This window comes from Erythrolamprus reginae, unplaced genomic scaffold (genome assembly GCF_031021105.1).
Source record: "Erythrolamprus reginae isolate rEryReg1 unplaced genomic scaffold, rEryReg1.hap1 H_28, whole genome shotgun sequence".
Lineage (NCBI taxonomy): Eukaryota > Metazoa > Chordata > Lepidosauria > Squamata > Dipsadidae > Erythrolamprus > Erythrolamprus reginae.
In genome coordinates, this window is record NW_027248482.1 from 407,660 (window position 1) to 479,748 (window position 72,089).

The 72,089-nt window shown below is 40.4% G+C and overlaps 1 long non-coding RNA gene across 1 annotated transcript; it reads right to left on the bottom strand.

Annotated features, from left to right (window-relative positions):
- Positions 1-12,667: 12,667 nt before the first annotated feature.
- On the bottom strand, positions 12,668-40,684 carry LOC139155537 (uncharacterized). The gene is made up of 3 exons (XR_011557083.1): positions 40,641-40,684; positions 13,286-13,386; positions 12,668-12,753 (listed from the first exon to the last, which is right to left on the bottom strand). It is a non-coding gene; the product is annotated as an uncharacterized lncRNA (long non-coding RNA).
- Between the last annotated feature and the right edge of the window lie 31,405 nt (positions 40,685-72,089).

Below are 72,089 nucleotides of genomic sequence, written 5' to 3' on the forward strand. Positions count from 1 at the left end.
CTCTTGCGGCTGCATTCTGCATGATCTGGAGTTTCTGAACACTCTTCAAAGGTAGCCCCATGTAGAGAGCATTGCAGTAGTTGAACCTTAAGGTGATGAGGGCATGAGCGACTGTGAGTAATGACTCCTTGTCCAAATTTTTGTGACATCCTCATGAGCAAAGTCATGGTGTAGGCCGTTCATAGGAAGGAGGGACAGCTTCTTGAAAGCAGTCCCTTGTTCTGGCCCCATGAACTCAGCCTGAATAACTGGTGACGAGCATACAACATTAAATATTACAATTAGTGTTGGGCGAACCCAACGAAGTTCGGGTTCAGGTTTGGCACCTGAATTTTTAAAAAAGTTTGGGTTCGGCACTTGAACCCGAACCTGACCTTTTGCCGAACTTTTGAGTTCGGCACTCGGGAAAGTGCCAGGAAGCACCGCCGCCCAGCTGTCACCTTCCAGAACAGTCAGGGCGCTTCCCGGTGCTCCCCCGGACCTGAACTTTTGCCGAATTTCCAGGTTCGGCATTCAGGAGACTGCTGAGAAGTGCCCTGGCTGTTTCTGAAGGTGACAGCTGGGCGGTGGCGCTTCCCAGAACAGCCAGGGTGCTGTCGGCCAGTCAGGAGGCACAAAAGAAGGTGGGTAATCCCACGAGGGGATTCCAGGGGCGGAGCTTTGATGTCACTGAGACGTCCTTCCTGGGGTCCCCGTTTCAGTCGTCCAGGAAGGACATTTCAGTGACGTCAAAGCTCCGCCCCTGGAATCTCCTTGTGGGGTTCCCCACCTCCTTTTTTGCATCCCGACTGGCCGACAGCTCCCCGGCTGTTTCGGAAGGTGACAGCTGGGCGGCGGCGCTTCCTGGCGCTCTCCCGAACCCGAACCTGAACTTTTGCCAAACTTTTGCAAAAATTTGGGTTCGGGTTCGGTATACTGAACCGCGCAAAGTTCAGTATGAACCCGAACTTTGCAGGTTCGATTCGCCCAACACTAATTGCAATGTTTACGAAATTGAATAACTATAAAATATGAAAATTTACTAAAACATCTTAAAAGATCCCATGTACAATCACACACATTCTTCCAATCCAATCATATCTCATATTGGCCAGAGATAGTCTCATCACTCATGGCCACCATGCCCGCCATCAAAGGTAGGCTTTTAAAGCTTTATGAAAGACCAAGAGGGAGGGGCCAGTACGTATGTGTGGAGGGAGTTTGTTCCAGAGGTCCGGGGCTGCTGCAGAGAAGGCTCTTCCCCTAGGCCCTGCCAGTCGACATTGTCTATTCGATAGGACCTTGAGCAGGCTGACTCTGTGGGACCTAACTGGCCACTGGGATACATGATGCAGAAGATGGTGCCGAAGATAATCTAGTCCTAAACTGTTCTGCCGGGCTCTCTGATATGAGTCTCCCAAAAATTCAAGGGTACAAATTTCAGACGCACACACGTTTGAAAATTCAAAACAATGTTCTTTATCACAAAATTCAAAATAAACTAAGCACTCTTTTTGTATTGCAAAGAGCACTCATCCCAAAACAACCGGGTAGTCTGTACAATTTCCCTTAAGCAGTCATTAAGTACTTAGCTAGCAGCTGTGAAGAAACCCCTTCTTCTTCCAATGAAGTGAGACACACACACACGTTGCTCTGCTTTGGTTTCAAAGGCGTGAAAAATCAACAAACGAAGTCCAGAAAACAGCAACACACGATTCCTGAAGAACTGCAATCAGATACTCTTCCACAACGGCCAAACCCACACGCTGGTATTTATAGCAGCAGCCCTAATTACTGGAGCCCCACCCAAACAAAGGTGGCCTCTCTTATCTCCTGTAATATGTCCTTACTTGGTCTTTTCTACGCATAATTCTGCACTTGCGTGGGTCCAAGATGTCTTCATCCGAATCAATGGAAGATAATGGAGATTGAATGCCTGGGCTGTGTGCCAAGCCCTACTCTGCCGAGTCACTCCCACCTTCTTCTTCATCCGAGGAAACTAAACTCTGAACTGACTCTGTCGGCAATAACACAGGCCTATGACATGTTGAAGTTTCCCCTGCATCCACCTCTACATTCCCTGGGGCAGGAGCAAACCATGTAGCATCATAAGTTGAGGACTACCTGTATATCTACTTCTTTATTTTCGTTTTTGACACTTGATTCCCAATCCCTGTCTATCAAAACCACTGTTAAAATACTTATCTCTGCTTCTTGTAATGATGGGAGACAAGAAGAATCTCATAACTAAATAAATACAACACAAAGTAATGAACTTTACTACTTTTGATAGATTAGATCTAAAAATAAACATTGACTTCCTTTTCTTCCGTGACCTGCTATCACTGTAACAGTTCAGCTAATGCAGTCATATTCCATGCTGTGAACAGCTGGTCACTAGCAAGTAGCATAATACTTCAACTTCATTCCTTTACCAAGATCCTCTGAGACAGAAAAGGGGAAGAAAAATCAATAAATGAAGACCAATTACAATCTTTAAAGTAACTTTAGATTGAAATTTCAACCAGCTTCCCAGAACAATATAGGAGAGAAAAGATTGGTTCATTCTTTAGGCCCTGAGCAATAGAAAATCATGTACTCTGGATCTTGAACAGGGGAAAAAAATACAATTACATTAGTATTGTAGTGGAATGTACTAACGAGAGGCCATAGTGAAAAGATAAAATACGTGCAGGAGGTATATAGCACAGTTGAGCATGCTTGCAATGCATTAAACTAGATTTCTTGAAATTGATATTTTGGCATTATTTATTGATTATATTTATATAGCTCAGAATCAAATTTAAAGCCGTTTACAAGCAGATAAAACCAAAATATAATAAAAAGCTAACCAATAAAATAACATGTTACACCAACACTCCGCAGTCTGCATTGGTTGCCGATCAGTTTCCGGTCACAATTCAAAGTGTTGGTTATGATCTATAAAGCCTTTCATGGCACCGGACCAGATTATCTCCGGGACCGCCTTCTGCTGCACGAATCCCAGCGACCAGTTAGGTCCCACAGAGTGGGCCTTCTCCAGGTCCCGTCAACTAAACAATGTCATTTGGCGGGACCCAGGAGAAGAGCCTTCTCTGTGATGTCCCCGGCCTTCTGGAACCAACTCCACCCAAAGATTAGAATTGCCCCCACCCTCCTCGTCTTTCGTAAGCTCCTTAAAATCCACCTCTGTCATCAGGCATGGGGGAACTGAGATACTTTTCCCTCCTAGGCCTTTAAAATTTATGCATGGTATGTTTGTATGTATGTTTGGTTTTATAATAAGGGTTTTTTTTTAGTTGTTATAATATTTGATTGTTACATGCTGGTTTTTATCACTGTTGTTAGCTGCCCCAAGTCTACGGAGAGGGGCGGCATACAAATCAATCAATCAATCAATCAAATGAACGAACGGACGGACGAACGGACGAACGGACGAATGGACGAACAAAGAAACAAACAAACTAACTAACTAATTAACTAACTAACTAACTAACTAACAAACAAACAAATAATAACACAATAGTCATAAGGGGGGGTCACTTATTACACTTTGAAAATTCCACTCTGATGGCCTTCTGTTCTGAATGGTGAGCCAACGTGTCAGGGATTTGTCCTAGTGGCAGACAGAATTTCAGTTTCAGTTATTTCTTCAAAGTTTAGGCTACTTTTTAGATACTTCGATATTTCCAGCTGTGATTGGCCCCATTCATTTTTTGCTTGTCTTCAGTTCTTTCCCAAGATTAGATTTCCAGAAAAATTTCCAACTTTGGGCCATTATGAATGTTAGGTTTAGGTTTATTGGATTTATATGCCGCCCCTCTCCGCAAACTCGGGGTGGCTCACAACAATAATAAAAAACAGTACAGTACATAATACCAAATCCAATGCTCACCCATCTAGTTACAATTTAAAATTAATAATCTCATAAAAACAGTATATATAAAAAACAGGCACACAGTCAATCAATCAACAAAACAACATGGGCAAGGAGGAGGTGTTTTAGTTCCCCCATGCCTGACGGCAAAGGTGGGTCTTAAGGAGTTTACGAAAGGCAGGGAGGGTGGGGGCAATCCTAATCTCAGGGGGGAGCTGGTTCCAGAGGGTCGGGGCCCCCACAGAGAAGGCTCTGCCCCTGGGTCCCGCCAGACGACATTGTTTAGTCGACGGGACCCGGAGAAGGCCAACTCTGTGGGACCTAACCGGTCGCTGGGATTCGTGCAGCAGGAGGCGGTCGCAAATATATTCTGGTCCGGTGCCATGAAGGGCTTTATAGGTCATAACCAACACTTTGAATTGTGACCGGAAACTGATCGGCAGCCAATGCAGACTGCGGAGTGTTGGAGTGATATGGGCATACTTGGAGAAGCCCATAATTGCTCTCGCAGCTGCATTCTGCACGATCTGAAGTTTCCGAACACTTTTCAAAGGTAGCCCCATGTAGAGAGCGTTACAGTAGTCGAGCCTCGAGGTGATGAGGGCATGAGTGACTGTGAGCAATGACTGTGAGCAATGACTCCCGGTCCAAATAGGGCCGCAACTGGCGCACCAGGCGAACCTGGGCAAACGCCCCCCTCGCCACAGCTGAAAGGTGTTTTTCTAATGTGAGCTGTGGATCTAGGAGGATGCCCAAGTTGTGGACCCTCTCTGAGGGGGTCAATAATTTTCCCCCCCAGGGTAATGGACGGACAGATAGAATTGTCCTTGGGAGGCAAAACCCACAGCCACTCCATCTTGTCTGGGTTGAGTTTGAGTTTGTTGACACCCATCCAGGCCCCAACAGCCTCCAGGCACCGGCACATCACTTCCACTGCTTCGTTGACTGGACATGGGGTGGAGATGTACAACTGGGTATCATCGGCATATTGATGATACCTCACCCCATGCCCTTGGATGATCTCACCCAGCGGTTTCATGTAGATATTAAATAGCAGGGGGGAGAGGACCGACCCCTGAGGCACCCCACAAGGGAGAAACCTCGGGGTCGACCTCTGACCCCCCTCTAACACCGACTGCGACCGACCGGAGAGGTAGGAGGAGAACCACTGAAGAACAGTGCCTCCCACTCCCAACCCCTCCAGCCGGCGCAGAAGGATACCATGGTCGATGGTATCGAAAGCCGCTGAGAGGTCAAGGAGCACCAGGACAAAGGACAAGCCCCTGTCCCGGGCCCGCCAGAGATCATCCATCAACGCGACCAAAGCAGTTTCCGTGCTGTAGCCGGGCCTGAATCCAGACTGCTGAGGACCTAGATAATCGACTTCATCCAAGGACCGCTGGAGTTGAAGTGCCACCACCTTCTCAACAACCTTCCCCATGACGGGAAGGTTGGAGACTGGACGGTAGTTATTAAGCATGGCTGGGCCCAGGGAAGGCTTCTTGAGGAGGGGGCGCACAACCGCCTCCTTATAAAGGGGCGGAAAGGACCCCCTCCCCAAGAAGGCATTGACAATCTCCTGGACCCAGCTCCGTGTCACCCCTCGACTGGCCGAAACCAGCTAAGAGGGACACGGATCCAGTAAACAGGTGGCGGAACTCACAGCTCCAATGGCCTTGTCCACTTCATCAGGTGTCACCAAGTCAAACTCCTCCCAGACAGATGGACAAAGACATTTAGCCCCAGTCACCTCAACTGACTCATTGTCAGTCGACTCTGTTTCACAATTGGAGTCGAGGTCCGCTCGGATCCGGGTGATTTTATCAGCGAAAAACGTGTTAAAATCCTCGGCACTACTCTGCAAGGGCTCCCCAACTCCCTTCTGATTAAGAAGGGAGCGGGTTACCCTAAACAGAGCGGCCGGGCGGGATTCCGCTGATGCAATCAAGGCAGCATGATACGCGCATCTTGCCGCCTTGAGCGCCACTTTGTAAGTCTTAATATGAGCTCTTACAAGTGTTCAATCGGATTCGGACTTACTCTTCCTCCATTGCTTCTCCAGATGTCTCTTCTGGTGCTTCAACACCTGGAGCTCCTCGTTGAACCATGGAGCTCTACGGGGTCTAGTGCTGCGGAGAGGTCGCAACGGCGTAATCCGGTCAAGAGCCTCCCCTGCAGCCTTGTTCCAGGCCTCAGCAAGAGACTCTGCTGAACTGTGGACAAGTGTATCTGGAATAACCCCAAGCGCCATCTGGAAGCCTTCTGGATCCATTAGGCATCTGGGGCGGAACCTCCTAATTGGTTCCGCCTCCCTGCGGGGAAGGATTGGAGCCAGGAAGTTAAGCCGCAGTAGGAAATGATCTGACCACGACAAAGGCAACACTTCTAAGCCCCTTAATCTCAGATCATTACTCAGTTGCTCAGAGAGGAATATCATATCGGGTGCGTGCCCACCCTCGTGAGTCGGACCCTGAACTACTTGAGTCAGGTCCATGGCTGTCATGGTGGCCATGAACTCCTGTGCCAGTCCAGAGGAACCGCCGAGCGACGGCAGATTGAAGTTCCCCAGGACGATAAGTCCGGGGAACTCCACCGCCAGCCCGGCCACCTCCTCGAGTAGCACAGGCAGGGCTGTTGACACGCAGCTGGGAGGCAGGTACGTGAGTAACAAGCCCACCTGAACCCCTAAGTCCAACTTCACCAGGAGGGACTCGCAACCCGCAACCTCTGGAGCAATGAACCTACGCAGGCCAAGACTCTCCCTGGCTATAATAGCCACTCCTCCCCCCCTTCCCTGGGGTCGAGGTTGGTGCCATACCCGAAACCCAGCTGGGCAAATTTCAGAGAGAGGAACTCCTCCCTCCGGGCCCAGCCAGGTTTCGGTCACACAAGCCAGGTCGGCCTCCTCATCCAGGATCAGATCCTGGATGAGGAGAGCTTTATTTACCACCGACCTGGCATTGAGTAGCAACAACTTGAGCCCAGGGCCAGAATTACACTCATCACCAGTGCCTTGAGTTAAGCTCATGGAGCCTGAAGAAGGGATCGCTACTAAGCAGCAATCCCTCCTTCCCCTGGAACGGCTAGCTCCATGGCTTCCGCCATACCTGCTTCTCCCCAGCAAGACCGGGATATTTTGACCCTCTGCCACCCCAGAGATAAGTGTCCCCTCCCCTCCTGCCCTTCCAGCGTCAGGTGTGCCAAAAATTCCATTCATGTCATATTCATTCATTCCATACATATTATAATCCCCCCGCCCACTCCATTCCATCTATCACCCCCTCCCATTCATTTTCATTCACAGTATTCCATTCATTCCAATAATTACTAAAATAGTCCCATTCATTCATGTATATATTCAGAGGAGCTGCTTATGAAATACATTGATGGATGCCACATTAACAAGCCCTGAACTATGCATGCTGATATTTAGCTTTGCTTACTTGTTTCTCAGCCTTATTTATTATTTTATTCAAGTTAGATACTGCTTATGTTCAAACAACTCTCCTTCCATTCGATAATCAAATTTCTCAAGTTTTGAGAAAAGGCAGTAAAAGTTCGAAAACAAAGAACACACACAACCTTTGACTCTCCCAGCAAATATAACCTTATAATTTTTACAAAGGTTTGAGTACAAAGCACAAGGTCAGGACTGGAAAGTTTCTGGCTTATGTTCATGTCATTGCTATTAATGCTACAAATAAAGATACTTCTAAAGCTTCCAAGCTATAGATTTCCAAGCTACCTTCAGACAGGATGAATGGCACCTGCACAGAGTTATAACTGCAGCAGTTATAGAGCCAGATGGACAAAGGGCAACATTATCTTGGTTGGATCCAATTTCAGCTCATTTCATCCCATTCAGGCCCCTACAGCTTGCTGACACCCGATTAATATTTCATGTCTGGGCTGCACAGTTCAGAGTGGATGGATGCATTATCAATTTATGAATTCACTTTAATCTATTTGGTAATAATAGTGCTAATTCTTAGAATTTGATGCCTCTATAATCTAGCTCAGAAGCAGAGCAAAACTAGACTTACTCCATCCTAGCTATTGGTAGGAAGAGCTCTGTGGATTTAGGTTTGTCATGCTCTCAGTTATAGTGGGATTTAAAAGCCATTATGTGCTAGACACCGACCCATGTGATTTAAACAATTGTGTGAAAGTTGAATAAATGTTCATATTTATTCAACCCGACAGCTAAAGCTTATCTGGCACATTACCTTTTTAATCTCTGTTTCATTAAAGAATCTTCATTGAAAGGTTACTATAGTAATTTTCTCATTTTTCATAGGATTTCAAAAATTAAAAAGCATATTAGAAATTTGATGAAATATGCTTCGTCCTAATATTATAGCCCAGCTAACTGACTCTTTAATTTGTTTGGAATAGAATATATAATTTGAAGTAGTGAATCATCAGGTCAGTGCAGGATTCATAATTGTTAATCATTATTATTAACATATATAAACAACTCACATTTCAGCTCTTTCTCTGTCCTCAAAATACACACATATTCCACCTCTTTCACATATGCATCTTAAAAATAATTAAAATATAATGAAAGACCTAGTCAAATAAGAAAAATATTTATGTATGAAAAACTCATCTTGTCATTGCTAAAATGATCCAAGTGCCATCTGGTATGCATACAAATCCAGAAATCTACCTATTTTGTAACATGGTTCTAAGACCATGTTTCCATATATTCCATTTCTAATTCATATTAAAAATTATATTGTCTAATAGACAGGAAACATATATTTCATACCACTTACCTAGTCAAACTATAACTTTGAAAAACAGGATATTTAAGATTGGAGTACAAATTATATTACTCAATATACTCTTCCCCTTATAAAAATAGATACATGAGGTGCAGGCCAAGGAAACAATTTATTCCGAAGTGAGTTCAGCAATATTCATTAGGGCTTATTTCCAGAGATAAGTATGCATATGATTGCAGGAACTGTTCAAAATTTCCCGACTGGCGTATTATTAGATTGTGCTATGCATGTTCAGTAAGCATGTTAGAAAGGCACTGTCCTTGATATAAAGGATGCTTCATGTCCTTTTTATTACACTATAAAAATTCAATATTGGGCAATATAAAAATTATCGTACTAAATAATACATATATTAGTATATTTTATCTTTACAGCATCAGCTTGAAATATCCTTCTCTTTGGTTTTTTCACATGTCCCTTTTCCATTTCTTACAGTCATTCCCCCATAACCTTTGGAAGCATTTGAACTTTCAGTTAACATGTTTGGATGTTTTAATAAAATGGCTGCCATGATGGACGCAGCCAGAAGGCAGTTGCTGATATGATCTCTGCAAAATATATTTATTTAAAACATTTGAATAGCCTTTCAATTTACAACAAACTCGGTGTGGCCCCTAAACAACAATTAAAACAACATTTAAAATCCATATAACGTTTATTAAAACCAAACATCTAAAAACAAAACCTGCACCAAGTCAGGCTTCTGATGTGCAATCACCTTATCTTATCCCAATGCTTAGAGAAATGGGGGAAGCCATTCAGTCAATGAGACAGGTGACATATTAATCAATCAATCAATTAATTAATTAATGCCAGGTCTTCAGTATTCCTGGAAAAGTAGGGGAGTGCAGAACTTCAACAGGATGAGTATTTGACAGGGCAGGGACTGCCATAAAAAGACACATTTCCTGGCTTCCTCTAGCTTCTTTGTCTCTGTCTTTCTCCCTCTCCTTGTCTCTTTCAGGTGACCACTTGTATTTTTCTAATTATGCTTGAGAATCTAATCCAACCTCATAGGCATTCTAGTAAATAAAAGCCAGTGCTTTGGTTTAGGTTTGTGGGTCCCAGTTTTCATAAACATTAAAAAAAAAACTCTAAAAACAAAATGAGCTGAAAGCAAGGCAAGTACTAAGGGAAGTAACCTATCGTGTTCTGTTTGAGCAAGTGTCCATAAGGACTATGATTATACTGAGCTAATGTAATGGTAGCCCATTTAGATGCTATATTAATGCCCTTGCATTAATCCTGTTTCCATGTGAGATGAGGTTTTCCTCGGTTAGGAATGAGCCTGTCTCAGACCTGTCCTTCCACTTGCATCTTTCAGATCATCTTCTCTAAGTTCCTTTCTGGCCCTGTATTAGTACACTCATAAAAGTCCAAGTGGTTTTTTTTTTTAATAACAATGCCTTCATATACAAATGCATGACCCAGGGGGGCAATGCGTTAGAAACATAATCATTAAAGTTTTATTTAAGCTCAACAATTTAGGGTCAGAATAGTGTTGGGCGAACCCAACAAAGTTCGGGTTCGGCGAACTCACCCGAACTTTGCCATGAAGTTCGGTGAGTTCGCCGAACCCGAACCCAAACAGCAGCAAGCCGTTGTGGCGTCCTTTTCTGTAAAAATAAACAAGGAGATGGGGAATTCCCCCACCTGTAAAAATAAAAGGAAGCAAAAGGAGGTGGGGAATCCCACGAAGGGATTCCGGGGGCGTGGCTTTGATGTCACAGAGACTCCTAACTCCCTGTTTCGGCTGGCCAGGAAGTAGTCTCCATGGCGACAAAGCCCCACCCCCGGAATCCCATCGTGGGATTTCCCACCTCCTTTTGCTTACGGCGCCACGATGGGATTCCCCAGTTTCCTCTCGGTCGGCGGCGTTTCGCGGTGTTCGCCGAACCCGAACTTTACCCAAACTTTTAAAACAGTTCGGGTTCGGGTTCGGCATGCCGAACACTGCAAAGTTCGGCACGAGCCCGAACTTTGCAAGTTCGGTTCGCCCAACACTAGTTAAGAAGACAGTAATTCTGGAAGTGGAGAAGTGCAGGGAATAACTTCCCAAGGGACTTTATGACTTTGAATGCCTTATTTTATGAACAATCAAGTAAAACGTTTGTGCTTCATCTAAGCACATAATCTAAAAGAATATGTAAATTGTTATTAACAAAGTTATCAGTGTGTGCAAATGGGCATGGAAGAGTGAAGATACTGATGGCTACGCCCTTTAAAGATTTTCATCTTCCAAACTCATTTACATTTCAAAATATAGGTTTTTTTATTGATGCTGCAATTTTTAAAAATAATCTTAAAATGTCAGTTAGAATAATTTTAATGTATTTCTTACTTAAACACCAAATTATCTTGTCAAATAAATCTGCAATAGGAGTTCAATCTTCAACTAACTAGATAACAGCAATCCTTAAAGTATACTAGCAAGTCAGCATCATAGAGGTGGAAACTGAGTCATTATTGTCAAAATTCTGTCTTTATTTATTAAGGATACGTAATTCTTCTAAAGCCACACCAAGCCAAGCTGCTGTAGAAAGTAGACTGGTTAGACTCTCCCTGTGCTCTTTAGGAGGGATAACTATAAAATTATGCTGAGAATTAGGAAGATTTTATATCCTCCATTCAAAATATTTTTCTATTTAAAATACCTAAGAAACTGTATTTATGATTATTTGAATCTTGCGTCTCTTTTCATCATTTTAGGCAAGTGGCATAATGGCTACCAATCTTTAATGTTGCTTCATCGTGTTTTCATTTTTTTTCTCTCATTGGGAATCTGAAGGACCTATATCAATCCTCACAGAAAAACATCTTTGGCAATTCCAAATTTTTTCTAGTAGGGAAAGTCACAAGCAGAGGTGGGCAGCAGGCAGGACGGGGTGGAACACAGTTCCACCGGTGAAAATGAAGCTGTGTGCCCAGCTCCAGCTGACTATCCCCCACTCCCATCCTCTTCCTCCTTCTCAGAAAGTGGCAGGGAGACCAGCATTGGCAGGAGTTGCAGGGGGCCCATTTCCTCCCCCCTCTTTTTTCAACAGTTGATCGGCACCTGTTCGCCTAGCTACCCAGCAGGGGGAGACCCAGGAAGGATAGCGCAGGAAATGCGAAGCAAATTGTCACCCCAGAGAGCAACCCTGCTCAGTTTGTAAGTCGAGGACTTAACAGTTCAGTTAAACCATTCCCACCTGGTCACATGGCCAGCAAGCCACTCCTATCCAGTCACATGACCATCAAGCCACACCCACAAAATAAGCCACACCCACAGTGTGGCAGTAAAAATTTTGGCTGCCCATTACTGGTCACAAGGCACTCCAAACAGAAATGCTTTTCTTAGAAATTCCAGCATGCAGTTGCTTCATCTCTTCCAAGCCTTTTGCTATCAAGAAAAGATAGAAGAAAGATAAAAGTGCTTTCTGTACATAGATTGGTTTTGCCCACGCAAAAGGAACTCGGCCTTTTAATTCTGTTTACTATTTAATGAAATCACAACTCCAATTATATTGCATCTGTTGCAATACAGGGAATGGCCAATAATTCCTTGCATATGTAAATCTCATGAACTGTTTGATTTAGCCCTGGAGAAATGTAGACTTGGAGAGAAAGTAGTTGCCATATTTCTGTTGTGGTGCTGATTATTGGATACATAATAGTGATGGACTTCTACCATTTTGAATAAATTATACTTGAGGTAATGGATATGCATGGCTGAATAATATAAATTACAACTGTGTTTTTATTATTATTATTCAAGCTGCAAATTATAGACTAGCTAAATGCTGCCATTTTAAGGATCTGAACCTTAAAGGAAAACCAATGTAGCAAGTCATATTATCCATTCTTTGAAACAAAGAATCTTCAAAAAGAAAGAACTAAAATAAAAAGAAGATTTATCAGAAGAGACTAAGTGGGTTGGACATATTTTTATTTCAACAATGTGGTTAGAACAGGACAATGTTCTTCACAACATTCTTCAATGGATATACTTCCCCACTGCTTTCTGTATGACAATACCAGTTGCATGTTCCTGATCGTATTCCAATTGAAAATTCTCTGCCCATGGGTATCTTGGCTATAGGTTTTCAGTTCATCACAACTTCATCTCTAAAAAATATAATTTTAGAATGTTCGTTTCAACATTTCAGAACAGCATTAAAAGCATATTGGCATCAGCTATGATAAGTGATTGCATAGAACCAATAGATTGTAGATCAGATGACATGAATACAACATAAGATTCTGTTCCCTTCACTCTCACCTCTTAAGCTGAGATAGTTTAAACCAATAAATTGTGCGGTTTGATATAACAGGATATAACAGTAGAATTTTCTCCATAATTTTGATTATGTTATCTTAACATCTTACCTCACACCATATTAATCATACTGGCTATAAAATGGCCTTAATTACTTGGATTTTTCAACATGATATATTTCCTCAAAATTTCTTTAAGCAATGTGTGTTGAGTCTTTGACTCTTCAGATGAATGTGGGAAACTAACTGCATATGCTAATCTACACACAGTTGGAATACAACTGTGATTTCCATACAGTTATAGAATAGTAGTCTTTCAAAGTTGTATTTCCCAATATACTAATGATAATGCATATCTAAGCTTGCTTTCTCCACATCTTACCTTTTTTTCATCCAAAAATACATAGTCCTTCATTCTAAAATGTGTTTATAGGCCTCATATGGGGTCGGTTTGGTTTGTTGCAAGAAGATCGCACAAAATGACTACAAACAACAGCATGACAAAGCAACAATGGTATATTAGGATATTAGCAAGAAAAACCAATTCCCTGCAAAAATTGATGAGACTACAAAAAGACGAAAGTAATAGAAAATGAAGCAAAGTGCTCTTCAGAATTCAAACAGACAAAAGCCTGGTGCATAACACTGCATACTTAATTGTCACTAAGAAAGGCAAAAAAGTCTTGACAATGGGCATGACAATAGTGGAGATAGCAGAATAGAGAAAAATCACTAAATATAAAGAACTGCAAATAGATAACTGTAGTTTTTTAAAAAGCAAAGCTAATACCTATAATAATAGGTGTCTTGTGTATAATGAAAAAATATCTGAAACACCACTTGAACATTATCCCAGCGGCCGATAAGGTCCCACACAGTTGGCCTTCTCTGGGTCCCGTCGACTAAGCAATGTCGTCTGGTGGCCCCAGGGGAAGAGCCTTCTCTGTGGCGGCCCCAGCCCTCTGTAATCAACTCCCCCCGGAGATTAGAACTGCTCCCACCCTCCTTGTCTTCCGTAAACTACTTAAGACCCACCTATACCGCCAGGCATGGGGGATTTGAGACATCTTTCCCCCAAGCTTATTATAATTTATGTTTGGTATGTATGCGCTGTTTGGTTTTTAATTATGATAGGGTTTTTAGTTTTTTAATATTAGATTTGTGCCATTATAATATTGTTTTTTAGCGTTGTTGTGAGCCGCCCTGAGTCTTCGGAGAGGGGCGGCATACAAATCTAATAAATTAATTATTATTATTATTGCCATTGACAGATTTACCACCAGTCGATTGCAAAAGGTAGCTTATTTGCAACAGCTTACAACCATCAAAAACATCTCCCTATTTCAGGTCTCTGAGAAAAACTGATGCCAAAGTGCCAAATCCAGTCTAAACATCTAGCTAACTATATGATATACATAATGACAACACACCTATTACAGATAGTCCTTGACTTATAACAATAATTGATCCCAGAATTGGTGTTGTTAAGTGAAACATTGTTAAATTTTGCCTCATTTTATGTGGTCTTTCATGCCATAGTTGTTAAGTGAATGGCTGCAGTTAATAAGTGAGGCGGAACCAATGAAGATGTTCCGCCCCAGACGCCTGATGGATCCAGAGGGTTTTCAGACGGCGCTTGGGGTTATTCCAGAGGCACTCATCCACAGTTCGGCGGAGTCTCTTGCGGAGGCCTGGAATACGGCTGCTGCGGAGGCTCTCGACCGGATTGCGCCATTGCGACCTCTCCGTGGCGCTAGACCCCGTAGAGCCCCATGGTTCAACGAGGAGCTCCGGGAGTTGAAACGCCAAAAGAGACGTCTAGAGAAGCGATGGAGGAAGAGTAAGTCTGAATCTGATCGAACACTTGTAAGAGCTTTTATTAAGACTTACAAAGTGGCGCTCAAGGCGGCAAGATGCGCGTACCATGCCGCCTTGATTGCATCAGCGGAATCCCGCCCGGCCGCTCTGTTTAGGGTGACCCGCTCCCTTCTTAACCAGGGGGGAGTTGGGGAGCCCTTGCAGAGTAGTGCCGAGGAGTTTAACACGTTTTTCGCTGATAAAGTCGCTCAGATCCGGGCCGACCTCGACTCCAATTGTAAAACAGAGTTGACTGACAACGAGTCAGTCGAGGTGACTGGGGCACGTACTTGTCCACCTGTCTGGGAAGAGTTTGATCTGGTGACACCTGATGAAGTGGACAAGGCCATTGGAGCTGTGAGTTCCGCCACCTGTTTACTGGATCCGTGTCCCTCCTGGTTGGTCTCGGCTGGCAGGGAGGTGACACGGAGCTGGGCCCAGGAGATTACCAACGCTTCCTTGGGGAGGGGAGTTTTTCCATCACTCTATAAAGAAGCGCTTGTGCGCCCCCTCCTCAAGAAGCCTTCCCTGGACCCAGCCGTACTTAACAACTATCGTCCAGTCTCCAACCTTCCCTTTATGGGGAAGGTTGTCGAGAAGGTGGTGGCACTCCAGCTCCAGCGGTCATTGGAAGAAGCCGATTATCTAGGTCCCCAGCAGTCGGGCTTCAGGCCCGGTTACAGCACGGAAACCGCTTTGGTCGCGTTGATGGATGATCTCTGGCGGGCCCGGGACAGGGGTTTATCCTCTGTCCTGGTGCTCCTTGACCTCTCAGCGGCTTTCGATACCATCGACCATGGTATCCTTCTGCACCGGTTGGAGGGGTTGGGGGTGGGAGGCACTGTGCTTCAGTGGTTCTCCTCCTACCTCTCTGGCCGGTCGCAGTCGGTGTTAGTGGGGGGTCAGAGGTCGACTCTGAGGTCTCTCCCTTGTGGAGTACCTCAGGGGTCGGTCCTCTCCCCCTTGCTATTTAACATCTACATGAAACCGCTGGGTGAGATCATCCAAGGACATGGGGTGAGGTATCATCAATATGCCGATGATACCCAGCTTTACATCTCCACCCCATGCCCAGTCAACGAAGCGGTAGAAGTGATGTGCCGGTGCCTGGAGGCTGTTGGGGCCTGGATGGGTGTCAACAGACTCAAGCTCAACCCGGATAAGACGGAGTGGCTGTGGGTTTTGCCTCCCAAGGACAATCCCATCTGTCCGTCCATTACCCTGGGGGGGGAATTATTGACCCCCTCAGAGAGGGTCCGCAACTTGGGCGTCCTCCTCGATCCACAGCTCACATTAGAGAACCATCTTTCAGCTGTGGCGAGGGGGGCGTTTGCCCAGGTTCGCCTGGTGCACCAGTTGCGGCCCTATCTGGACCGGGACTCATTGCTCACAGTCACTCATGCCCTCATCACCTCAAGGTTCGACTACTGTAATGCTCTCTACATGGGGCTACCTTTGAAAAGTGTTCGGAAACTTCAGATCGTGCAGAATGCAGCTGCGAGAGCAGTCATGGGCTTACCCAGGTATGCCCATGTTTCACCATCACTCCGCAGTCTGCATTGGCTGCCGATCAGTTTCCGGTCACAATTCAAAGTGTTGGTTATGACCTTTAAAGCCCTTCATGGCACTGGACCAGAATATCTCCGAGACCGCCTTCTGCCGCACGAATCCCAGCGACCGATTAGGTCCCACAGAGTGGGCCTCCTCCGGGTCCCGTCAACTAAACAATGCCGGTTGGCGGGCCCCAGGGGGAGAGCCTTCTCTGTGGCGGCACCGACTCTCTGGAACCAACTCCCCCCGGAGATCAGAACTGCCCCTACTCTTCCTGCCTTCCGTAAACTCCTCAAAACCCACCTTTGCCGTCAGGCATGGGGGAATTGAAACACCTCCCCTGGGCACGTTGAATTTATATATGATATGCTTGTGTGTGTGTATGTTAGTATAGGGGATTTTCTTAAATTTATAATATTTTAATTAATTGAATTATGTATTGGATTGTTTTTTCACTTGTTGTGAGCCGCCCCGAGTCTTCGGAGAGGGGCGGCATACAAATCCAAATAATAATAATAATAATAATAATAATAATAATAATAATAATAATAATAATAGTAAGTTAAGTGAATCTGGCTTCTCCATTGAATTTGCTCGTGAGAATGTCACAAAAAGTGATCACATGACTTTGGGACACTACAACCCTCATAAATATGAACCAGCTGCCACACACATGAATCTTAATCACATGATCATGGGGATGTTGCAAAGGTTGTAACTGGTGAAAATGATCATAAGTTACTTTTTTCAGCGCCATTGCAACTTTGAATGGTCACTGAACAAAATGTTGTAAGTCAAGGACTACCTGTACTATATCGAACTATTCTACATTATTTCTGAGGATGTACTAGCATCACAATACTAATATACCTACATACAGAATTACTGAATTACTAAAACGATCCAAATAGATTGTTTTCATGTTCTCACCATGTTCTCCTCTCAATTCCAACATTTTTACACTTCTCTAATAACTTTCCTATATAAAAAGCAGTTGTGGATTTAATTGTGAGTCCATTGTGGATCAGGCTTTGTTCTTCTTTTTTTCATATTGACATTATATGCTCTGTGAAATCTCTGTAAAAATGGTCTGCCAAAAAATCAATCAATATTTTTATTAAGCATATTTTTATTAAGCAACAAAAATTATTGTTTATAAGGACAAAAAACGTTTACCAGATTGTTTGAAAGTTCATTGCCTTGCTACTCTATCAGAATAAATTCTAGTTCAAACACTGAAAGAAAACCTGTATTCCTTGAAAAGGAATCAACATTTGATAGTCATGAGAAACAGAACTCAGTGGGAAATATGACTAAGCCCTAGTTAAATGCCAGTCCTTTAGTGAAATAAATGGGGCAGCTCAGGAAGATTTTTGGCTTCTCCAGATTGTGTTTCATGCTGTAACGAGCTTCGCTTTTCTTCTAAGCAGCACAGTCAATTTATTCCAGTTGGCCAATTTCAGGTGGCCTTCTTGTAGGAATCAAATTTTATTTGATTATAAAAGCTGGATTGAAGTGCTTGCTACCTTATTTATTCATTTATTAGGATATTTGGGGTATTTCTTCTCCAGGGTATATATGTGAAAGTGTGTGCATACAATAGGTTTAAAAACCCCTTTGAAAAGAATAAAAAATTGACTGAAGAAAGAAAAGAAAGAAAAAAAATGGTGAACTCATTCTAAATCAGATAAACTCAGTTTTCTGGTATGTTTTCTTTTCTAATGATGTTGCTACAAAATCTGTATTTGTCCATTCCTGCTCCTTCCCCCCCCCCCCCAAGGTTTTAGAAAAGTGTGTGTGTGTATAAAATATATATTACACACACACACACGCACACCCATAACATAATTAGAAGTTTTCTTCTACGTGTGTGTGTGTGTGTGTGTGTATGATCTTTGGCAAGTTAGAGATAAATTCATGAGCATTAAAAAACATGACAAATGCCACTTTAATTTTGAAGCAAATAAAATTTAAATGAGGGTAACGCAACTACCAATTCAGTGTTCACTTAGAGCAGGGGGACCCAAACTTTTTACACAGGGGGCCAGTTCACTGTCCCTCTGACTGTTGGAGGGCCGGACTATAAAAAACCCTATGAACAGATTCCTATGCACACTGCACATACCTTATTTTTTTCTCTCTCACTCACTCTCTTTCTCTCTCTCTTGCTTTCTTTCTCTCTCTTGCTCTCTCTGTCTCTTTCTCACTCTCTCTTGCTATCTCTCTTCCTCCCTCCCTTTCTCTCTCCCTCTCTTTCTCCCCCTTCCTTCCTTCCCTCCCTCCCCTTCCATCCATCCTTCCTTCCTCTCCACTTCTCTTTCCCTCGCTCTTTTCCCCTTCTCTTTCCCTTTTTCTTTCTTTCTCTCCACTTCTCTCGCTCTTTTCCCTCTTTCACCCTCCCTCTTCTCTCCCCGCGGAGGACTCACCTGACAGGCCTCCACCCTCCGACCCCGGACTCCCATTCAATCCCCATTCAGAAAACAGGAGCTAGCAACTCAAAGAGGAGGAGGCGGGTGTGTGCATGTATGTGTGTGTGTTGTGCCCAGGTCGGCTTTCACCAAGCCTTACTTTACCTCGGGTGAGATGAGATTGAGGGGGATGTTCTCACTGCTTTTCCAGTGCGGCCTTGGAAAAGACCCGCGGGCCAGATAAATGGCCTCAGTGGGCCGCATGTGGCCCACAGGCTGTAGTTTGGGGACCGCTGACTTAGAGCCTTATCTGCACCACAAACTGCATTTAATTCTCCCACTGTCCTCAGAAGATTGAGGGAAATATTCATTGATGAGAATGTGGAGAATAATCTGTTAATAATTACTGACCATAACTAAAGTAATATTGTTGAATGAGTTTGTTCTTATGATTCATGTACAGGGTGATTGAAGGCCTCACTAAAACAGAGACATCCACAATCAGTGTAGTTTATCTACTTAATATTGAAATTATTTTAGGGAACATTTATTTGTAGCAATAAAACAATCTCATGAACTTCAGAATATTTTACTCTCCTGATTTTATGTACTGTGCCCAGACTTTTTGTGAAAGTTACATGCCTTCATTTGCTGATAAGGTCAGAGCTACTATTTATACTTTCTCTCTGAATGTTTACTGCCTATGTTGTAAACATTGATATGTACTAAAAGAGGAAGGAAATAAATTATGGTAGGAATTTGTAGAATATAAATAAACAGAGTGAAATAAAATTCCATGATCTGTTCCTGTTTTGGCAAAATGTCACTGTTAGATGATAAACAGGACTCTTTGAATTGACCCTGTGGCCCAAGATTGGACAGCTACCTGGGAGATCCAACACCAAAACCCCCCTACCAGAGCAAGCAAAGAATGATTGATTTAAACAGAGAAAGAAAATGACTAAAAAGATTCTCAGACTTCAAGGAAGATACTAAAAAATCTATCAATAGAATAAAATAGAACAGAACAGAATAGAATAATCAAATTTGCAGACAACACCAAGCTAGCGGGGGTAGCCAACACCCTAGAGGACAGGCTCAAAATACAGAAAGACCTAGACAGATTAACACTATGGGCCCATGCTAACAAAATGATGTTTAATGTCGACAAGAGCAAAGTCCTTCACCTAGGTAAAAAAAAAACCTAGACATACATACAGCCTGGGAGAAACCCCACTTAACAGTAGTGACTGTGAAAGAGATCTCGGAGTCTTGGTGGATAATCAACTAAACATGAGCCAGCAACGTGCAGCAGTGGCCAAAAAAGGCAACCCAATCCTAAGCTGCATCAACACTCCAAGACCAGGGAAGTATTAATACTACTCTACTACGCCCTGGTCAGACCACATCTGGAATACTGCATCCAGTTCTGGTCACCACACTTCAAGAGAGACACTTCTGGAGAAGGTGCAGTCTTGAAACCAAGACTTACATAGAGAGATTGCAGAAACTGGGCATGGATAGCGTAGATAAAAGGAGGGCCAGAGGGGACATGATAGCAGTATACAGGTATATTAGGGGTTGCCACAGAGAGAAGGGGGTCACTCTATTCTCCAGGGCACCAGAGGGCCGGACAAGGAACAACGTCTGGAAGCTGACCAAGGAGAGATTCAACCTGGAAATAAGGAAGAACTTCCAGACGGTCAGAGGGATCAACCAGTGGAACAACCTGCCTGCAGAGGTTGTGAACTCCCCAACTCTGGACACTTTCAAGAGAGATTGAACTGCCATTTGGCTGGGGTGCTATAGGAGTTTTGACTCGATGACCTTCATGGTCCCCTTCAACTCTAACAATCAATCAATCAATCAATCAATCAATCAATCATAGAGTCGAGTCGCGTCAAATAGAACAGAACAGAACAGAACGGAACAGTTCTAGGCCAGAAGCCAAAACTCATTAAGGAACTCCCTCTGAAGTGATTCTGTCAATCAACCAAAACTCACATTTCTCCGTAGCCTCTCCCAACAATACAGATTGCATGGTTTAGAGCAGTTGGGAAGCAGAAGTCCTTTTTTAACTCCAAAGCTCAATACAGCCATGATTTACAAACGTCGTTCACCACACCAAATTTTCACGAGCCTGTCCCCTATATAGTGACAAGAATAGAATAGAAAAGTTGGAAGGGATCTTGGAGGTCTTCTAATCCAACACCCACCCACCCCCGCACTTAGGCAGCAAACCCTACACCATTTCAGACATGACAATACAAATGAAGTACCCTGATAAATTCAAGCTCCAACTTTGTCACCAATAATGTACCTTAGCTTCTAATATCTTCCAATCAATTCTCATCTCAAGAGGTGGATATTTGGTCTTCTAATGTTCTTTTATTCTCATTTGGTCTTAATTGCTTCATACTTTATTTATCTGAGATAACAACCAGGTAGGACATTTGGGATAAGTATAGTTTTTCCTTAGGTATGTAGCATGTACTGGACTGTCAGTAAATCAATAGAACTAAGTGTTATAAGGAATTGTGTTTTGCTGGAGTGAATGATGTCTGAGTGAAAGTTGGAGCCAGGTTTGACAATGTCCATAAAAGTGTATGCATTGAGATACACATAAATTTCAGATTTTGGGGTTTGGGCACCATAAAAAGAGGAACAAGAGCAAGGATACATTTTGTGTCCACGTATCTATTGCAGTATCTATTCAGGTATCCATAGTGTCTTGTCCAACCTGGTTCACCAGTATATGATGTAGGGGTGGAACAGAATGAAGGATCAATCCTCTGGTGTCAACTTGCATTCAGTCAAGTACCACAAGAGTATAAAAAACCATATGGAGTGTTGTATATACTCCTGGTCAGTTGGAGGATGGTGAAGAGTTAAATGACTCTGATACAGATAGTGTTTATGAATTAGTGCCAGGCCCTGGGTTATAGCTATCAGAACAGGTGGGAGGCCAGCCACAGGATGTTACTATGAGTCCAGACTTCAGTGAGAAAGAGACAGACAGTCTCTGGTTAAACCCTCACTTCAGAAGAGTTCAAAACCGCAAGGAGCAAGTGTTAGAGAAAAGATATTAAGGGGAGGAATGGGTTAATTACTGGAGTGATGTATTCATCATGTTAGGGTGCCAGCGAAGAAGAAGGGTGGAGTTTTTCAGTGTTGTAAATCCATCATGGACGTGTGTCGTTTCGCCTCCGGAGTGAGTTAGCTTATTCTTTGTTACTTCACAGCTATTCCTGGTGCTTTTGAACTATGCTGTATAGACATAAATCTTAAGATAAGGGAGGAGGCATGGAGGAATGTTTGTGTGCTCTAATTGCTAAAGATAAAAGAGAGAGGAATGTGACTATCTTTAATGTGTTTTGAATACGGAGGAGATAAATAAAGATGGAGTTTTTGTTTATGAAATCCTGCATTCAGTAAGCATTATTCTCAATGTAACTGAAGTTCTACCAGAATCCAGAACATGGAAGGATGCAAAAATAGGTAATTCTATTCCAACTGACATCTCAGCAACCTTCTATGCTTTGCCTCCCCTTTACTAATATACTGCCTCCTTAGAACAGGAAGGTAATAAGGTACATTTCCTGGTAACACCAATTAAATATAAATAGTCCCTGTTTAGTCTATTGCAAAAAATGTATTTGTGCATATGTTCTTTAAGTTTTCAATACACTGTGACCCTTATTTTCACTCTACCATCCTTGTCACATTTTTCTATTTTGGGGTTCCCAAAGAGTCACAAATCAGAGAAATCAAACCTAACTTGGTTCTTCCTCAATCTGATTGCTAACATCTACTAAATTGCTCCCGTTGTTTATAAAATATAGCCTAGGAAAGAAATCACAATTTGATTACGGGTTACTTGCTGACTTACTAAATGGGAAATTTCTTTTATGACTAATCCCTTAATGTAATTCTATTTATTCTAAAGATAGCTTGAACTTCTTTTTCTTTCACTTGCAGGCATAAGTTTTTCTGCAAATAAAGTGGATGAATTTTACTAGCAACGAATAAAGAGAAAGCCATCATATTCAAATTGAAAGGATCTCTATATTTCAAAATCTTCATATTTTATATCCCCTTTCTGCTTCTATTTTTATCAAAATTTGATGAATAATGTGATTCAAATAATCACCAATTTCCATTTTAACAAATGCTTGCATTCCCATTTATGTTATACCGCACCGTCTTTTGAATATGGAAATTTGGCAATTATCTGAATAAGTTCAAGTTATGAATTATAGATATAAATTATGTATTATAAACAGAATAGCAGGATCTTAAATTATTTGCCTTTTTCTTTTGAATATTCTGGAGCATATTATTACCAGTGTGATGTAACAGTGTCAAAACAAAACAAAATTTCCTACTTAATACTACTCTTGTATGCCCACTATTCTGCCATTACACTTACTGAGTACCTCTGTAACAAATATATAAAGAAAAGCAGACAGATTTTGAGATTGCAGGCAGTGTTCCCTCTAATTTTTTTTGGGGGGGGCAGAAAAGCATAGTGTCTGAGCGGCAGTCCCTTCGGGACTGGGCGGCACTCTTTCCCTCTCACTCTTTCCCCCTCGGCTTCTGGGCAGGTTTGAAAAACTCTGAGTTGATGATGATTTTTAAGTGAGCCATTGCTCACTGCTCAGCTTAGAGGGAACTATGGTTGCAGGTGATCAGGGAATATGAAGTATACAGTCAAAAAAAGAATGAGAAGAAGGGGAATGAGAAGAATGGGAAGGGGAAGACATTGGAGAACACAAGACAAATAAAACATATGAGGCTATCCTGCAATCTACAGCTCCTTCACTGCAAAAACATATGGACAACTCATCTTGATCAAGGAAAATCTATAGATGCAATTTATATTGACTTCTCCAAAGCCTTTGATTCAGTGGTCCATGACAAACTACTTCAAAAACTCAAATCCTATGGCATCTCAGGATCCCTCCACAGCTGGATTACTGCATTTCTGTCTAACAGGCAACAAGTAGTCAAAATAGGAAGCTCCATATCCACACCCGTCCCTGTTAAAAGCGGTGTCCCCCAAGATAGCGTACTGGGACCTACACTCTTCATTCTCTACATCAACGACCTTTGCGACCTCATCACAAGCAACTGTGTTCTTTTTGCAGATAATGTAAAACTCTTCAACACCACTGATAACACAACCACCCTACAAAAAGACCTAGACTCAGTTTCTGACTGGTCCAACACATGGCAACTCCAAATCTCAACCAGCGAATGCTCCGTCCTACACATCGGCAAAAAGAATCAGAACTTCAAATACAAAGTTAAAAAACAAATTATCACAGATAATTCCCACTCGGTCAAGGACCTTGGGATACTAATAACTAAAGATCTAAGTGCCAAAGCCCACTGCAACAACATCGCTAAGAAGGTCTCAAGAGTTGTTAATCTAATCCTACGTAGCTTCTACTTTGGAAACCTCACACTACTTACCAGAGCTTACAAAACTTTCACCAGACCCATCCTCGAATACAGCTCATCTCTTTGGAACCCATATCACATCTCAGATATTAACACCCTTGAAAATGTTCAAAGATACTTCACAAGAAGGGCCCTTCATTCCTCCACTCGAAACAGAATACCCTACGAAACTAGACTTACAATCCTGGGTCTTGAAAGCTTAGAACTACAACATCTTAAACATGATATAAGTATTGCCCACAAGATCATGTTTCAACGTCCTGCCTGTCAAAGACTACTTTACCTTCAACCACAACAACACAAGAGCACACAACAGATTCAAGCTTAACATTAACCGCTCCAAACTTGACTGTAAAAAATATGACTTTAGTAATTGGGTTCTTGAAGTGTGGAACTCATTACCGGACTCCATAGTATTATCCCCTAACCCCCAACATTTTACCCTTAGAACATCCACGGTTGACCTCTCCAGATTCCTAAGACGTCAGCAAGGGGCGTACATAAGCACACTAGAGTGCCTTCCGTTCCCTGTCCTATAGTCTCTCCTATATCTCGTACTTTTTCTCTACTATATCCTCTATAACCTTCATTGTGTATTATTGTGTATTGGACAAAATAAATAAATAAATAAATAAATAAATAAATAAATAAATAAATAAATAAATAAATAAATAAATAAATAAATAAATAAATAAATAAATAAATAAAATATTTGGTGGATAGTGACAGAATTGTGATAGAACCACATACTTAAAGAAGTATATTAAAAAATTAGAATGAAATGATTGAAGTTCAAAAGGGTTGGGGTACATGGACATGGACATCTGCAGACATCTGGGAGTTTGTATTTTAGCTCACAGCAGAAGAATTAAGTTGCATTTATAGAACTTAAGAAGATTTGGGAGAAGTAAGAACTACAGTCTCCAGCAAGGCTGTGGTGAGGGAATAAAGATAAATTTGCAACCTTTCAGATTCAATCATGTTAGTAGAAGCTCATGTAGACGCAATGGACTCAAATCCTTTAGCTGACTTTGGTTGATTCATAAACAACAACTTTTTCCATTTTAGGGTGATTTGACCACAGTACATATTCTGAAGTTGATGCCTCTTGTTTAACTTATTGCAATGCACATCACATTGTGTTGAAGTTGACTCAGAAGATGAAGCTAAAACTGTCTATAGCAGCTACATTGCTAATAGTTTAGGTGGGCACTGGTAATGATTGTAGCCCAATCTTTGTCAAACTTTAGGATCTTTATTTTTTTTTTTGAGATTAGATTTTAAATTGTTTTTATTTAGAAAAATAATTCCCAAGGAAAAAGAATACCTTAAGTGTTGAATAAGTTTGCTTTTACAGTTGCAATGAAAAAATGATCTGAATCAGGAAATTTTGTAAATATATAAACTTTGCTAGAAATATTTGCCTTACCTCCAACTATTTTAAAAAATACCACAGAAGCTCATCCAATCTCTTAATAAAAAAAGTAAAAACCAGAGATACTTAAAGTAGAAAAGAGTTAACCAAAAGATCAGTCGTGAAGGTATTTTTTCAGCAAAAGGAAATCCAATGGCAATATCATTATTATATTATAAGAGTGTCTATTGAAAAATAACCTGGATGTTTGTTCAGAAAGGAATGTATCCAGAGTGGTAGGAAGTGAATTCAGAGGTCAGCGTTACTTAGAAGTTGGGAAAACATTTGTTCTCAAAACTTTGGCCCTCCTTTTAAATGTTATGTTTGACAAAGATTTCTGATGGGATAAAAGCACTTCAATCATGATTTACTTCTTGCCTGATTGAAAGACAAAATACAAATAACTTTTAAAGGTGGAGAAAAAAGCGTATATATTTTTTTGCTTCAAGCAATAGTTCTCACACCATTGGCATGCTCTGCCTTCCTTTATAGATACTGATTGCCTTAATAATTGATGAAATCTGTCTGTACCATCTATATTATATAGATTGTATGGCTAATGTAATCTCATGGTTCCTGGTAGTAGGAAAATCAATTTAAAGAACAATTTTGTACCTAGGCTAAAATCCCAGTGATTCCTAGATGATCTTTGCAGAGTAGGCTGGAAAAAATGAGAGACAGGGAAGTTAAATTATAGGAATTAAAGGAAATTCAATAGGTAGAGAAGGCAGAGTAGGCAAACGGTAATGGTCTAAGAGTGAGGAAATTGCAGTAGTCATTAAAGAAAGCAGAAGAAAAAATACAAGTCATGAAGAACTGAGGCAAGCTAGAGTTACTAAGAGAAGTTGGGGTTACAGTAAATTTCACATTCAAACAAACCTTGTCCAAACCTTATGTTCAGCCAGCCATATTTTTGATGGTAGAGTTTGGTAGCATTGGTAGAATCTATTGCTGAATACAACACATGAACCTATAGACGTTAATGTGCTTTATGAAAGGAAATATAATTGTTTTCTTTGGTTTTATAACTAGTGGCTCTGGTTGGAAGCTTGACAGGAAAAATTAGAAAACTGCCATATCTCAAATTTTGTAACAGGCCTGCATAATTCATGAACACACCCACACCCAAACACACAGCCATTTATATTCAGATAATAAAGTTTGGTTTAGAGATACTGAAATAGAAATGATCAATGCTTTGTAAACCACAATACAACTGATGGATTGTATTCCTAATATATGAAGTGGAACATGGTTCTTTAAGCTACATCGCATTTTTTAAATTTGGATAATTTATTTAATACACTCTTGGAAGGTTATAGACATAATAAATCTTAATTTCAGCAATGAATTTGACAAATACATTTATGATACTCTAATTAGCAAACTGGTTATGCTATGATCTGGGTGACGAGACTATTAAGTGGATACACAACTGAATCCAAATCATGCTCAACAAGTTCCTCTGCAGGCACATAGTTCAGGCCTAGATTATATACTCTTTATCTATCTATCTATCTATCTATCTATCTATCTATCTATCTATCTATCTATCTATCTATCTATCTACCTACCTACCTACCTACCTACCTACCTATCTATCTAGCTATCTAGCTATCTAGCTATCTAGCTATCTAATTAATTGGATTTATATGCCGCCCCTCTCTGAGATCTCAGGGCAGTTGACAACATATAAAAACAATACAGTATCATAATCCAATTAATTTTAAACAGTTAATCTAAAACCCTAATAGAAACATAGAATCATAGAAGACTGACGGCAGAAAAAGACCTCATGGTCCATCTAGTCTGCCCTTATACTATTCCTGTATTTTATCTTACAATGGATATATGTTTATCCCAGGCATGTTTAAATTCAGTTACTGTGGATTTACCAAGCACGTCTGCTGGAAGTTTGTTCCAAGGATCTACTACTCTTTCTATTTTCCTATTAAAAGCACTTCCCTCCTGGACCTTATTTAACCCTTTAACATATTTAAATGTTTCGATCATGTCCCCCCTTTTCCTTCTGTCCTCCAGACTATACAGATTGAGTTCATTAAGTCTTTCCTGATACGTTTTATGCTTAAGACCTTCCACCATTCTTGTAGCCCGTCTTTGGACCCGTTCAATTTTGTCAATATCTTTTTGTAGGTGACTGCACTGCACTGTTCACCCATTTTGAGACTGTCAGAAATCACTACCCCTAAATCCTTCTCTTCTGAAGTTTTTGCTAACACAGAACTGCCAATGCAATACTCAGATTGAGAATTCCTTTTCCCCAAGTGCATTATTTTACATTTTGAAACATTAAACTAATAATAGTATTAAAATTCAGTCAATGTCATTCACACAACAAACATACACTATATTCATTTGGCCAGGGGGCTAGGTCTAATGTCCCCAAGCCTGGCAGCATTGATGAGTCTTAAGACTCTAGCGGAAGGTTATGACCTATAAAGCCCTACATGGCATTGGACCAGAATATCTCTGAGACCGCCTTCTGCTGCACAAATCCCAGCGGGTCCCGTCGACTAAACAATGTCGGCTGGTGGAACCCAGGGGAAGAGCCTTCTCTGTGGTGGCCCCAGCCCTCAGGAATCAACTCCCTCCAGAGATTGGAATAGCCTCCACTTTCCTCGCCTTCTGTAAAATGCTGAAGACCCACCTTTGTCACCAGGCGTGGGGATAATTATCACCTTCTCTCCCCCTTTTTTTTATTATGTTTTTGGCTTTACTGTATGATGGATTATGTTGAATGTGTATGATTGTATAGTTAGGGATTTTACTATGTTATTAATGTTTTTTAAATTGATTTAATTTTTCTACTATTGGATTTGTAATGTATTAGAAACATAGAAACATAGAAGTCTGACGGCAGAAAAAGACCTCATGGTCCATCTAGTCTGCCCTTATACTATTTTCTGTATTTTATCTTAGGGTGGATATATGTTTATCCCAGGCATGTTTAAATTCAGTTACTGTGGATTTATCTACCATGTCTGCTGGAAGTTTGTTCCAAGGATCTACTACTCTTTCAGTAAAATAATATTTTCTCATGTTGCTTTTGATCTTTCCCCCAACTAACTTCAGATTGTGTCCCCTTGTTCTTGTGTTCGCTTTCCTATTAAAAACACTTCCCTCCTGGACCTTATTTAACCCTTTAACATATTTAAATGTTTCAATCATGTCCCCCCTTTTCCTTCTGTCCTCCAGACTATACAGATTGAGTTCATTAAGTCTTTCCTGATACGTTTTATGCTTAAAACCTTCCACCATTCTTGTAGCCCGTCTTTGGACCCGTTCAATTTTGTCAATATCTTTTTGTAGATGAGGTCTCCAGAACTGAACACAGTATTCCAAATGTGGTCTCACTAGCACTCTATATAGCGGGATCATAATCTCCCTCTTCCTGCTTGTTATACCTCTAGCTATGCAGCCAAGCATCCTACTTGCTTTTCCTACCGCCTGACTGCACTGTTCACCCATTTTGAGACTGTCAGAAATCACTACCCCTAAATCATTTTCTTCTGAAGTTTTTGCTAACACAGAACTGCCAATACAATACTCAGATTAAGGATTCCTTTTGCCCAAGTGCATTATTTTACATTTGGAATACAGTGATCCCTCGAGTTTCGCGATCTCGATCTCCGCGAAACGCTATATCGCGATTTTTCCCACGATGACATCACTCTCTTCCTTCCTCTTGCTCTCGAGCGGCAAACGGCGGGTGAACGGGGCGAGCGACGAGCGGCGGGTGAACGGGGCGAGCGGTGAGCGAATGGGGCGAGCAGCAAACGGCGGGCGGGCATCAGCGAGGATCCGAGGCGGCGGGGAAGACCCAGGGAAGGTTCCTTCAGCCGCCTAGCAGCTGATCTGCTCGGTAGTGCAGCAGCAGCGAGGAGCCAAAGATGGGGTTTCCCCTTTGCGTGGGCGGCTGGGAAACCCCAATCTTCGGCTCCTCGCTGCTGCTGCGCTACCGAACAGATCAGCTGCTAGGCGGCCGAAGGAACCTTCCCTGGGTCTTCCCCGCCACCCACACGCAAACCCCACCATCTGCGCATGTGCGGCCATGAAAAAAAGGGCACGCATGCGCAGATGGTGTTTTTACTTCCGGAACCCTACATCGCGAAAAATCGATTATCGCGAGGGGTCCTGGAACGGAACCCTCGCGATAATGGAGGGATCACTGTATTGTATTACTGTTATGTTGTGAGCCGCCCCGAATCTTCGGAGAGTGGCGGCATGCAAATCTAATAAACTATAAAACTATAACTATAAGGTGAGGAGAGTGGGGGCAGTGCAGATCTCTGGAGGGAAGTTAATTCCAGAGGGCTGGAGCTCCCACAGAGAAGGCTCTTCCCCTAGATCCTGCCAAGCGACATTGTCTAGTTGACAGGACCTGGAGAAGGCTGACTCTGTGGGACCTCACCGACTGCTGGGACTCCTGTGGCAAGAGGCGGTCCCGCAAGTAATCTGGTCTGATGCCATGTAGTTACCAGACTTGCCTTAATTACCTTTAAATTGTGTACGCCTTCAAAACCAGATTTCCAAGCACACATTTATTAATGGCTTGGATATGTGTTAGAAATGCTTATCATATGTGCAGATGATACAAAATTGGGATGTCAAACTTCCACCCACAGGCCGGATGTGTTAAGCCATGTCCAAATAGGCCACAGCTTCAAAAAGGCAAAATCTGTCACAATACGTTACATGACAGCAATTTGACACCACAAGTTTGACACCCGTGAAATAGGTAATCTTGTAGAAGATGGAAATGAAATTCAAATTACATGATTAAGTTTTAAAAATGGGTTGAAAATAATAGAACAAAATTTAACAGAGACAATGCCGTCAGTCTTCTATGTTTCTATGTTTCTAAGTTCTCCAATTAGAAAATGTAAATGAAATATATAGCTATGGCATGAGAGCTACCAGGCTGGGCAATAGTACTTGTGAAAAAGATCCCAGAATAGTAGTTGATTACAAACTGAATATGATTACACTAGTATTTTTTGGCAGACAGACAGGAAATCTGAATTATTAAACTATTAAATTAATGACAATTCCTTTCTAATTCTGTGTTGCTTTGACATTCACCATCTCCTCAAGGAGGAATTTAAGCAAAATTAAACAGAATCAAAATAATTCCTATGAATATTTCATTCTCCGGAAACAGACAATGTTCTCTATCACCCCAAAGTGTAGGGTGTAAAATGGGGGTGATCTCCTGAGTTTGGAAGGGTTTGGTGACTCTCTATCCTCCTGGATGACCATGTCCACCCCTCCCAGTCCATCCCGCCCCTCCCAAGAGTATCCATGCAGCATATTCATCATTCCAGGTAAGTGCAAGGGCTGCACAGAGGTTTTGGGATGGGGCGGGTTCCAATTATTTTTTACTACCGGTTCTGTGAGTGTGTTTTTGTGGGTGTCATGCAGCAGTCAGGTGGGCTTGGCTTCAGATGGGTGTGTCTTCATGGTCAGGTGACCAGGGGGGCATTGCCTACATGTAAAATATGATGAATTATTACTTCATTTCTGAAGTGTACTATAAATTACTATGTAATTTAATCTTATCTCAAAACATCCAATTCACTATTTATTCTATTTTCATATATGTCTTGTGCTTCCGATTTCCATGTCTATGCAGAAATGGTCTTTGTGTGTTTATGTATGACCATATTTCATTTCATTTATTCGATTTGTATGCCACCCCTCTCCAGAGACTCAGAGTGGCTCATAACACAAAACATGATACAAATCCAACAATAAAAAAGCAATTTAAAACCCTACGTATAAAAAACAATCATACATCTCAGACAAACCTTGCGTAAAACGGGAACGACCTGGGGGAGTCAATTTCCCCATGCCTGACGGCAGAGGTGGGTTTTGAGGAGTTTGCGAAAGGCAAGGAGGTTGGGGGCAATCCTAATCTCTGGGGGGAGTTGATTCCAGAGGGTCAGGGCCACCACAGAGAAGGTTCTTCCACTGGGTCCCACCTGATGACATTGTTTCGTCGACGGGACCCGGAGAATGCCAATGTAAATTAAGATACACAGATTCCTAAAAAAACCTCCACCCTTTCTGCTTCACTAATTTGTAACTTACCAAGGCTTTTCTATGCATCTTCTTATAATCTATGTAATTGTTAATTGCTCCAAACCCTCTTTTCAATAAATTGTTCTAACCACCCTTATCAAATTCAATTCACTGAGCTTTTGTTCTTTGACATGTATGTTTTCTTGATGCATGGTTTTAAATGCAAATTTTCCTGAGGTAAGCTCTCTTTTTATATGGAGCTACTGCTGCATACATGAATCTTCAGTAATGTATCTTTTTTCCACATACACACTTTTTTGTGAATATTTGGTCAGGGCAAAATGAAAGCTAGAAATGTTGGACTGATGACCCTAAGAAGTCTATAGGGAATAGAATGCCAAATTCCATTTCCAGTTGAATTCTTGGCAGAATTCTTTTACATTCCCTGTGTGAACTTGACATTTGCTCACCCCTATTTTAAACCTAAAAATACTACCAAGTGGACTGATTTCTAATTTACCTAGACAAACATTCTTTGATGGCTTTGTTCTTCCCTTCTGCCTTCTTTGCCCAGAAACTGTGTATTTCTTGAAGAAGAATGTCAAACAGAGCCACACATCTGTCTTTCAAATTACAGCTCCTAGTTTAACTAAACAAGCACTTTTTTCCTCCCCAAGAAATGTTTCCTCTGACTGGTAACAGGAAATTTCTCAACGTTCAAACAATAGAGGGAGATATTTTTCCATACATAGCATGAAGCGTGTCTGCAATGCTTTAGTTAATGGGATGGAAGTTTCTGGACTCCATTAATATTTTGCTTTATTGTTCCATTATGTTTATAGCTTAAAAGTATGAATGTTTCTCATGTATTATGGAATATAATGGAACCAGTGCAATATAGCTAATCTTCTTTCAGCATGTGCATCCATTGCCAGAGAATGTGTTCTTCAAATCAGAGGACTTAAATAAGATTTTTAGTACTGAAGATAACTATATAAACACATTTGTTATAATTATCAATTGCATTCAAACACCAATATCCTATGACTGGGGCAGAGAATCAACAATTCCTAGGCCATAGATGTAAATTACTCAACAATAGCTCATCTTCAAGGTCATCAAGTACTGAATCGGAGTTTTTTAAATTGTGGGAAGGGCAGGAGAGAAAATCAAACTCAGGAACATATAAATCATTGGCACTGCAAATCTTACTAGCAGTTTTTTGATAGCTTCATTCTTGTCTGCAGTAAAGTTCTTACCTTGCCAAGATGTGTTTCTATATCTAATGCCAAGTCAAATAGACGAATAGCCAAGCAAAGTCGCTTAGTGTTAGATTTGTTGATTATTAACAGGTACTAGTTTGAAAAATCTGTCAGTAAGTGCAAGTATTTATTATATATATTGTCCAGATTATAAGCACAATATATAGTTAAGGAAGAAAAGGGGAATGTAAAATATCAGTAAGACCCCTGTATTTGATGTGGATGTTGATATCAAAAGTTGATGTCCTCTCTCTGTGTGTGTTCATCCCACAAGCACACATACATGTGCATGCCTGCACAAAACTAAGAAGCGACATGTTTATTTTGATATGCAGAATTAAAATTCAAGCCAAAATCATGCTCTATTAAAAGGAGAATTAGAAATATAAAGTTGAGAAAAATAATTGAAAGAACATGAAAAATTAAATTTATTGATTGATTGATTTTGTCCATTACACAATGAGGGTTTTAGTGGTAAACTACATGATGAAGGTTATAGAGGATATATTAATGATAAAATATATCTAAGAAAGAATAGAAGGTAAGATATAGGAATAAAACATATCAATCAAAGAATAGAAAAAGTGATACAGGAATCGAAGAAAGGTATAGGAGATATAGGAGAGCAATAGGACAGGGGACGGAAGGCACTCTAGTGCACTTGTACTCGCCCCTTCCTGACCTCTTAGGAATCTGGATAGATCAACTATGGATAATCTAAGGGTAAAGTGTTGGGGGTTTGGAGATGACACTATGGAGTCCGGTAATGAGTTCCACGCTCCAACAACTCAGTTACTGAAGTCATGTTCATCTAAGAATCCAATAACTTTCCATGGTATAGTATTCATTATCTACTTTACTACCGTAATTTTATTTTATTCATTTATTTTATTAAATTAATTAACAGCCCTTCTTTCCACAAGGTAACTTTACTAATGCTATTCAGATGATGAGAGTATGGCAATTAAATCCTTTTGTGCCAATACAACCTAAACGTATTCTAGCACTATGTCAATAGACACCATAATTATGATGACATAAGCTAATAATACAAATTCTAAGCCTTTTACTCATCTCAATGGAGAGCCAAAATTTACTGTCCTTCTGTCTTTCTTCTATTAGAAATTAAAAACACTGGTTTATACTTAGATTCTTAAACTATAGAGAAAGAGCTGTAAAGGCCCAATTTAGGTCATATGTGCTTGAAATGTTTAAGACATTTGGAATTGGGTTATAATTTCCTCCCATAAACATGCATTGGTCATTCTAAAAATGGTCACTAAGGAAAATTTCTATGGCATATTACCATGATGCATAAGCAGCAGAACTCTTATAGACCCTATGAAAGAAGCTAACCACATTCTTACATCATCTCTTTTTAAAATAATGATAGGGTTTTATATGTTTTTAATATTAGATTTGTTCCACTACTATATTGTTTTTATTGCTGTTGTGAGTTGCCCCAAGTCTTTGGAGAAGGGCGGCATACAAATCTAATAAATAATAATAAAATAATAATAATAATCTCTTGATTTGCTGTTTCATTTGCAAGTGATAGTACATTAAAATCCTGTTTGCATTACAGCCAGTAGCAGATTCCTACCGGTACAGTTGATGCCATTGTACCAGTAGCAAAAATTGAGCTGCGTGCACAGCTCTGGATCTCCATTGTGTGTGTGCGTCCAAGTGAGATTTTGCACATCTGCAGGAAGAAGAATCTTGAGAGGGAATGTGCGTGTGTAAGAGAGAGATTTTGGCAATATTTTTTTTGCTTTCGCAGATGCGTGGAAGCAGAAAAATTTGGCACACATTCCTTCCTGAGACGTCTCATGTGGATGCCGGAGACTCAAAGCTGCACATATAGCGCACTGTTAGCAGCAGGAGCAGCAACCCCCCTCCCTGCCTGATTACAGCCATGTAGAAACCCCTCATTAGAGTCACCTCTAATACACCTGTGTATTATGTGTATTGTTCCACTCACAGAGTGCCAAAGGAACTCTTTCCCTGCACTTTTGCTAGCTGTACTCTTATCCAGGAATGACCAAGGATATGGACCGGGAGTCACTGCTCAGAGTCACTCATGCCCTCATCACCTCAAGGCTCGACTACTGTAATGCTCTCTACATGGGGCTACCTTTGAAGAGTGTTCGGAAACTTCAGATCGTGCAGAATGCAGCTGCGAGAGCAATCATGAGGTTTCCTAAAAATGCCCATGTAACACCAACACTCCGCAATCTGCATTGGTTGCCGATCAGTTTCTGGTCACAATTCAAAGTGTTATGACCTATAAAGCCCTTCATGGCACCGGACCAGATTTTTTCAGGGACCGCCTTCTGCTGCATGAATCCCAGCGACCGATTAGGTCCCACAGAGTGGCCTTCTCCGGGTCCCGTCAACAAAACAATGTTGTTTGGCGGGGCCCAGGGGAAGAGCCTTTTCTGTGGTGGCCCCACCCCTCTGGAACCAACTCCCCCCGGAGATTAGAATTGCCCCCACCCTCCTTGCCTTTCGTAAGCTCCTTAAAACCCACCTCTGCCGTTAGGCATGGGGGAACTGAGATATTATTTCCCCCTAGGCCTTTACAATTTATGCAAGGTATGTTTGTTTGTATGTATGTTTGGTTTTACAATAAGGGGGTTTTTTTTAGTTGTTTTAGTATTGGATTTACACGCTGTTTTTTATTACTGTCGTTAGCCGCCCTGAGTCTACGGAGAGGGGTGGCATACAAATCCAATAAATAAATAAATAAATAAATTAAATTAATATGAAGTTATATAGTTATGAAGACCTGATTTGGATCTAGAACTGTTCCTTGAATAGTCAAGAAATTGCTGATAGGTCTGAAGTTGGTTTTGGGTAATCATTAGATGACACATGCCTTGTTGATGTTTTCTTTCATGTGAGTTGATGAAAAGAAGACATGTGTGAATTGTGAACTCATCTTCAGCTTCCAAAAGGTTCTATAACACGGAGCTGAATTCTGATGCCGCTCAACTGCTTGATATGCCACCACCCTGCCTCTCTACTTAAAATCAGTGCTCACCCAAGTACAACACAGTGTCGACTCAGCAGCAAGAATTCTAAATTGGATAAACAGAATGAAGCTTAAAGGTCAAGCAAGAAGAATTAAGGGATGATAACATGAATAATTTGTGACTGCAATTTAGTATCCTTTAACTGTTTCTGTTATTGCTATAGTCTTTTTCATATTCACAGCTGTGATCTTTTATATATCTGAATAATTTAAATATGTGCTACCACAGATTGATTTATTGGTGAACTCAAATGTAGTGTGCGTGTGTGCATATACATATACATCATGATGATGTCATGGAACTGGTACTGTCGGTGCTGGTGCATGGATATGAACAACTTTTTTAGGAGAATTTTGGGGGGAGAAAAATATTTTTTTGAATTTGGGAGGCTTTTTTTTTTCTTCTGTGCATGTGCAGAAGCCGAGTTTCCGGCACTGCGCAGCTGTTGCCATCTTGGTTTTTTTCCTTTTTAAAAAATCTTAGTTTCGAATTTTCAGCACTGTGCATGCACACGTATGCAAAGTGAACGTGCATCCATGAGGTGTGCACACCCATGAGGTGTGTCCATGAGGTGCAGGAGGAAACGAACCGGCAACAAGGTAAGTGACATATATATTGCCGCTTGCAGCAGCTGAGTCAGCACTCATAAGAACATAAGAAGAACCATGCTGAATCAGGCCAAAGCCCATCAAGTCCAGCATTCTGTATCACACAGTGGGCCACCAATTGTCCATGGGGATCTTGAGCAGAAAGAGAAGGCAAGACCTTCCCTTTCCCTTGACCCCCAACAAATGGTACTCAAGGAAACCCTGCCTGCCTCAACCAACATAGAGGTGGCACATGGACATCCATTTCAATAATCACTGATACTCTTGGCATCCATTAATCTGTCTAATCCTGTCTTGACAAGGCTGACAGCTGTAACAACCTCTTCTGGAAGTGAATTCCATAAACCAACGACCCTCTGGGTGAAGAAATATTTCCCTTTATTTATCCTCACTTTCTTACCTATGAGCTTTAGGGAGTGCCCCCTTGTCCTAGTATTGTGTGATAGAGAACATAATTTTTCTCTATCCACCTTTTCTATCCCATGCATGATTTTATACACTTCGATCAAGTCACCCCTTAAACGCTGTCTTTCAAGGCTGAAGAGACCAAGGCCACTCCACATCCACCCACTAGTATTTATGGAGGGACCGCAGCCCAGACCATGCTTTGTTCTCCTAGCACAAAGCCGAGAGCACCAGCTGAAGATGATGAGTGGGACCTCATCAAAATGTCGCCAGGATTCTATCAACCTTACATGGAAAAAGACCTGAATATGCCTAGACCTACATATAGATGTAGGCAGCCTTGGTAGATCAAGATGCGCCATGTTGATTGATCTTGTGCCAAGGTTTCCTAGGAGATGATGTCAATATCCAGGACCTCGAGAGAGGCTTTCAGCATGTCTTTGGATCACTTCCTTTGCTCCCTGTGTGATCGCTTTCCTGAACACATCTCACCATAGAGGAGCTGTTTGGTCTGGCATCCTTGCAACACGGACTGCCCAGCGTGTCTGTGCTTTAATCAGCAAGGTGTGAACTGATGCCTATCAGTTCACACCTTGGAATACTGTGTTCAGTTCTGGATAACTCACCTACAAAAAGATATTGACAAAATTGAACGGGTCCAAAGATGGGCTACAAGAATGGTGGAAGGTCTTAAGCATAAAACGTATCAGGAAAGACTTAATGAACTCAATCTGTATAGTCTGGAGGGCATAAGGAAAAGGTGGGACATGATTGAAACATTTAAATATGTTAAAGGGTTAAATAAGGTCCAGGAGAGAAGTGTTTTTAAAAGGAAAGTCAACACAAGAACAATCTGAAGTTAGTTGGGGGAAAGATTAAAAGCAACATGAGAAAATATTATTTTACTGAAAGAGTAGTAACATAGAAACATAGAAGTCTGACGGCAGAAAAAGACCTCATGGTCCATCTAGTCTGCCCTTATACTATTTTCTGTATTTTATCTTAGGATGGATATATGTTTATCCCAGGCATGTTTAAATTCAGTTACTGTGGATTTATCTACCACATCTGCTGGAAGTTTGTTCCAAGGATCTACTACTCTTTCAGTAAAATAATATTTTCTCATGTTGCTTTTGATCTTTCCCCCAACTAACTTCAGATTGTGTCCCCTTGTTCTTGTGTTCACTTTCCTATTAAAAACACTTCCCTCCTGGACCTTATTTAACCCTTTAATATATTTAAATGTTTGGATCATGTCCCCCCTTTTCCTTCTGTCCTCCAGACTATACAGATTGAGTTCATTAAGTCTTTCCTGATACGTTTTATGCTTAAGACCTTCCACCATTCTTGTAGCCCGTCTTTGGACCCGTTCAATTTTGTCAATATCTTTTTGTAGGTGAGGTCTCCAGAACTGAACACAGTATTCCAAATGTGGTCTCACCAGCATTCTATATAGTGGGATCATAATCTCCCTCTTCCTGCTTGTTATACCTCTAGCTATGCAGCCAAGCATCCTACTTGCTTTCCCTACCGCCTGACTGCACTGTTCACCCATTTTGAGACTGTCAGAAATCACTACCTCTAAATCCTTTTCTTTTGAAGTATTTGCCAACACTGAACCGCCAATACAATACTCAGATTGAGGATTCCTTTTCCCCAAGTGCATTATTTTACATTTGGAAACATTAAACTGCAGTTTCCATTGCTTAGACCATTTATCTAGTAAAGCTAAATCATTTACCATATTACAGACGCCTCCAGGAATATCAACCCTATTGCACACTTTAGAGTCATCGGCAAATAGGCAAACCTTCCCAACCAAACCTTCCCCTATGTCACTCACAAACATATTAAAAAGAATAGGACCCAGAACAGACCCTTGTGGCACACCGCTTGTAACCTGACTCTTCTCAGAATACTCGCCATTAACAATAACTCTCTGATGTCTACGCTTCAGCCAGCTACAAATCCATTGAACTATCCAGGGATTAAGTAGATCCTTGGAACAAACTTCCAGCAGACGTGGTAGATAAATCCACAGTAACTGAATTTAAACATGCCTGGGATAAACATATGTCCATCCTAAGATAAAATACAGAAAATAGTATAAGGGCAGATTAGATGGACCATGAGGTCTTTTTCTGCCGTCAGACTTCTATGTTTCTATGTTTGTATTATGGAGAGGACTTCTGTGTCTGGCACCTTGTCCTGTCACTGGATCCTCAGAAGTCTGCAGAGGCAGGTCATGTGGAAATGGTGGTGGTAGTGTGTGCATGTATATGTGTGCACACACACATTTAATTAATGTTTGAATATTGTTAGATTGAATTTCGCAGGATGGTAATATTTACCTGTATCTGTTTGCCTTGAGGGTGTTATCACCTGTGTTGTCTTACTGTTTTAAATATACAATGTGTACTTGTTTATACAGTTTAAGCACTGGAAAGTTTAAGAATCCATAGCAAGTTTCCTAACACGTGAGAATCTGGAAAACAGCAATAGGAGAGCCTCAAGTTGGAATGCCTGTATAAGAATAGCCATCTACAAGGAATATTGATGATGTCAGTTAAAGCTTTGTCAAGCTGGAGTCTACTAAATGAAATCTACCAACCTTTCACTGCTTTTCTGTGATAAATACAGAGGACTGAAGTATTTAAAACTTCTCAGCCTTGCTGGAACAACTGGTACAGCTGGTGAGTGTCTATTCTTAGTGCATAGAATTCCATAACATACTTAAGCATCTGAAAACCAGGACATTGCTATGTTCATGTAGTTGATTTAGAGGGCTCGTAACTAGAAGTATTTTACAAACACATTCTCTTTGGGGATATAAGCAGAGTGTCCAAAGAACAAAAAATAGAATACAGAATAATTTAAAGACAAAAAGTAAAAAGGAAAGGAATGGAAATATAAGTAGAGTATATCTAGTTAACTTAAACGCCATTCTTTATACCTTTGCATACCTTTTCATACTTGTAAATTACTCTTCAAACAATGACCTTTACTCTTTATTAAATTTCTCATTCTTCCCTCTTGGGGATCTAATCAAATCCATGCAACTATGACTTCCCAAGTAGGTTGTCCTGCCTCTTCCCAAAAATTGTTTGCCTGTTTTAGATATTTAAGGCTGCTCCAAAAGCTGAAGTCTTATAGTAACACCTCTGGCAAGGGAGATATTGAGAATGTCTTGTAGGCTTTAGAAGAACAGAGTGGACTGGAAGTGATTTCTGCTTAGGTATTTCTCCTTGAAACTGCTGCTGTACTGCATGTAGGAACCCTGGATTCTGCTTCTGTTTGGCCCTTTCAGCACGGATAAAATGCTATGTCCTGATTTATAGTTTTACAATCTGACTTCATAGTGAGAGAATTGATATTAGAACCTTGATAGGCAGTGAAAGTTGAAGGGGTTGCACTTTCTATGAAATTAGCTTTTTAGCTTTCAAAACTTCCAGGTGGTTATAACAGGTCTGTGCTGTTTAATGAATCTGGCACATCTTGAATCGAAGCATATAAAACCTTTGTTTCTACATTCCCAGGGACAATGGGGGAGATACTCCCTCCCACTAGTCTTTTCCTGAGATAATTAGGGATGGGCAGTCCTTCCTTTCAAAATGCTTTTCAGATATCTCATTGTGGATGATATGGTTAAAAGAGAAAATGGAAAAACTAAAATTATGGCAACTGTATCTTACCTTCCTCCCCTTTCCTTCTGTCCTACTTCAAAGCTCTGAGCTGTTTCCAATGACAGTGGCTAAGAACCTCAAGGGTCTGCTAGATGATGTATTCTTTCTTTGCCCATTTATAATGATAACTTTGAGAGTCTGTCATCTTCAGTTATTGAACTTCTGCCAAATTAACAAGTCCTGTCTACTGACACTGCAGATTTATTAGTTCAGGCCTGTTCTCTCTTTTAGGCATTACCTTAACCGTCTAAGGCGTGTCTTCCCTCTTTCCTTCTTCGACCATTAATCTTGGTCCAGCACTTTGTAGTAGGGTTTGTTTTTAATCTATCGTTTCCTGATGTTTTTGCTTCTGCAGGACTTTTATCAGCTTCCTATGATAGCCAGAGGTCAGTGCCAATTGTTGGTGCTGGTATTTAAGAATCTGCATTCAGCTATTCACCACTCCCTGTTCCTCTTCCTAGTATGTTCCTGTTTATACAAGTAATTAATAAAAAGGGGAGTTTTTCTGTTGATTATTTATATGTTGCTTCATCTTATTTATATGTACTTCAGGAACTAAATCCTTGATTATGGAATTCTGTTCTTTTCCAATTTTGGCTCCTGGGATGCATTTAAGAATGATTTCAAAACCTGTTTATTTAATGCTAAACCATTTTTACCCAGTCATGTATTTATATATTTGTCTATTTATTTCCTAACATGTCGGTGCTGTTATATGCTGAAGAGCTTGCAACATCTTTCATTAAAAGTACAAAACAATTACACAACATCATGCATTATAATGCTTTTGATAATGTTGTGGAAAATTCCAAAGGCAATTAATTGTCCTGTTTTGCTTGTTTTTGCCAGGATAACAATCTGGAGAGGAAATAAGAGTGAAACAGCAACTCTTCCCATGGCACAATTCATTACTAAAGTCTGGCAGTAGGAATATGCTTCTGACTAGGGATTCACTTCAGGGACAAACCATAATAGCTGCTTCCTGCCCAGCCAGTGCAGGTGATGTTTATGATACTATGAAGCCTTGCCAGTACACCTGCAGAACAAGAGCTCAAGGGATGGAGGGACTTAGTGGGAAAGGTAATGGAGTCCCATGTCCTTAATATGTTAACTTTTGAACCAGATAGGAACATAGAAAGAGAGAAGTCTGACGGCAGAAAAAGACCTCATGGTCCATCTAGTTTGCCCTGATGCTATTTTCTGTATTTTATCTTAGGATGGATATATGTTTATCCCAGTTTCTGTGGATTTACCAACCACGTCTGCTTGACGTTTGTTCCAAGCATCTACTACTCTTTCAGTAAAATAATATTTTCTCATGTTACTTCTAAACTTTCCGCCAACTAACCTCAGATTGTGCCCCCTTGTTCTTGTGTTCAAGGTAGTATATGTTTTCCCCCCTCTCACTTACATTTTCAATCAATTTTATCTTTCAGACTGGAGAACACTCTAGAAGAAAATGTTAAATTAATTCCAGTCAACGTATGAAGAGATCATTTTAAAATATATATATTTTAACCCTTCTCTTCTAAATCTATGTGCCTGTGTCAAACCTAACCTTTCAAAGTCACTAATACAGACTGTCACTTTCCACATCAATATTTAAAAGTTCACCTAAAGACCTATTTTCTGGCTGGTTGTCAAAAACAAACAAGCAAACAAAGCATTTTCTTCCTTTAGAATGAGCATTACTGACTGTTGTGATTCAGCCTGAGGCTCCTCAGGGACCGGCTGGATCTCTGCCGGATCCATGCCCAGATGAGGAGGACAGTGAACAGGAAGGGGAGGACAAGGCAGACGGGGAAGAGGAACGTCAGGAAGAGGAGGAGGGAGAGCAGCCTGAGACCCCCAGGGGGGCTCTCAACAGCTAGTAGCCTGGATTCATTGGATGAAGACACACAGGCTATAATAGACATGAGGCAGCGACGTGCAGCTCAAAGACAGGGCCAATTAGAAAGGTATTTCCATCCCTGAATTGGCAACAGCTGGGTTTGGGTGTGGTTCTCCTCAGCAGGGTTGAAAAGGCAGGCCCACCCTTACAGTCTTGTGGAGAGTTATCAACTAGGAGTCCTGTGACCTTGCTTCGATTCTCGGCGTCTCTGATCTTGGCTTGTGGCCTAGAAGTCTGGAAAACTTGGGGGAGGCGTGGGTTTTATTATCTCCAGCGTTGTTTTTGCCAGCAAGAATCCTGTTTTATTGCCTGGCCTTCGTGAAACCTCTGTGAAGCTTCATTGTGTTCCTGTCTGTAAGAACAGTTTTTGTTACCTGTGTTTGCTTTGAATTATATAAACTGCCTTTGCTTTTTACCAGTGTGTCTGGCTACTCTTTTTGGTTGGTGTTGGCATCTGGGGGGACCCAGACAGAACACTGACAGAGGTTCCCCCTGAGAGATGCTCCATCTTGGGAAATACAAACATTCGCTGTCTGTCTGACTGATTGCCTGTTTGTTTGTTTGTTGGTTGGTTGGTTGGTTGGTAGGTAGGTAAAATTGACATGGTCTCCCAATTCTCTCACAGTGACTCCAAGAAACTTACAGAAGTAAAACCCCAAATACTGTGGTACCTCGACATATGAGTTTAATTCGTTCCAGACCCGAGCTCGTAAGTCGATCAACTCACATCTCGAATGAATGCCTTTAGACTTTGTTTTTCGTGCCGAGATAACTGGAAGCAAGGAGATTCTTGTGCCACCTAGTGGAAGCTTGGCTCATATCCCGAATTTAAGCTTGGGTGTCGAACAGAAATTTCGCTCGCGTTGCGGCTCTTAACTTGGAATACTCCCATGTGGAGCAGCTCTTATCTAGAGGTACTACTGTAACCCCAAACCCCTCAATTTTTTAAAAAATCACTTGATGAGATCTGTATCAACCGAGGGTCCCCAAGCCTTTGAAACAGTATCAAACTGGGGGTGAATATTATTTCCAGGAAATAATGTTTCACAGGGAAGGAACAATGATGGAGAAAGCACTTCTTCTTTCCCACTAGATGGGCCAATTTAAATTTAAAGGTCAGAAGAATTACAGTTATGAAACCAACAACCTTAAACTTGTCCTTGCAGAGAAATGTACCATGGCCTCAGGGGTAGCAAAAATGGAGCTCCACCCCAGAGCACCCAATTTGAACTGAAAGATGTTGAAAGAAAATGCAGGGCCTCCTGCATAAGCCACGGCCACAGTGTGGTAGTAAAAATTTTGGAAGCCCTTCACTGCATGGGCTGCATCAACAGAGTGCACCTATACTTAACTTAATAGGGCAACATTGACCTTGCTTTTCATAAACATTTTACTTAGATTGCCAGAGAACCAGGACACTAAGTACTCTGTCTGAGACCCATTTTAGGAAAGTACTGGTGCAAATTGAAGACAACAACTGGATTTTGTCAACTATAGCTTATCCCAAATATGTTTTCTGCTGCTGATTCTGCAACCATGAGATGTTGTGCCATCATACTTCCTACCAGTTTTATTCCTTTTGAGAGGGTGCTAACCGTTTGTCTACTTCATCATCATTTTACACACATTATTGCCTACTTCTAGCGATCCTGGTCATGTCTATTCTCTGGCAACAGCAGTTGTTTGTTTGTTTATTAATTAATCTTGTACTCCTGCCACAATCCAATGACTCTCAGCAGCCTACAAGGTTTATAATGTAATAAAAATTAAATGATCCACAGTACTATCTAAAATCAATACATTTATAATTCATTATGCTTGGGTGCTGCCCATTTCTAGATGTTGTAGGCGGCTCATAATAAATGATTTAGAACCTCCATAACCTAAAGTGATATAAAAAAAAATATTCGTACAAAAACAGTAAACTGTGATCACTGCAAACCCATCTGTATAATATAAAGCATCCACAGGAGGGAGGAAACTACAAGTCTATGGAGAGGGGCGGCATACAAATCTAATAAATAAATAAATAAATAAATAAATAAATAAATAAATAAATAAATAAATAAATAAATAAATAAATAAATAAATAAATAAATAAATAAATAAATAAATAAATAAATAAATAAATAAATAAATAAATAAATAAATAAAATAAACTCTACTAGAGGGACTTCCAAAGAATGAGAATGGCAACGCTAAATGACAGTTCCAGGGATATCGCCAACTCTGTAAGATCCAGCTGAATGGGTAGATGAATGCCAGAGAAGAAGATCTCACAGATAGCCAGAAGCATGTATGGCTCAGCATGTGTAGTCATGAAACCAGCACAATAAATATTATCTGGAGTTCTACTAGCAATTAATGGAACTTCCAAAGCAGAATATTTACCTAAGTATATTGAGGCCCACCCACTACTGCTTGGGCTACTGCATTCTATACCAGCTTCTAGATGTTCCTCAAGGCAGCTCCACTTACAGCATATTACAATAATCCAACTGGAAATTTAATTTAATTAATTAAATGTAATTTATTCAACATCTATGCCACCCAATCCCGTAAGACTCAGGACAGCTTACAACAATAAAAACAACATAATAATAAAAAAGAAGTGAAACAACTACAGTAAATAAAGTTTCATATCCCTAGAACCCATTAAAAAGGAGGTGAGTGATTATAAAAGTATAGGAACACAATTAGCTATGTGATCTAGTGAATCAGGCCAACTCTAGTTAGAACAGGCAGCCGTGCATGTAACTAGGTGTCAAAGTCATAAAAGGCTTTAGTAATATCTCTTTAAATTATATCAGAAATTAATCAGCACTAGGGTTCATAAAATCATTATTATATAATCCCATTATTGTAAGATAGCAATTGCATAGGTTACCATATTTTGGATCAATCATAGTTCCTGAGTAGTCTTTAAGGCAGACCCATGTAAAGTACATTGCAGTAGTCCAGCTAAGTTTTCTGAGGACATTTATTATTGTACCTATACCAACCTGCAGTAGGAAAGAGGGCGAAAGTACTAGGCAAAGTTGACAGTAGGAGCTATCATGTGTTCTGTCGGGCTCTCTGGTAGACTCCTCCCAAAAATTTCAAAAAAAAACAAAACAGGTACAAATTTCAGACACACACATGTTTGAAAATTCAAAACAATGTTCTTTATAAGGAAAATTCACTTAACCTAAGCCCTCTTTTGGTATAGCAAAGAGCACTCGTCTCCAAACAAACTGGTAATTTGTACAAGTCCCTTATCAGTTCTGTGATACTTAGCTTGCAGCTGTGAGGTAATTCACAGTCCTTCTTCTTTCACAAAGTGAAACACACTTTGCCCTGGTTTAGTTTCAAAGCGGGGGAAAATCATCACACAAAAGGTCAAAGTCAGTAAAGCAGGCACGAAACAGAACGATCAGATAATCCTCCACAATGGCCAAACCCACAGGCTGCTATTTATAGCAGCCTCACTAATCACCACAGACCCACCCCAACCACAGGTGGCCTCATTTTCTTTGATAATAATCTCTCAGTTGTTGTTGCCTATGCATCGCTCTCCGCATGCATGGCTGTATCATTAACTCTTGTTCTAAATCCAAGAAGGAGCTAAATAATTGATCTCCTTCTGAGCTGTCTGCCACACTCTCCTCCTCCCTGTCACTCATGTCTTCTTGGTCAGAGGAGCCTTCATCATCATATTCCACTGGGAGCAAAACAGGCCTGCGGCATGTGGATGTCTCCCCCGCATCCACAGTCCTTGGGGCAGGAGCTGGGCCAGAGCTAACCACAACATCATGAGTCTAGAATTATCTCTGATTCTGCTCCTTCAGGGAAATGCCTGGCTATCCGGTTACAATGCTGGCAGTGATTGAGAACCCAAAACTTCAAACAGAAACTTAATCATTCCTGAGTTCAGTCTATTGTCTCCTACAGCCTCCTGTATATATACAGCAGTTAGGTTAGGATATAACAGCATTTCTCTTATGACCCAGGATAGCGATATAAAGTTGGAGACCATCAACATGCTGATAATATGAATCCTGAACCAAATGACTTCATCTAGCAGCTTCCTATAAATATTGAAAAGCTACAAAAGGAAATACTAGGAAGATAGGAAGCAGAGTAAAATTGGCAATAAATTTTCTCTTTGGCCCATTTTCGTCTTTTGTCCCAAATGATATTTACAGGTGTCATGAAGAGTTGTAGGAGGAGGAGGGAAATTGTACATTTCACAAATGTTGGTCCATTTGACCAACTTCTCAGGTGGGCTACTTTTGAATATCAGTTTAGTGCTCTTCAAGAATAAATTTCTGTTCAGAAATAGCCAAACAACAGAACATTGGCACAGCAAACTATCACTTAGGCAATTCCCTACATAATTAAAGCCTCAATCCAATTATCACTGCCTCTAAATAGTCTTGCATTAAAAGGACATGTACAACACCAATTGCCAATCTTGTTGTTGCACAGCCAGTGAGGGAGTGCAAATTATGCTGATGTACCGTTCCTTTGATTCAAGGACTGGAGAGATGCACATTGATACAGCCATAAAGAAAATAAAAGAAACTCATTGCACATAGAAAAACATTATTAATTTTAATAATATGACCCAAGTGCATTCACATAGCAGAACAAACCAAACCAACATAACTCACTGGCACATTCAGATAGCATAGAAATGAATTTTGCACTGCTGGCAAAGCCAATAGACAATATCTCTTTCCCTCTGGCAATGCACTAAGCATGCTAGCCCATGTTGAAGTAAGTGCATTTGGATCTTTCAATGAAAATTCAGGTGAAAATTGAGACTACCTTCCTCCAATATTGGTGTACTACCCATGCACTTAAAGTTCGAACTAAGATTTGACTGCCTGTTGTATCAACTGCATGCAGCATTAATCAGAATCACGAAAAGCTGTGAATCCTGTAGTACTGTAATTTATTTATTTTTATTTGCTTGTTTGTTTCTTTGTTTATTTTTGTCAAACAATTCTAGTATGATAATTTGTATAAATAAAACATTAGAAAAATAATGATAAAAAGTAATGATAGAAGACAATAGAACAGTAGGAAAGGGACTATAGACACAATGACGCACTTATGCCCGCCCCTTACAGACCTCTTTGAAAGGGGGAGAAGTCAATTGTAGTTAATCTATGGTTAAAGGTTTTGGGGTTAGGAGTAGAAACCACAGAGTCAGGTAGAGCATTCTAGGCACTGATTACCCTATTGCTGAAGTCGTATTTTTGGCAGTCTAGTCATTCCCATGATTGAATGAAATGTTTGAGATGAAGTGGACACAAGTATCAAGGTCTTTGGCTCCTAATATTTCTCCCTCCAAAATCTAACATCATCTATTATGCTGAATAATTCTAGTTATCCAAACCCTCATTGGCATGATAACACCGGTGCTTAATAAAGTTCTTAACTTTTTGCTGCCTTCTTCTAACAGTAGAATTTAACAAGACAAAGCTTCATTTAACTACTTCTAGAGATAGAATGACACATCAAATTTTCTTGCTTAAACTCATGTGTCAAAAACATTTTTAAAAGCTTACCAAAAGAGTTTCCATGGAATCCAGTTCTGAAGGAACTTAAGCCCAGGATTTATAACTTCTCCCTTCATCTATTAAGGCTACAGAAAACACCACAGTGCAAGAAGCAGTGCTATAATCAGATAATCTAAATTTAGCTTTGTGTTAAAAGCTACAGCCATCAAATGTGGCTTTTAAGACATACTTTAAAGACTTTCCTTTTAGCAGCACTACAGAGGGGTGCAACATGTGAGGAAACCATCGTTCTGGTCTTTCCAGAGCTTCTGTTCAAAGCAATTAACAAAATCTCAGCAAAGCTTTCAAAAGCAAAGCATTTCTAAATGAACATCTAAAGAAAAATAAAATTTTAAAAAAATCAACTGAAAGGCTGAGGTAGCAAATTAGCTGCAGCAGAAAAAGTCGTTTGTGGTTACTTCCTTCTTTCGCATCTCTCTCATTATGACTGTCACGTGCTTGGTGTTTCCTCTCCAGTCACCCCAACATACTGCTTCTTCCTCATCACTGAAGCAATGGTCGTGGGCTACAGGGTCTGACGCCATGTTCTTCATGCTCTCGTGAATAAAATATTAATCCTTCTCGCTGCTTTGTATTCTAATCCTCCATAAGGTGGGGAATGGATTTTCTCTGGAGTAAGAATCTAGATAATGAACATCTTGGTATATGGGATACCGCATGAATCCCAGTGACCGATAAGGTCCCACAGAGTTGGCTTTCTCCAGGTCCCGTCGACTAAACAATGTTGTTTGGCGGGCCCCAGGGGAAGAGCCTTCTCTGTGGCGGCCCCGGCCCTCTGGAACCAACTTCCCCCAGAGATTAGAATTGCCCCCGCCCTCCCTGTCTTTCGTAAACTACTCAAGACTCATTTATACCACCAGGCATGGGGGAGTTGAGATATTCCTTCCCCCTAGGCCATTACAAGTTATGCATGGTATGTTTGTTGGTGTGTATGTTTGGTTTTATAAATAAGGGTTTTAGTTGTTTTATTATTGGATTGTCACATGTTGTTTTTATCATTGTGGTTAGTAGCCCCGAGTCTACGGAGACGGGCGGCATACAAATCCAATAAATTATTATTATTATTATTATTATTATTATTATTATTATTATTATTATATAGAGGTGATGATACTACCTGACTCTGTAGTATCATCACCTAACTGTCAAAACATTTCCCTTACATTAACTATCCACTGTTGACCTCTCTCTATTCCTAACAGGTCAGTAAGGGGCATACACAGGGGTGGGCAGCAGGCAGGACAGGGTGGAACGCAGTTCCACTGGTGAAAATGAAGCTGTGTGCACAGTTCCAGCTGACTATCCCCCCTCCCATCCTCCACCTCTTCCTCAGAAAGCAGCAGGGAGACCAGCACTGGCAGCAGTTGCAGGAGGCTCATTTCCTCCCCCCTCAACAGCTGATCGGCGCACATTCATCTAACTACCCAGCCTGAGGCAGGAGGTGATCCAGGAAGGAGAGCGCAGGAAACGCGAAGCAAATTGTCATCCCAGAGAGCGACACTGGTGAGGTTGTAAGTCGAGAACTTAATAGTTCACTTAAATGATGATGATACTTCAAGCCACTCCCACCTGGTCACATGGCTGGCAAGCCACTTCCATCCAGTCACATGGCCATCAAGCCACGCCCACGAAATAAGTCACACCCACAGTATGGCAGTAAAAATTTTGGCTGCCCATTACTGGGCGTACATAAGTGCACCAGCGTGCCTTCCTTTCCCTGGTCCTAATGTTTCTCTAATGTTACTAGAATGATAAGCATTCAGTCTACTTCTAATCTGCCAATAACCAGAATACTCTGGGTGTATTATCAAGTCACTTAAAATATTAAAAATGTCTTTTTTTTAAAAAAGGACCCAAAGACATAATATATCAAAAATCCACTAAACAGAGCATTTGGGAGTGGAGATTGTGTTTTACATTAATTAAAAAGCTGACTGGGTAGAAGTAATATTACAAAGTAGATAGCAACAACATCATATACTTCGCTTGGATTGACATTTTCCATTTCCGCTTGTTTTCTAGGGGGACTTTTAAAAAGGCAAGTTCAGGTTCATACAATATATGCGTTTGTGTGATTCTCATCTCAAATCTGCCCTATTTTTGTATAAACTGTCAATGGAGATTCATATCAGTCTATAGTAGCAATAGATGACCTTAAGTGCTGTATCTCATGATTCTTGACAAAACATATGTACCAATGACAAATTCCTTGTGTGTTCTGTTCTGTTCTGTTCTGTTCTATTCTATTCTATTCTATTCTATTCTATTCTATAGTACATCAAAAACAACTCTGTCCCTCAAAATTTCAAAGCAGTTACTGAAGATAATACATCATGCAAAATCAACTTTTGCTGCTTTTTAAGAACTAGAGTGTTAAAAGTCTCCTTTGGAGTTATTTTTAAATTCATAAACATTTCCCAGAAAAAAAGATTCGTTTTCTTCTAGGAATGAAGATGAATATTGTATGCTTCCTTTAATAGGTTGCTTATTATAAGGTTAATGTTATTGCAAATACATTCAGTGATGCAGTTTGTGTCATTGAACCCAAAAATAACTGGATGTCAGCAGCAGTCATATACACAATATGAACAGCTGATGATAATAATAATAATAATAATAATTATTATTATTATTATTATTATTATTATTATTATTATTTAGATTTAGATTTGTATGCCGCCCCTCTCCAAAGACTCGGGGCGGCTCACAACAATAATAAAAACAATGTTACAGTGGAACAAATCTAATATTAAATGAGAAAAAACATATAAAACCCCATCATTTGAAACCAAACAACACATACATACCAAACATAAAATATAAAAGCCTGGGGGAAGTGTGTCAGTTCCCCCATGCCTGGCGATATAGGTGGGTCTTGAGTAATTTATGAAAGACAAGGCGGGTGGGGGCAGTTCTAATCTCCGGGGGCAGTTGATTCCAGAGGGCCGGGGCTGCCACAAAGAAGGCTCTGTTTAGTCGACTGGACCCAGAGAAGGCCAACTCTGTGGGACCTTATTGGTCGCTAGGATTCATGTGGTAGCAGGCAGTTCTGGAGGTACTCTGGTCCAGTGCCATGTAGGGCTTTTAAGGTCATAACCAACACTTTGAATTGTGACCGGAAACTGATCGGCAGCCAGTGCAGGCCATGGAATGTTGTAGAAATGTGGGTGAATCTGGGAAGCCCCATGATGGCTCTCGTGGCTGCATTCTGCATGATCTGAAGTTTTTGAACACTTTTCAAGGGTAGCCCCATGTAGAGAGCATTGCAGTAATCGAACCTCAAGGTGATGAGGGCATGAGCGACTGTGAACAATGACTCCCTGTCCAAATAGGGCCGCAACTGGTGCACCAGGCGAACCTGGGCAATGCATCACATTGTCAAGTGACGTTTCGTGATGTTTTTCCCATTCATGGAACTGAGGTGGTTGTGGTCTGCGTGCGACGCATCCGGCCCATGGGCCATTTGACATCCCTGATCTAGTAGAACCTAGAAAAAGACCCTCCTGTGTGATGGCTCCCTTCCTTTGGATTACAGTATCATATCAAAGAGTCATGGTGGCACAGTAGTTAGAATGCAGTACTGCAGGTTAAGTCACTGGGCATTCCAGGAGTTTGATTCTGAGTGGCTCAAGGTTGAAAGTGAGTAAAATGAGAATCCAGATTGATGGGGGCAATATGCTGACTCTGTAAACTGCTTAGAGGGGATGGTAAATCACTATGAAGTGGTATATAAGTCTAAGTGCTATTGCTATTCCCCCAGAAGCAAGATTGTCAATGGGCTTGGGAAACCCCATTTGGAGTTGATCGAATGAATTGTCTGATTAGAGTAGTAGATCCTTGGAACAAACTTCCAGCAGATATGGTTAGTAAATCCACAGTAACTGAATTTAAACATGCCTGGGATAAACATATATCCATCCTAAGATAAAACACAGGAAATAGTATAAGGGCAGACTAGATGGACCATGAGGTCTTTTTCTGCCGTCAGTCTTCTATGTTTCTATGATTATGGCTTTTAAGAAATAAAAATAAAAATAAAGGAAATGGCTGCTTCTGAGCAGTGAGAACATAGTAGCTTGATAGGCCAGGATAAAAAACCAAATCAGTGACTATTTTTGGAGGGGAGAGAGCAAACCAGGTAGTGCATCTGGGATAGCTACTAGGACCAATAAAATCACTAGACACAATCTCCTCTGAAGGGTTTAAGATGGCTCAGGTTGAAAACCTGTAGTTTTTATGGAAGCTAGAAAACCTGGAGATTGGGGTGTTTTTGCAAAGGGCTGGGAGTCAGAAGAGAATAATATTGTTTCTGTATTCCAGAAAGTATACTGGCAATGGGAGTAGTGGAAAGTGAGAATCTGCCCAAAGGCAATCTGTAAAATGACCGAAACTAAATGAACTTCAGCTGCAATTCACTTTATGGAGTAATGGCTGTCCTTTTCTTGTAAAATGAAGCAGATGCTATTTTTTTTAAAAAAAAGATTCCAAAATGGTCTTATCCATCTAATTAATCCCAGTTACACAATTGCTTGGAATGGTTCTCTATTTAAAAGAATCGTGCTCTGCTACATCATACAAAAGTCATATATCCTGTGGTTCATGCAGAAATGGGAATATTTATAAGTCCCTTAATGTATGTGCCTATTTCTATCAGCCCAATAATATTGATAGTCCTCCCTTCAGCACCAGCACTGGTCAGCAGTACAATCAATCTTGATATTTCCCTGTAGGTTTCTTTATACAATTTGGGCAGCTAATGTAGAAAATTTCTAAATTTTATGGAGTTTGACCATAATTATATGATTTTCAATCACTTCCACATGCAGTCTGTAATATATGAGGTGCTTTATCAGCCAGGAATAATATAAAATTGCAGCTCACTTGCACTAGACCAGTTCGGCATCAATATTGTAGAATTTAGAAATGTTCCCTAACTGTATGGTTTTTTAATTTTGCTATTGCTACTTTAATTTAGAAGTTTTAATTTAGTTTTACTTTTCTTTCCTTTTGTTAGCCATAATTATGCTGAGCTCCTGTGTCGGGAGAAGCCATGGTTTGCCACTGATAAAATACTTATTTCTATTTCTATTAGATATTTTTAGAATTTTTATAATCACCAATCATGGAGTTATACCAACACTGCAAGCAAAAGATAGTTGCATAAATGATTAAAGTCAGTGTATTAATATGTCAACTCATCAGAAACTATTTCTGAAGAACCAAGCAAAAATTAATTTGCAATTAAAACTTGCAATTGGTAGCTACATCCTTGTATCTAAAAAACAAATACAGAAAAAGTTCCAGTATTTCAAATGTCATGGCTTGCATATCTTTTGCCCTGATTTATATTTCTCAGTACACTTCATCCAAGGAATAAATGATTTCCAAGGGTTTGTCCTACAGATATATACAGATCAATCTATTTCTAAATCCATCTCCATATTTCCACTTCAGTTCTTCAATTATAACTTTCACAAATGGGGGAAAATTATGCAAGGAAATGTGATTATATTTCTTCCAAATATGAATCTGTATAATCCCCTGCAGAAAACTATTTTGATTTGTAACCTATGGCTTATGTGTTGTGAAATTTTCAGCTAATATCAAACCTAGTTTATATGCTGAAACCAAGAAGGAAGACCCAAAATTGCATTTCAGCAATATTTAGAAGACTACTGCCTCATTAATTCTGTTGCATTTATAATTATATTTCAGTAAATTAAACAGAAAAAATAAAACTTTAAAATTGTAAAGCAATCAGATTGTAGTCATCTGCTCTTGGTATGAAAATTTTATTGATTCATCATTATTCTTTAATATAATTAGTGCACACAATGTTTTGAAGTTTTTAATTATGCTGAGAAATAGGACTGCTCTAACTATATTAAGGAACTTTATCAGTCAAAATCCTTTTGAAATATTATAAGTTTTACTTTTTCACATCACTCATGTTCCCTAATCCAAGGACTTATAAAAACATTTTGGGTCTTTTTTTCAGCTGTAAATCCACCAAAAACATGGATGGGACTGGACTTTTTCATTGTATGTTTCTCCAGCTAAGGACTCTGCCATGCACAAAGTATTGGGAAATTTCTGAAATAATAGACTGAATTTTAAGAACCTTTATAAAATTAGAAACAAGCAATCAAAAAATAGCTATGATCATGTAGAATCTACAGCAGTGGTTCCCACTTTTTTTTGCCTATGCCCCACCATCTCTAAAATCCTGATGCCCCCCCCCCCACCATGACATATAACTCTTTCTATTCAAAAGGTGAACTCCAACTCACGTGGAGGAAGCCTAAAAGACCATTAACTTGGTTTAAACAAGGTTCCAATTGCCCCTAATAAAAAATCAAATCCCTCTCCCCCCCTCCCGTGGGGTGTAGGTCCTATTTTGGGAACCAGGGGTCTAGAGGCTGGCTGGTAACTAGATACATATGTGCATAAATACTCATAACACTATTCACTTTTGGGATGTAAGCAGTGTGCTTTTATGCAGATTGAAGAAATGTGTAAGAAGTATTAATAATAAAAACAATAAAATTGGGGGAAAGGAAGATCTAGTTCAGAAAATCTGTTCACTGTATGCAGGTGAAACATGAAAAATTAGAATATTGTGTAAAAGTTCATTTATTTCAGTAATGCAACTTGAAAGGTGAAACATAATATATGAGAGAGACTCATTCCATGCCAGGCAAGATAGTTCAAACCATGATTTGTCATAATTGTAATGATTATGGGGTACATTTCATGAAAAGCCCAAATCCACCACCTCAGAAAATTAGAATATTACATGCGATCAATAAAAAAGGGATTGTGCATAGAACGATATCGGATCTCTGAAAAGTATAAGCATGCATAGGGACTAAGTACTTGGTTTGTGCTCTCTTGCAACAATTGCTGTTTCAATGCGACGTGGCACTGCTGAGGAGTTATGGATGACCAGGATGCTTCAAGCAGCCTTAGGCTCTTCTGCATTGTTCAGTCTCAAGTCTCTCATCTTTCTCTTGGCAATGCCCCAAAGATTCTCCATGGGGTTCAGGCCAGGTGAATTTGCTGGCCAATCAAGCACAGTAATCCCACGGTCATTGAACCAGGTTTGGTGCTTTTGGCAGTGTGGGAAGGTGCCAAGTCCTGCTGGAAAATGAAGTCAGCATCCCCATAAAGGTCAGATGCAGAAGGAAGCATGAAGTGCTCCAAAATCTCCCAGTAGATGGCTGTGTTGACCCTGGACTTAATGAAGCACAGTGGACCAACACCAGCAGATGACCTGGCTCCCCAAATCAACATGCACTAGCCATACCCTTTGACAGAAGACATACCCTTTGACAGAAAGAAAACTAAAACATATGTATGTAAGTATGTATGTATGTATGTATGTATGTATGTATGTATGTATGTATGTATGCATGTATTTCTTATTCATAGTGTATTTCACTTCACCATTCTACCAAACAACCTTTTCTATATTTCTTAGCAGCATAACTTCATACACTGGTGGGTAACCTAGTTCTTTTCATTTTATTCCAATTATCTTCTGTATCATATTTCCTCCCATCCATTTTTTCATCTAATTTTTTAGATGATTATATATACTTTAGTATTTTTATAGGACTCTTATTCTCTATTTTTCAGTCATTATACTTTCATTTAATTTCTTTTATTTTTATTCTTCCTTCTCTATTCCAACTATCCCTCTAATAATATTGTACAGTGATACCTCGTCCTATGAACTTAATTGGTTCTGGGATGAGGTTTGTAAGGTGAAAAGTTTGTAAGACAAAACAATGTTTCCCATAGGAATCAATGGAAAACGATTAATGTGTGCGATCCCAAAACTCACCCCTTTTGCCAGCTGAAGTGCCCGTTTTTGTGCGGCTGGGATTCCCCTGAAGCTCCCCTCCATGTGAAACCCCACTTCCGGAGTTCCATGTTTTTGTGATGCTGCAGGGGAATCCCAGCAGGGAAATCCCAGCAGTGCAAAAATGGGTGCTTCACTGGCTATGGAAGTCCGGAGGTGGGGTATCCCAGCAAGAGGAGCCTCAGCAAAATTGCAGCATCGCAAAAACACGGAAGTCCTCGAAACGCCACCTCCGGACCTCCGTGTTTTTGTGATGCTGCAATTTTGCTGAGGCTTCCCTCGCTGGAAAACCCCACCTCTGGACTTCCATTGCCAGCGAAGTGCCCGTTTTTGCACTGCTGGGATTCCCCTGCAGCATCGCAAAAACACGGAAGTCTGTAGGTGGTGTTTCCCATGGAGGGGAGCCTCAGGGAACTTTGCTGGCAACAGAAGTCCAGAGACGGGGCTTCCCAGTGGCGGCGGCTTGGGTTTGTAAGGTGAAAATAGTTTGGAAGAAGAGGCAAAAAAATCTTAACCCCCGGGTTTGTATCTCGAAAAGTTTGTATGACGAGCGGTTTGTAAGACGAGGTATTCCAAAATCTATTCTATCCCATTGCTGGTCTCAGGATGCTTGTATTCTTCACAAATTTTCTCAATATTTTGCATTAACAATAAAACCAATCATTCTTAACATGTCTACATACATAAAAAAACTTTTAAACCAAATATTGAGAAGGAACTGAACTTTTACTAAGCAAATAATCAAAACTCCTATTTTTTTTTCATGATGAATTCTTTTGTTTGTACTAATTCCCAATAATTCATTCCATTGGTTCACATTTATTCAGAATGTTAAAGAATTATTTTGACATAGCAGGGAAAGTATAGACAAAAGTGTCAGAAGTGTTTTACTTCTTCCAAGTGCTGCTTTGCTCAGTTATATAGTTTTATTTTTGCTGTTCTTTGTAGGTGTGTGTTTGTATACGATTTATGGCTCACTCTGGTATATAGCTCTAGACTTGCTATACTTTTAAATCTTTCCTTTACTGTTACTCTAGTGTTGAGATTGAATTTGCAGCCAATAAGTCCAGATTTCTCTTGGCATGATAATCCTGAATACAAGGGTAAACTGGAATCATTTATTTAAAAACTAGTCCTAGAGAAGGAGACTTTCCTATATGAACTCATTCATATGGTATTGGATAAACTCATTCTGGATGTAATGGATGTTTTTAATTATATTAGAATTGTTAGCGTTTTTTAATTACATTGGGGTTTTAAATTAACTTAAATATTAGCTTTGTTTACATTGTATTATTATTGCTGTGAGCCGCCCCGAGTCTGCGGAGAGGGGCGGCATACAAATCTGATTAATAAATAAAATAAATAAATAAATACATTAATTGGATCCAGATGTATTATTAGTCCCCCCCCCCGAGTCCAATTAACAAAGAAACAATAAATAAATAAACAAACAAACAAACAAACAAATCAGTAAAATGAATAGGTATCTCTAAGACAAAGTATTATCAGTCTAATTTCTTCTCAGTGATATTTTTTCACCTGAGAAAACATATGTACCTAGACACCAGGGATTTGGTCTTTAGGAATGATCTGGCAGGCTTCTCATATATGTGCTATAGAAGTTTTATAAGCTTGGGTTATAAGTTTAAGATCCAATAAATCACAACTCCCTGACAAGCAGAACTACAACTATGTTGAGGATAACTATATTTGGTTTATGGGATCCATATTCCTCCACTTTTTCCCATTTTCCAAAATCAGTACCATGGAGCCTGGATGGGGCTACCTTTGAAAAGTGTTTGGAAACTTCAGATCGTGCAGAATGCAGTTGCGAGAGCAATCATGGGCTTCCCAAGGTATGCCCATGTTACACCAACACTCCGCAATCTGCATTGGTTGCCGATCAGTTTCTGGTCACAATTCAAAGTGTTGGTTATGACCTATAAAGCCCTTCATGGCACCGGACAGGAATATCTCCGGGACCGCCTTCTGCCGCACGAATCCCAGCAACCAGTTAGGTCCCACAGAGTTGGCCTTCTCCGGGTCCCGTCAACTAAACAATGTTGTTTGGCAGGACCCAGGGGAAGAGCCTTCTCTGTGGGGGCCCCGACCCTTTGGAACCAACTCCCCCCAGATATCAGAGTTGCCCCCACCCTCCTAGCCTTTCGTAAGCTCCTTCTGTCGTCAGGAATGCGGGAATTGACATTTTCCCTCCCCCTAGGCTTATAAAATTTATGCATGGTATGCTAGTATGTCTGATTGGTTTCTAAATTGGGTTTTTTTAAAATTAACTTAAATATTAGATTTGTTTACATTGTATTATTATTGCTGTGAGCCGCCCCGAGTCTGCGGAGAGGGACGGCATACAAATCTGATTAATAAATAAATAATAAATAAATTGTAAAATGTCAGCAAAGAATGCTATCAAAGATAAATGTTAATCAGATAATATTCCTGCTTTTCTTTTCTTTTTATTTTTTTTAATAAAATATTTTATTGAGATATTTAACACACACAAACTTCATATATACATAATCATAATGTAAAAATTATAGATAAAGACCAAAAAAAACCCATCCTCCCCAAAAAAAGGGGGGGAACCCCCAATTCTTGCTTTTCAGAGTAGTCACAAAGTGCTTAAGTATTGTTTCATTTTATTATTTTATTTTATTGTTACTCATCTCAGCATTCAATAAAACTGAGCATTCAAACAGTATATGAAAAACAGTTAAAGCAAATATAAATTGAATTAACAAGGTGACAAAAGTAAACGCATGGGCTTCCTGTTGACAGTGATCCCCAAACTTGCTGGGGGGAAAAACATTTTAAGGGATTTCAGAAGGAATGATCTTCCAAAGGCCAGCAGAATAGGCTAATCTCCTGTAAGGGGAATTCCTTTGCAGAATGGACTGGTAACATGCTTCTTCTTCTGGACCTGATGACACAGGTAGATGTAAGGAAGGAGGGGTGTTCCCTCCACTTATCTGTTTCCATGCCACCTGAGCTGTAATGGTCAAAATCAGCACCTTGAATTGGAGCTGGAAGCAAACTGCTTTTCTGCTTTTGCTTTTCTTTAACAAGTTTGGGTGAGTTTTGCTCAGAAATTTACATCCATGCTGGAGAATTATGAAGAAACCAAATTCAAATTCAGGTTTCCTACTGTAATTAAAAGCCTACCTATCAGTGAGCATGCCCAATATTCAAGGGGAAAAAATCTTGATGCATACTTTTATAATTATAATAGTCCATCTTTTATAATTATGTTATTTATCCATTGATAAATCACAATGAAAACTAGGGCATTTTTAAATTAGATTTCCTCCTGTTTAAGTCAATATGTGTATATACCTATACACGGATAGTCCAATGTTAAAAAGGCTATGAGGATTAAATTGGGCTGCAAACTGTGCCTGTGTTGTGATCTAAACTAAGTCCTGATAATAAGAGTGTTTTCTGCCGACAAGACCTGCTATTTTGGAATTCTAATCTCTAATGTGAATTCCATGAGTTACCGTAATGTATTTTATATCTAGATCTATAAAGTCCTTTAGAATAATCAAATAGTAATTTTTATCAGTAACTGTTGACTAAATTAAAGAGAATGGCTGGTGATTTTTTAAAAAAGTAAACTGCTATTAACCAGAAGTACACTTTCTGCCTTCACTCTATCTGAAAATGTGCGATAAATCTAATTATAATTATAATAACCATTCAAGTATACAAACATTTGCAGAGAGGTGTGTTGGCTTTTTCACAACTCATGTCTTAAGTGGATGAACCTTTATATGGAAACTTCTGACAAGAATACGAAGGTGATAAGACTGCTAATGTTTATTTCAAAATAATTTTCTGTGAATATAAAGGCTTCTTGGTTTATTTGCAAAGATAAATTATCCACCCTGTTCTCTTTAGAAATATGTACTAATATCTTAACATATTTTACTGGTAACCATACTGTATGTGTATGTAGGTAATCTTTTGGATTCAAAGAAAATATGTTGCCGTACTGTTTATCTTTAAACTTGGAAGTGGCTCTGCAGTCTCAGCCTGGAGACACAAAATCTAGCACAAAGGGAACATTAAAAGTCAATTGTTACAATAACTTGGCTGTTATTCTGTGATCTGCTCATGGTTTTCCCTCTGTTTTTGGTAGCATCAGTTTTCAAAGCTTTGAAGTAGACTTCATGGCACGTGGGTTTCCAATGGGCTGCATCTTCTTTGGCTGGATGTCAAAATAGTGTAGGGCAGTGATGGCTAACCTTTCTTTCCTTGGGTGCCAAAAGAGCATGCACATGCGCTGTTGCGAGAGCTTGAGTGCCCATACCCTTAATTCAATGCCTGGGCAGGGCGAAAACAGCTTCCCCCATCCCTCGGAGGCCCTCTGGAGGCTTGTTTCCCAACTTCTGGTGGGCCCAGTAGGTTCGTGTTTCACCCTCTCCAGGCTCCAAAGGCTTCCCTAGGGCCAGGAGAGTGTAAAAAATACCGCCCATTTACCCCCAGAGGTACTCTGGAAGCCAAAATGCTCCCCCAGACTCTCTGTGCAAGCCGAAAATTAGCTGGTCAGCTTGCAAGTTGGAGCTGAGCTAGGGCAACGGCTCACGTGCCAGCAGATATGGCTCCGTGGGCCACCTATGGCACCCGTGTCATAGGTTCACCATCACTGGTGTAGGGTTTTCTTCACAATCTCCAGTTCACTGTAGAGCAACTGGCAATAAATATGGTGTTTGGCTATTCTAATGATGTGTCCCATCCATCACATCTGAGCTTAATAATGCTGACAAATATCAAGCATGAAGCAGAGGGTGTGCATGTGAAATTTCTCCTGTTGTTTGATATGTCATCAGTACAGAATCCAGGACTTACATCCATATAAAATATAAGAGACAACCACAGATGCAAACATAGTGTTGACAGAGTACCCTGGTACACAGCCACTCCAGAACTTTATCCAAAGACCCATTAGAAACATAGAAACATAGAAGATTGATGGCAGAAAAAGACCTCATGGTCCATCTAGTCTGCCCTTATACTATTTCCTGTATTTTATCTTACGATGGATATATGTTTTTCCCAGCATGTTTAAATTCAGTTACTGTGGATTTATCAACCACGTCTGCTGGAAGTTTGTTCCAAGGATCTACTACTCTTTCAGTAAAATAATATTTTCTCATGTTGCTTCTGATCTTTCCCCCAACTAACTTCAGATTGTGCCCCCTTGTTCTTGTGTTCACTTTCCTATTAAAAACATTTCCCCCCTGAAAATTAATTAAGTCTTTCCTGATAAGTTTTATGCTTAAGACCTTCCACCTTTCTTGTAGCCCATCTTTGGACCCGTTCAATTTTGTCAATATCTTTTGTAGGTAAGGTCTCCAGAACTGAACACAGTATTCCAAATGTGGTCTCACCAGCGCTCTATATAGCTGGATCACAATCTCTCTCTTCCTGCTTGTTATACCTTTAGCTATGCAGCCAAGCATTCTACTTGTTTTTCCTACCACCTGACCGCACTGTTCACCCATTCTGAGACTGTCAGAAATCACTACCCCTAAGTCCTTCTCTTCTGAAGTTTTTGCTAACATTACTTGACAAGATGCCTCCCAAATTTTATTTGAAGTTCTTCACATTTGTCACATTGGGTGTTCTCAACAATGATTTTGTTTTTATAGTGTTGTCTCTGTTCTGTCCCCACCCGTAGGAGAAAAAGTGGCAGAGCTTGGGGAAGAGTCAAAATAGGAATCAGCCTGGAATCTCTATGTTCCCCAAGCAGTCTTAAAACTGCTCTATGTTTCGACAAGAAGTCTTCTTGTCTTAGAACTCATGAAAATTGGTACATTGGTACACAAATAGCTGACAATGTACCAGGACTTGCTGAAAGGAAAGTGGAACTTATGTTCATTTATTTCAATAGATGGAGTACAGATGTTCTTCAGCAGAGGAGCTTTGATTACAAAACCTTATCCATAGGTCCTGTTATCATTCTGTGCTTTCCCTTTCCAAAAGAATATACATATATCTTCTCGCTTACTTCCTGTAATAAACCTTCATCTGAAGCCTGATCTCACTGGATGTCAATGTAATGATCGGTTGATATGAGTTCTATCCATCTTTCACGCCTTGCCATAGGTTCTACTTTCAGTAGGATGTCAATGATCCATGTTCCAAAAATAAATTCTCTTTGATTTTTCTGGACACTTTGCTGGTGGTTTGCACATGGTAACCATAACAGTAGCACATAGATCAGCCAAGATGCTGATTATTTACAAGGTGAATCTCTGAATTTCATGAAATGATTTACATAGCTGGACACACATTCAGTTCTTTTATCATTATAAAAGTAACCCAGTGAAAGGTTACGACCATGGGTTTTATTTTATTTGTTTTTATACCACCATTTATTATTGTTATAAATAACTAGGAGCATATATCTGGATTATAACAGAAGCTGAATCATGAATAAATATCCAATATTAGCCAAAATGTCTGCCATCAAATTGAATCCAAGACAGGAGGCAGCTTATATTTTGATAAATAAATAAATGCATAATAAGGGAGCACAATAATAGTTTCATATTCTTTTCTGTTCTGACTATCATGACATGTGGAGAATTGCTGAAGTGGTATTATTCCCTGGTATTTCGTGCTCATTTCATATTACTCCATATTCTAAATGTGCCATATTTCAGCTCCAGTAATGTTTCATTTCAGCCAAAAGCGACATCTCAGTGTATCTATGTTTTTGGAACGAGTTGTAACTTTATTTGTTATATTGCCATGATGACAGTTAATTTATCAAGGCATGCATGGCATGTGGAGACAATGTATTGTGAAAAGTATCAGAAATGCTTTGTTTCTAAAGGACATAAATTGCTACTTTTAGAAGAAGAAAAACTTTAGAGCAAAATAATAAGCCAACAAATATTTCTGGATTATTTCATTTTTCAGCAAATATGTTCCACGTGACAAGCTCACTTGGCAAAAGAACTGGTGGGAGAGGACCACAAGTTGAATAATGAATGGCAAAGACATGTGATATGTGCTGTATAAGAAAAGATAAATAGTAAGGGCTAAAAGAGATGTAAACAAATAAATCTGCTGTTCTCCCACACAGACTCACAGACTCCCTGCTTAGCTTTGTGTTTTCATGCAAACAAGTCATCCACTACCACCCTATATTTTTTCATTTTAATTCTTCTTCTGACAATGAAAAGTGTTTCACAAAACAAAGGAATAACAGTTTATATGCTTTCTGACACAACATTTTATTGTTTTTCTCTTGGAATTTATATTTATAGGTTAACTACAAATGAAACAATACTGTAACAACTTGCATTGCATTCTAAGTAGTTTTTAGAACTTGGTTTTTATAAACCAAGGCTTTGTCATATTGAAGAACAAATAAGTACTAACTTTGGTCACATTCAAAGTATTGAAGCTCTCTGTTGTTGCTGCTTAATCAGCATGAATCAATCCAATGAAGAATGAATGTCTTGTCATTACAGACCAGAACATGGATCATATTGGATCAGCACAGGATGGTGTATTGGTTGGGAAACACAAAAAAACCCCAACTACATCTGAGAGATTGTGATTGTTCCCAGCTCATTCAAATAGCTTCCCTGTCTTCCACATTCTTAATTCAACGCCTGAACTACTACCCCACACTCATTCTCTCTTTGTTTGTATTCAAATCATATTGTTTGTTTGTTTGTTTATCAATTACGTCTTGGTACAAGTACATAGTTATAACATAGTTTATATACATGATGGGTACTGATAAGAGGGAATATTAGGACAGGAACGGTGCACTTATGCACACCCCTTACTGACTAGGAATTGTGTGAGGTCAACAGTGGACATTCTAAGAGTAAAGTTTTGGGGGCTAGGTGACAAAACTACAGAATTAGGTAGTGAGTTACAGACACTCTGTTGCTAAAGTTATTATTTATTAGATTTGTATGCCGCCCCTCTCCTCAGTTTTCTACAGTCAGTTTTGGAGCGGTTTACTTTGAGTTTGTGTCTGTTGTGGGCTTGCATGTTGTGTTTGAAGCTGAAAAAGTTGTTGACAGGAAGGACATTGTAGCAAATGACTTTATGAGCTATGCTTAGGACATCCTGAAGGCGACGTAGTTGTAAGCTTTCTAAGCCCAAGATTTCAAGTCTGGTTGTGTAAGGTATTCTGTTGCAAGTAGAGGAGTGGAGGGCTCTTCTCGTAAAGTATCTCTGGACACTTTCTAATGTATTTATGTCCAAAATGAAGTGTGGGTTCCAGACATGAGCTGTATTCAAGGATGTTTTGTATGCTCTGATTAGTAGTGTGATATTACTGGAAAAGAAGCTTTGTAGGATTAGGTTAACAACTCTTGAAGCTTTTTGGCCAATGTTTTTGCAGTGGGTTTTGGCACTTAGGTCATTTGATATGAGTATTACAAGGTCTTTGACAGAGTGAGGGTTGTCTGCAAGGTCCTGTTTATTCAGCTTGTATTTGGGGTTCTGATTCTTTTTGCCAATGTATAGAACAAAGCATTTGTTGGTTGAGATTTGGAGTTGCCAGGTGTTTGACCATTCCGACACAGACTCAAGGTCTTTTTGGAGGGTAGCAGTGTTCTTGGTTATGTTGAAGATTTTTACATAAACAAGCAAAGAAAACTAAGACACTCAGATAATGCATGAGTCAAAAAGAGGGCGGAAAAAATATTTACTGACCCCTCGCATCCTGGACACAAACTGTTTCAACTCCTACCCTCAAAACGTTGCTACAGAGCACTGCACACCAAGACAACTAGACACAAGAACAGTTTTTTTCCCAAACGCCATCACTCTACTAAACAAATAATTCCCTCAACACTGTCAGACTTTTTACTAAATCTGCACTTCTATTTCCACTAGTTTTTTTTATCATTCCTACCATCCTTTTCCTCCTACTTAGGAACTGTATGACTGTAACTTGTTGCTTGTATCCTAAGATTTTTATTAATATTGATTGTTTGTTCATTGCTTATTTGGCCCCTATGACAATCATTAAGTGTTGTATCACATGATTCTTGATGTGATACATGTATCTTTTTCTTTTAGGTACGCTGAGAGCATATGCACCAAGACCCAGGGGAAGAGCCTTCTCTGTGGCGGCCCCGACCCTTTGGAACCAACTCCCCCCAGATATCAGAGTTGCCCCCACCCTCCTAGCCTTTCGTAAGCTCCTTAAAACCCACCTCTGTCGTCAGGCATGGGGGAATTGACATGTTCTTTCCCCCTAGGCTTATAAAATTTATGTATGGTACGTTAGTGTGTATGATTGGTTTTTTAATTTGTGGTGTTTTTAAATTAATTTAAATATTGGATTTGTCTTATTGTATTGCTACTGTTGTGAGCCGCCCCGAGTCTGCGGAGAGGGGCGGCATACAAATCTGATTAAACTGAAACTGAAACTGAAGACTAGTGATGGGTGAACCAAAGGTGTTCGGGTTCGGTGAGTTCAGACAAACTTCACGCAAAGTTCGGCTGAACCCGAACCCAAACTCCGAACGCTCCATGGCATCAAAGCTCCACCCCCAGAATCCCATTGTTTTTTATGTTTATGGATTTTTTATTTTTATTTATTTTTATTTTTATGAAAAAGGATGCTGCAGCAGCTTCACAAGCAAAGGGAGGTCCTTTCACGTAAAAATAAAAACATTTTGTGGGATTCCCCAGCTCCTTTTGTGCCTCCCTCCTGACTGGCCAACAGCTCCCCGGTGTTCGCCTTTCTCTGCCGCCACTGGCATCTGGTTCCGCCTCCTCTTCTCAGCAGATGGCAGCAGGCGGTGGCACTTCATGGTGCTCAGCATGAATGCTGAACTGGAGCACGAATTTTTTCAAAAAATTGGGTTCGGGTTTGGCATGTCAAACACCACAAAATTCGGTACGAATCCGAATTGTGCAGGTTCGGTTCACCCAACACTAACCAAGACAAATTCCTTGTGTGCCCAGTCACACCTGGCCAATAAAAATTCTATTCTATTCTATTCTAATGTGATTTCAAAGGTCATTTATACAGAATATAAAGAGTGTTGGTCCTAGTATGCTATCTTAGTGTACTCCACTATTAACAGGAATGGGATTATTTTGACCATTTGTTGAATGCAGTTATCTAGTCATGAAGGGGTCCAGAGATGCCCTGGGATTTCAGTTTTAGAAGTAGTTTACTGTGAATCACTGAGTTATAGAGGTCTATGTAAATTGGGTCTATTGTTTTGCCCTGATGTGGTTTTGAGGTCCATATGTTTTTGCAGTGTAGTTGTAGATTGTAGGATAATTTTTGCTTGAAACTGAATTGCTTGTTTGAAAGTAAATTGCTTGTTTCTAGGTGGGGGGTAATGGATTGGCTTATGATTGATTCCATACTTTGCATGTGACGCAGAATAGAGAGATTGGTCTGTAGTTTTCTACTAGACTGGGATCTCCCATTTTGAAGATAGGGATGACTGTGGCTAGTGACCATAGGTTTGGTAGGGAACTGGTCCTGTAGGATTTTTCAAAAATGATAGTGGTTCAGCTATGGCTGTGGAGACCTTTTTATAGGAAGTATGCACATAGTCCATCAGGTCCAATTGACAGAGAAGGTTTTAGGCCATGCAATGATTTTTCAACATTGTCTTCAGTGAAGTCTATTTGTGTTAAATTGTTGTGAGTATTTGGGATACATCTAGGGAATTTGGGGCATGAGCTGTTGCTGCTTATAAAGACTGAGCCAAAGAATGTGTTGAAGAGGTTAGCTTTGACTGTTTCAACATAGCATTCTTAGTTGTTTAGTCCTATCAGTGATAGGGAGAATCTTGAGTCCTTGAGTTTGTTATTTACGGAGTTGTAGAAGGTGCGGTTGGGTTTTGTGCAGAGAAGGTTTTCCTCATTTGCTGTGATAGTTGGAGCATTCCATCTTTATTCGGTGATATATATTTTTGTAGTAGTTTTTGAAGTTAGCTACATAGCCTGCTTTGTTTTTTCACCAGAGGGATTTTCTTTTTGATTGTAGCTTCCTTATTGATATAGGTAGTTTGTTTTTCTTGGTTAGAGTAGTTATTAGTGGAACATGTAGTCTGAGGCTGCCCATGTTAGCAGTGAGGTTAATTTGTTCACATTAAGCTGGGGCTGGGGGCTGTAACAAAATAGGAAATGAAGTATGGTATTTAAGGACAGATCACAGACAATGGTTTCAGGAAGGGTGAGATCCTGTGTAACTTGGATATTTTTTTAGGCTAGCGTCTTTTTGTAGAATATAGCTACTTGGCCTCCTATATGGGTTTCACCTTCAGACCGGAAGACAAGGTAGTTTCTTGCTGTAATGATAGACTCAGGGAGGGATGCATTTAGCCATGTTTCACAGACTAACACAATGTCAAAGTTGTCAGTGTTTAATAGGAGGGGGAATTCTGGCATTTTATTAACTACACTTCTTGCATTGATTAGTTTTCATTTGAGATTTCTATTGCATTGGATTGAGGAAGTAAGGGACACACTCACCTAGTCTTAGTTGGTGGTGTGGGGGATGTTCTCTCCTCGTACCAGCCCAGCCCATATTAGGTTGCTAGATGCTATTATTTGCTGAGAGATAGAAAATAAGGTGAGACAGTTCTGGAGACCTCACCTACAAAAAGATATTGACAAAATTGAACGGGTCCAAAGATGGGCTACAAGAATGGTGGAAGGTCTTAAGTATAAAACATATCAGGAAAGACTTAATGAACTCAATCTGTATAGTCTGGAAGACAGAAGGAAAAGGGGGGACATGATCGAAACATTTAAATATGTTAAAGGATTAAATAGGGTTCAGGAGGGAAGTGTTTTTAATAGGAAAGTGAACACAAGAACAAGGGGACACAATCTGAAGTTAGTTGGGGGAAAGATCAAAAGCAACATGAGAAAATATTATTTCACTGAAAGAGTAGTAGATCCTTGGAACAAACTTCCAGCAGACATGGTTGGTAAATCCACAGTAACCGAATTTAAACATGCCTGGGATAAACATATATCCATTGTAAGATAAAATACAGGAAATATTATCAGGGCAGACTAGATGGACCGTGAGGTCTTTTTCTGCCGTCAGTCTTCTATGTTTCTATGACTATCAAATGAGATAGATAGATAGATAGATAGATGGATGGATGGATGGATGGATGGATGGATGGATGGATAGATAGATAGATAGATGAGAGATGGGGAGGAAGAAGAAGAAGAAGAGGAGGAGGAGGAGGAAGAGGGGGGAGGAGGTGATGGTGGGTGGGTGGATGGGATCTACAGTGATCCCTCGATGTTCGCGATCTCGATCTTCGCGAAACGCTATATCGCGATTTTTCCCACGATGACGTCACTCTCTTCCTTCCTCTTGCTCTCGAGCGGCAAACAGCGGGTGGGTGGGTGAACGGGCGAGCGGCAAACGGCGGGTGGGCATCAGCGAGGAGCCGAGGCGGCGGGGAAGACCCAGGGAAGGTTCCTTCGGCCACCCAGCAGCTGATCTGCTCGGTAGCGCAGCAGCAGCAAGGAGCCGAAGATCGGGGTTTCCCCTTTGCGTGGGCAGCTGGGAAACCCCGATCTTCGGCTCCTCACTGCTGCTGCGCTACCGAGCAGATCAGCTGCTGGGCGGCCGAAGGAACCTTCCCTGGGTCTTCCCCGCAGCCCTCACGGAAACCCCACCATCTGCGCATGCGCGGCCATGAAAAAAAAGGGCGTGCATGCACAGATGATGTTTTTACTTCCGGAACCCTACATCGCGAAAAATCAATTATCGCGAGGGTTCCTGGAACGGAACCCTCGCGATAATGGAGGGATCACTGTATAGGTATAGGATCTTTGAAAATTCTTCCCAAAATTGAAGCACTGGTCAAAAATAAAGAACATTCATAGTTCACAGATTTCAAATTGCAATCCTAGCACCTGCAAGTAAACAATCAGTTTGCATGTGCTATAAAAGCCTTCCACAAAACTGCTGCCAATCAGGGTAAACTAGATTGAAATACAGGCAGACAATCTGACTTGGGATGATGCTGTTAACAATGTTCTTAAGTATGCAGTACAGAATATTGGAGTGGCTAAACTTCAAAAAATTATTTTAAAGATTTTCCTCAGGAATAAAAATTGACAGCTAGCTAAGTAACCTAAGATACTGGAGGAATAAAGCTTCAAATTATATAAAAAATATAGTCTGCATTATTCTGATTTTTGAACATATTTAACTTGTACATACTTATGTTCATTGTCTTTCGGGAAATGCATATTCATAAGTCTTTATGTCTTAGTCCTTCAGGAGTTGGGCGGCATAGAAATACAATAAATAAATAAATAGTGTCTGGAAAATTATATCTCAGATTCCATGTGGGAATTCAGACCTTTTTAAAATGAGCTCAGGTTACAAAATTAAGGTTAAGACTGCATTCAGTCTGCACACAAGAACACATGCTAAAAATGAATCTGAGTGATTCATTGGCACTGCGAATGACAACTTGAATTCATTTAATTGCACATGGAAATATATAAATCTATTGCAATGCAAAAGTAATTTGTATGAAGTATTGACTTAAGAATGTTTTAAATAGTTTAGAAAGCTTGTTTCTATTAAAATTATTCATCCTAGTTATGACAAGTGTTGGAGAAAAGCTTGCCAATAGGCTAAATAATTCTTGCATTGGTTTACCTGCAGGGTTCTAAAATATACTATTAAGAAATAATGGACAACTAGAATCGACATCAATGCATTCCTGCATTAGTTTGTAGGTTTCCAAAAATGCAAATAGTATCTTTAAGGGGAAGGGAGATTATTGGTGCTCTGTCGGGCTCTCTGGTAGAATCCTCCCGAAAATTCACAGGTACAAATTTCAGACACACACACATTTGAAAATTCAAAACAATGTTCTTTATCATGAAAATTCACTTAAACCAAGCCCTCTTTTGGTATAGCAAAGAGCACTCGTCTCCAAACAAACTGGTAATTTGTACAAGTCCCTTATCAGTTCTGTGATACTTAGCTTGCAGCTGTGAGGCAATTCACAGTCCTTCTTCTTTCACAAAGTGAAACACACTTTGCTCTGGTTTAGTTTCAAAGCGGGGGGAAATCAGCACACAAAAGGTCAAAGTCAGTAAAGCAGTCATGAAACACAACGATCAGATAATCCTCCACAATGGCCAAACCCACAGGTTGCTATTTATAGCAGCCTCACTAATTACCACAGCCCCACCCAACCACAGGTGGCCTCATTTTCTTTGATAATAATCTCTCAGTTGTTGTTGCCTAAGCATCGCTCTCCGCATGCGTAGCTGTATCATTAACTCTTGTTCTGAATCCAAGGAGGAGCTAGATAATTGATCTCCTTCTGAGCTGTCTGCCACACTCTCCTCCTCCCTGTCACTCATGTCTTCTTGGTCAGAGGAGCCTTCATCAGCAGATTCCACCGGGGGGGGGGGCAAAACAGGCCTGCAGCATGTGGATGTCTCCCTCACATCCACAGTCCTTGGGGCAGGAGCTGGGTCAGAGCTAACCACAACAATTGGTAATTACTAAATTTGCAACCAACATTGAGGCACACTTAACTTTTCTCTCCTGTAGTTCTATAAAAAGTTTTACAAGAACTCTAATACCAAACACAAATGGGTAGAAGCTTACCACAAGGTAATTTAGATTTATATCAAACATAACATTCACTTTGGGCCCAGATCACTGAACTGGAAAATATCTGCTTCCATTCAAGATGAACTATAAGATGTCCAATTTGACATGGGACCAGAGTGAGGCAAGGAATTTGTAAATTCAAAGGTTCATTTCTTTCTCTTATGGGAAAACAAGGAGATGGTTATAAAGGAGATGAATAAAAAATGATCATTCTATAGTTGTTTTTGTTTTTATTTTTTTTAAAGGAGGAGACATCATAGAACAGCTCTTTGATAAGCAAGCTGCCATGTTGCAAAACAGTAAGCGTAGGAGTGTTAAAACTTGATTTATTTAAATACCCTTTTCACATAGATGACAATTGATAACAATCTATTATGTATCTTCCCTTTTTCAAATCCCAGTGAGTAGGTAGCCTCAAATGAGCCATGTACTATTATTAGAAATTAAACATGCTACTCAGCAAAATCCACCTATCCTCACTTTTTCCTTCTTCCTATCCTAAGTGGTTGGGTAAGTTAAAGGGAATTGCAAGTGGAGGTTCCCTGAGGAAGGTCCCTTCCAGTAGTGGGAGGCTCCGCCCAGCTGTCCGGATGGCATCACGGATGATCTGTGCATGCGCAGAAGGTTCAGCACATGCACAGAATCGCTACACGCGAGCAAAGGGAGCATGCACGCATGAATATTCACAATTCCGAACCAGTAGCAAAGGTAAGTGAAACCCACTACTGGTGTTTTCTTTCTTTAACTCTGTCTATCACAGCAGTCTCATTCGCTGCTGCTGCTCAGTCTCTTACAATTACTCTACCTCTGCCGACCTAGGAAATGTATTTGCGATGCTTGAATGAATGAGACTAGGGAGAACAGGGCAAGTTTTGAAAATTGATACGGAAACTGAGAATATCGAGAGAAAAGCACTTTGATCTGGCACCTGTTGCTAAAGCACACAGGAGAAGCACACTGGCTCCTCTGCTTGCTTGGTAGCCATAATCCAGAGTACACTGGACTGCACTGGACTGCACTGGACTGCAGCCTTGCCTAGAGTGTACTGGACTACAGAATCCTATGGCTACTATCATCCCAACCAGCGTTCAGCCACTTCTCAACTGTCCTGCTGACCCACCCAGTCGTGGATCCTGCCAGTTTAATAACCGGTTCGGTAATCACATGCTTCACCTGATTGTCGGAGGGAAGCAATTTGCTCCCAGCTGATTGTCAGAGCATCTGGTTTGCCCAAACAGGTCCGAACAGGTAGAATCCCACCTCTGTCCCCCGCTCATGTTAGGTCTATAAGCAATCTGCCAGGAGAACCGTGATGGATGCTATGCTACCACTCTACACCTCCCATATGTGCAACTACCCAGTTTAAAAAGAAGAGATTCTACTTGAGATCTCAGAAACAATAGGCCAGGCAATTCCTTCTTCCATTTGTTTGCCTAGTAAAAGAGGGAGATGGAGACAGGGATGTGTTGATGTTTTTTAAAGGAAGAATGGGTATATA